The sequence below is a fragment of the Hevea brasiliensis genome, chromosome 7, assembly GCF_030052815.1.
Source record: "Hevea brasiliensis isolate MT/VB/25A 57/8 chromosome 7, ASM3005281v1, whole genome shotgun sequence".
Classification (NCBI taxonomy): Eukaryota; Viridiplantae; Streptophyta; class Magnoliopsida; order Malpighiales; family Euphorbiaceae; genus Hevea; species Hevea brasiliensis.
Window position 1 is genome coordinate 18,637,245 of NC_079499.1, and position 72,089 is coordinate 18,709,333.

The 72,089-nt window shown below is 35.4% G+C and overlaps 5 non-coding genes across 5 annotated transcripts; 4 read left to right on the plus strand and 1 right to left on the minus strand.

Moving 5' to 3' along the window:
• Positions 1-28,263: 28,263 nt before the first annotated feature.
• Positions 28,264-28,362, plus strand: LOC131181911 (small nucleolar RNA Z157/R69/R10). The gene has a single exon (XR_009150385.1). It is a non-coding gene; the product is annotated as a small nucleolar RNA Z157/R69/R10 (small nucleolar RNA).
• Positions 28,363-28,426: 64 nt separating this feature from the next.
• Positions 28,427-28,516, plus strand: LOC131181912 (small nucleolar RNA R11/Z151). Its single transcript, XR_009150386.1, has one exon. It is a non-coding gene; the product is annotated as a small nucleolar RNA R11/Z151 (small nucleolar RNA).
• A 60-nt stretch (positions 28,517-28,576) lies between these two features.
• Positions 28,577-28,689, plus strand: LOC131181913 (small nucleolar RNA Z152/R70/R12). The gene has a single exon (XR_009150387.1). It is a non-coding gene; the product is annotated as a small nucleolar RNA Z152/R70/R12 (small nucleolar RNA).
• A 62-nt stretch (positions 28,690-28,751) lies between these two features.
• Positions 28,752-28,877, plus strand: LOC131181926 (small nucleolar RNA snoR80). The gene has a single exon (XR_009150398.1). It is a non-coding gene; the product is annotated as a small nucleolar RNA snoR80 (small nucleolar RNA).
• Positions 28,878-38,630: 9,753 nt separating this feature from the next.
• Positions 38,631-38,737, minus strand: LOC131181731 (small nucleolar RNA R71). Its single transcript, XR_009150210.1, has one exon. It is a non-coding gene; the product is annotated as a small nucleolar RNA R71 (small nucleolar RNA).
• Between the last annotated feature and the right edge of the window lie 33,352 nt (positions 38,738-72,089).

The window sequence follows — 72,089 nt, forward strand, 5'->3', positions numbered from 1 at the left end:
CCTGCCTCTCTCACTGCATTTTGAAGCGAGGTCTTTTCTTTCTCCCACTGTATTTCCTGTCCCTCAAATTCTGCTTTTTCTGCTATCACTTCTTCCCTGAGCCTTTTTACCTCCTTTTTCAGGATTTGCTGTCGGTCTTCCAACTGCCTTATATGTTCTTGCAATTGCTGGTTTTCGGCGCTCGAATTTTATAGAGAGCTGACCAACTTGGCACTAACTTCTTCTGAAAGAACTTCTCGATGAGATGTGCTTCCCTTAGGCTCTGCTAGTTCAGAAACTTGATATCCCTGGTCTCTGCTTATTCTCCATCTGAGATAATCTTCCATGGTGCTTGGCCCTTTAGGTGACCGTTCAATCATGGTGACCTTTTCCTAGGATTTGCGAAATGCTTTTAGTTCTTCCTCTTTGCCGGGTTCATGATAGAAATGAGCTTGATGAAACCTTTCAACATTGGGCATGAACTAGGTTGAACCGAATTGTCTCATTACCAAAGCTGGAATGTAACTTGTGCACCCGGTCAGTCCTATCAAAAGTACCAAGTGATTATCCCCTGTACTGAACAAAATGGGCTGGCCCATAGTCCATAACTTGCTCCAGTAATAATTGTGACTGTTGAAGCTTAGAATCTGCTCTTGCCATTGTAGTTCATTCTTTGGACTTATTGCCAATCTAGTCATTTTTTCTATGAGAGGCTGGTTGGGATACCAAGTTAATCCCTTAGTTTCCAAAGAACAGATGTGGCTGAGGATCCAAAGATGTAGCAATTGGGAATAGCACTTGATGGTTCCCTTATGCTGTCGTTGGCAATACGTTAGAGTCAAAAAAGTCTCTGTGAGGATGGTAGGTATTGGGTTGACATTTTGCTTCTCTACTGCCCAAAACATTTTCGTGACACTATAAGTTATACCTCCCAAAGGCCCGGGAAACAAGATCAGGCCGTAAATTCCCAAAGCTAGGGCCAACGAAGCATGTTCCCATTGCTTGCTCTGAATATGCAGATCCAAATACTTTTTGATGTAAGTCCAATACCACCCATGTGTGCTTCCCTTGACGGTTTCCTTTGCCTTTGCTTCCTCTGCAGAGATTCCAAGTATATGCGCGAACCGTTTCTAGGTCTGTCTATGCTCGAGGTGTAGATAAATCTGATTCTGCGCCATATAAGGGATTTCCAGTAGCCCTGATATTCCTCTATGGTGGGAATTGTATCAATATTGTTAAAGGAGAACACCCTATACCTGGGATTCCAAGTTGATAGCATGGCTTTTAATGCAAGAACTTGTACTCTGACCCGTATAAAAGTTGCAATTCTCCCATACTTTTTCTCAAACTTTACTTTGATATGATCAGGAAGTGATTTCCAACTGCTGGATAAATCCTCAAGACCGGTCATTCTGACCTCAACCTTACTTGGATCCAATGGAGGTAATGGGCCAATGTCTGCCCCTATGTCATCAATCTGTAGGGACTTTGAACAATGAATAAGTTTGGACCATTGTCTAGCATTCTGTTCCTGCCTTGAAACTCCTTCAGTTGACTGACTCAAGGATGCCATTTTAAAGTTTCTGTTTATCCTTTACAGACTCCAGTTTACAATACCTATGGAAAGTAGGTCAGTAGAATAAACTTAGGTAATTTTGAATTAAGGTGATGATATCTTTACACCTATCAAGGTAGGAAGGTGTACAGATTATTTTATCAATATAATTCAAGATTATCTTTAAATTACATAAGAAAATTAAAAAGTAAACGAGGGAGTGAAGTAAGAGCAATTATGTCCCTTTTGTCCTATGAATAGAGAGAGTCCTAATACCGGGTAAGTACTATCTAATTAGATAGTCCTATCTTACGAGGAAGTTGGCTATGGCTTTCAGCTAGTGTGATAGTTTAGCTCGAGTTCTAAAAGCTCAAAGGTTCCCAAATTGTCCCTATTGTTATACAGCAAGGCCTTATTCCACCACCATGATACTAACGGGAGAATTCCACGGGCATCACAGTAGATAGAACAAGTTTCAATCTGAGCGGAAGCCTTCACCGATACTAATGGGTTAAAACCCACAGGTACTACTATATGACTCCCTCCTATTTCCTAAAAGGGTAAGAAAGCCCGGGTATAGGGCTGAAGTGTGTGAAGACATCGTGTAAGTAATTAGTGTGTGAAGGGACATATTTACCTCTTTCCTATACGGGAGGGGTTTTAGATGAAGATTGCTATAATAAATAAGATAATCAAAATACACAAAATGGTTAGAAAGAATAACAATAACCAATATATTAAGACTTTCGAATTTTGTAAGTTAAGCCCCCTAATTACGGTTTTAATTTACATGAGCATAAAAATTAAATATGCTTTTGGACCTCTAAACTAGGGTTAATTTAAGTCCCTAGTGGAGTCGCTAAGCTGTCACAAGGGTTTTGCTGTCGCTGGACGATTCTCACCGGAGTGGAAAAGTGAGGAGTCACCATTTTAGTTTTGAAGGAAATTAAAGAAAACCATTTGTAAAAATTAAATTCCACTTTGAAATCAGAGATTCTAGGTTCGGGGTCCGTGTACGGGTGGGGAAGGTGTTAGGCACCCCGCCTCGTCCCTCAATGAGGGTAAGCAGATTTAATGTTAAGCTCTTTATAAATTGATAATTTAGGGGTTAGAATGATGATGTTAATCCTTTGTATAGATAAAAGGAATATTTGATATTTCACTATTTTGGATTGCCTAAGAATACGAGTACATAAGATGACCCTTTAGTGAATAGGTGCTGTGTAATGGATTTTTGTTGGGGGTTAATTTGAATACTGAAGTTGTGATATCCTCAAGGGGGATTTTTTGTCCTATAAATATGAGTGCCTTGAGGAGAACTCTCCATCAGGCCCCAACCTAGTATTCGGGATACTTTGGGAAGACCTCTCCTGCCGATCCCTTGGTGTATTAAGCATTTAATTTGAGAGCTTCGTGTAAGAAATCTCCCCCAATTTCTTAGTAAATCTTAGTTTGAATTTAAGCTAAGAGAATTCGGGCAAGAACTCTCTCCTGATCTCTTAATGTATTCTATTAAAAGTTTAGCGGATTTTAGGTAAGAACTCTCCCCCGATCTCCACATATTTTATTAAGATTTTGGCCGAAAATTCGGGTAAGAACTCTCTCCCGATCTCTTAAATGTTGAGTTGAAAAATTAGGCTGAGTTCGGGTAAGAACTCTTCCCCGATCTCTTAATATGTTGCATTGAAAAATTAGGCTGAGTTCAGATAATAACTCTCCCCCGATCTCTTAATATGTTGCGTTAAAAATTAGGCTGAGTTCGGGTAAGAACTCTCTCCCGATCTCTTAATATGTTGCATTGAAAATTAGGCTGAGTTTGGGTAAGAACTTTGCCCCGATCTCTTAATATATTGTGTTAAAAATTAGGCTGAGTTCGGGTAAGAACTTTCTCCTGATCTCTTAATATGTTGCATTGAAAATTAGGCTGAGTTCGGGTAAGAACTCTCTCCCGATCTCCACATTTTTTTAAGATTTTGGCCGAGAATTCGAGTAAGAACTCTCCCCCAATCTCTTAATCTGTTGCATTGAAAAATTAGGCTGAGTTCGGGTAAGAACTCTCTCCCGATCTCTTAATATATTGCGTTAAAAATTAGGCTGAGTTTGGGTAAGAACTCTCTCCCGATCTCTTAATATATTGCATTGAAAATTAGGTTGAGTTCGGGTAAGAACTCTCCCCCGATATCTTAATACGTTGCGTTAAAAAAATTAGGCTAAGTTCGGGTAAGAACTCTCCCTCAATCTCCACATATTTTTTTAAGATTTTGGCCGAGAATTCGGGTAAGAACTCTCCCTCGATCTCTTAATATGTTGCGTTGAAAAATTAGACTGAGTTTGGGTAAGAACTCTCCCCCGATCTCTTAATATATTAATAGGAACAGTGTTTTATAAGAACTTCAAACTAGGGATTCAGGTAAAAGGTCTTTCTTGGTCCCTTTTATATGGGAATGAAGTACCGAAGACACAGGAAACCCTTGTGTAAAGCTTTTCCTAGCCTATGGGACCTTATAACTAGATGGCGGATGATAGGCCAAACTCTTTGCCAATCTTCTGCATGATCGCTTTATCAGAACTTTTTGATTTGCGACATCTGATCTCTTTTTAGCCGCTCACACGGGATCCGAACTTGTCTTGATTCCTGATCTATTATCTTATCGTCTGGGCTCATTCCAACGCCTGATCTCATAACTTATTTGTTTGACCTAATCTTGTTCCAACCTATTCGACCTTTGCTACACCTATCTTCCTTTATCATTTTTCATTTGTTCAGACCAAAAACTCTCATGTTAAAGTACTCCTGCCTATATTCTTTAGGGTATTTACGAGTCGCCGATGACTCGAACATCTACTCTCGAAAGGAATGAAAACTAGGTGACGATAAATGGAGTTTACGAATGAATAAAAAGAAGACATAGGAAATAACTACAGGCCTAGATAACTTATTCTGAGATTTAGTGTGACTGGATATAAAAGAAACTTTAAAAGAAAACTGGAGAAAACAAACTAAGGATATTCAACAAAATGACAGTTTAGATGCTTACCTATGGAAGGTTGAGGAGACAGCAGAGCTGACTCTGATATCCACATATCTTGGAGAGATGAAAGCTGACGGCTGAAGGACTTGAGCTTACCCGAGGTAATGGGAATAGATCAGAACGAAGTTGAGCTTGGAGGGTAATGCATAGATACTAGGGCGGTGGAAATGAGGCGAAGTGAAGATGGTTTCACAGAGTAGTGCACAGTTACTGAAAATGAAAATCTCAGGATTTAGAGCTCCTTTTGATGAAATACTTCAGAAAACTGGTTTCTAAAGTTTCTCAACACTTTGAAAGCTCTGAATGACAAGCAACAAGACTTAATCAAAGCCCAGGTTCTTTCCACGATAATCACCACCTTTTTTCTTTCTACAGTGTTATATGCAGGTATTTATAGGGAATGGATGTCCAAAATGAAGGGTCAGGATCTTATTAGGGGGAGACGGAAGGCTTAGATTCAAAAGGACATAATATGATGTCTGAGAATTAAAGAGAATCAAAATGGAGGGTCGGGATTCCGTTCAGAATATCTGTCCTTTCTCCCCTTAATCCAATGGTCAAGGGTCTTGCCTTATGAAATGGATCCAAAAGTTGGGAATAAAAGGCTCCGAATTCGTCATCTGATTTTAATCTGAAGGCTCCAGATTCATCCTTACAATTATAATCAATGGTGTAGATCGGGATGTACTGGGCTACTTTAACCGTTTTGGCGTCTGGCGGCTAGAAGGGTGTCCTTGCGAATGAGATGTGTGGTGAGGATCTGATCATGCCTGCAATGCTTTAACTAACTTGGATCTAACGGTGGGGGAAGCTAAATAAAAGCCATGATCGGTAGTTATTCAACTCCCTGAGTTCTTCGATCTTACAGGTCGTTTCTTGCTTTTTCGATCTTTCCATTATGACCATCCCCTTTTAGGGTCATTATTCTGATCTCTATCTCTTGCATTAGGTCTTCTCTTATTTCCCGATCTCTCTCATTCTTGATCTTTACTCTCTATCTAACTTGCATTGGTCAAAGCAATAAATTCTTTAGTTACCGATGCGTTAGCTTCGGGTTCTGTATGCAATAAATGCCGGGGCCCTATATATATGCTGAGGGATTTTCCTTTACATATTTACAACCTTCTCCGGTGAACCTTCAATGTTTCATTCTTCAGTTCCTGGCTTTTTCGACAAGAATACTTTCCATGAAAACTACTTTAATCTTTTTCCAAATGCTTTCTTTGTTCATTTCCTGAAAATGAGCAACTCTGATGATCAGAGGTTTATGAGGGTGTCATCCGATGATGGTGAGGGAATTAGACTAATTAACCGATCAAGGTCAAAACTAACTAATGCACCGATCTCAGATCGGCCCCGTCAGCATAGGTCGTAGACCGATCTCTGATAAGAGGACCGCTAATTTAAATCTTAATATTGGTGATCGCCTCTTGAAGTTCACTTGGTTCCTTACCATCTCAAGGGTCTCGATTGCAGCTCGGTTCTGGTCAATGACATTAACAATGATGTCGCTCAATGTCATGAGAGTCATAGTCACCCCACCTGAGCTGTACATCTGCCTAGTATTTATTGCTGGCTTTCTGATCAAATACAATCTTTTGATTCAGCCACAAGACTAGGCTTTGACATAGACCAGCATTCTGGGCTTCTAAGTATTCTTAAGCAAGATAGAATGTAGTGCTGATTTTGAGAAATCGCCCAAATGAAATAATCAGATCTTTTGAGATCGCCCAAATGATGTAATCTGATCTTTTGAGATCGCCCAACTAATGTAATCGGATCTTTTAAGATTGCCCAAATGATGTAATATGATCTTTTGAGATCGCCCAAATGATGTAATATGATCTTTTGGAAATGAAATGAAATTTTTACTTGAATGTTTTTTTGTTATTGCATTGGTTATTTTTTCGATCTTCGATAAGCGTACTCGATCTGATCCCTAGACGAATTGCCATTCGCCGATCCGTGGGTTTGGAAATTTGTTCAATTCGATGACCTTAGTTGACCGATCTCATTTATCCGATTTCTTTACTATGTTTCTGGAACCTTCTTGTGACGTGTCAAAGAGGCAGCTCAGTCCCGTTAACCGATGCGTTACTAGGGACTTCGTGAGCATTTAATGCTCAGATGAGTATAAATAGGGGAAAGGTGAGTCATTTGTTTCCTTATGTCATTTTCAGACCTTTTCCTAGTGATTTCAATACTTCCTCTCGCTTTCTAAAGTTTTCAGGCACCGATTCACACTCCGGTAAGGGTTTTGATCTTTTCTCGATTAATTTTTCTTTTTATTTTGTGAAAATGAGTGGTACCAAGGGTCAGAGAGCTGCGAGCCCGCCCTCCATCCATTTTTCATGGACCTCGGAAGAAGGCGACGCGATTAGACCAGGCGGACGATCCAGCACAGCCATCATTCCGGTTATTGGTCAGGCTACCAAACCGAAGCGAGGAATGTCTTCGAGAAAGGAGAACCTGCCAGTTGATGAATTGTCGTCAGTCCTTAGAGAAACTGATCTCCAATCCATAAGTCAAGAATATAATTTGCGGATCAATTCTTTTAAACTAATCAGATACCATGGCGATCTTCGGGCTGATCACTTCTTTGAAGAAGGCGATCTTATCATAGTGTACGAGAAGCAGCTGAAGTCCAGGCTCCATTTTCCCTTAGATGGATTTTACAAGGCCATCCTAAAATTTCACCATGTCTCGGTAGCTCAAGTGCATCCGAACTCCTGGCGGACTTTAGTAGCCTTTAGAGGCCTCTACAGAGCCAAGAGACTGGAGCCCACAGTTAAGGTCTTTACCGAGCTGCATAGGCTTGCTCGAAGAAAGGATGATGAATTCTGATTCTTTCAGGCAAAGCTGAACTGTGGTCTTTTCATCAATCTCCCTTCTTTACTAAAGAACTGGAAGGATTGGTTTTTCATCCTTAGGAGTAAGGATCGAAACGGCTTTGAGGGGATCCTACGTAATTGGAATTATTTGGTCCCCCAAGTCCCGAAGAAGCTTACTTTAAATAAAGACGAAGACACCATGGTGAAAGAATTAAAAACTCAGGCGACTACCCATAAATATTCGTGCTTAGATGCGGTCATGGCTGAACTGAAATGGTGGATGATGCGGCTGATCTCCGACAAAGATTACGAGCTTTAGCTTTCTGACCTCGGTCCTGCTACTGGTACAATCTAGATCTCTAGTCTCTCAATCTTAGCGAACTCCCTGACTTCTTCTTTGTGCAGGTATGGTGGGTGATAACGCTTCCAAAGAGAGCCACAAGCGAAAGAGGGAGGTCTCCCGAAAGGTACGAACGATGAAAGAGGCTACTGCTACCGCTACTCAGACACCTCGACGAGACTTGGTAGAAGTACCGATCTCCCCTCCTCGACCTCAGGAGCAGCCAGTCTCGGAAGTAGAGGTCGTCGTTTCTCCACCTCAACAGATTGAATGTTCACCTCCTCCGATCTCTTCCAATGTATAAGGGGAGTCCTCTGGCCCTACTGTTAGAACGCTCTCCCTAGGAACTCAACTCCTTATCCAATCGCTGGAAAGAAATTGTTCCACCCGAGGGAATCCTGGTCTAGCTAAGGTCATGCGCACTTCCATCTACTTCCAAGAAGATCGAAATCGGTTGGCTAAGGAGAGTATTGATGATATTCTAACTCAAACAATGAGTTTGGGCTTGGAGGCTATTGCAAACCGGCACGTGATCAGAGAAAAAACCCACGTCTTAAGGAAGGAGATTCTTAAAGCGGTCTAGGATGCATCAGCTGCAAAGGTTCAGCTCTCCACTGCCAATGATTACATTGTCAAATTGGAAGATCGGGTGAAGTATTACGAAGAGAGGATAGCTGAAGTGGAGCAAGAACTTGAAGTCTCTCGAGCTAGTCCATCTGCCTATCTCACTCATTTTTCTGAGTAACTTCAGGCGAAGGAGGAGGAGCTCCAAGCAAAGGAGGAGGAGAGCACTACAAAAGAGGCTGGGGCATATGTGAATGCCCATAACGACCTCCTGTCTGAACTAAAGAAGTGTTATCCTGAGGAGGACTTCTCCTGGATGGATAAGCTCATCCCAGAGGCTGAAGAGGACAGCGATGAGGAGCACGAGGGTGAGGAGAGAGAGAGGAATGTAATTGGGGCACGGGGCGGAGAAGACCCCCCTTGCTAATTGAATTGTATATATTTTATTTTTGAAATGAATTGAAGTCTTTTATATTCAATTTCTTGATGAGATTGGAAAGCATCCAAACTAAATAGTCTGAGTACTTAACTGATTGAATGCAGTTGAACATTAAACCTGAGAGCGACTATTAATTCAAAAGATATCAAATTACTCAAAGAGATCAAAAAAATGTTACACGCGAACATGAGATCAGATGGAGCCATGATCAAATATCGAATGGAACTTTAGAATATTAGAATTACAAAGATTTGACACTAACTTAAACTTTTAAGGTAAGAACCATTATTAGACCGGATAAAAAAACCTTAACTTTATTTTGAGGAATATCTGGGCATTTCAAGCCAGAAGCCCGATCACAACATTAGTCAAATGAAATTCTGCAATATTTATACATAGAGAGATCAGAGAACAACAGCAGGCAAGATTGGATGGTCTAGAGACCCAATATTGACTCGAACTCATCTGATAAAGACGAATGTCACACCCTACCCCTCTGTAAGGCATGACATGATCCCGTAGTATACCTAATGAATTATCAACTCCGTCTACTGATAACCCATTAAATACACTACAAGGGATTTTAAAAACTTTTCTTACTTCTTTCACAGTGGTGAGCACTATTTACAGGTGTTAAAAACTTTTGTGAATTGAAGTGATAGAACTAACACATTTGACTTATTTGGAATTTCTGTAAAAATTTTGGCAGAGTGCCATCTGTATTTTGGATAAAACAGTTCTTCAGAAAACCTGTAAAAAGCACTTCAATATTTTTCCAAATATCAACTCCAACAAAATTCAACACAATATTTTTCTCAACTCAATCCACAACAATTTTTCAGTATTTTCAAAGGATGAGATAAAAGAAATATAATACAAATTTTACAAGTCAAAATAACTCATAATTCACTTTACAACTTCAATGTACAATTTTAATTTACAACTGCTCAAATAATTTACATACATATTATTACATGCATACATCAGACCTATGTACATGGGTATACCTATAATATACCTGGAGCTGGTCAGAAAGTGTCTTCAAAGAAACTTACTCACTGCTCTATGCTCTTCTTACCTGCGACAGCATACAAAGCTATCGCTGAGTGGTGAACTCAGTGGTGCACAACTATAATTTAAAACATAGTACAATATACATTGACAAAATTTACAGTAAATAATTTGGAAATCAATACTCATCAAATTCCAAAACTCAAAATATTCATTGCCAATAATGTAAATCATTTGTATAAATGACTTTGATCACAAAATTCAATTTATCAAATCATGACTAACCATTTAAGTAATTCCAACAAAATCAATTATACATAAACCATAATTGAAATCACAATTCTTTACCATTCAAAAGCCATTATGTATCTCAAAAATCATTATGTATCTCAAAAATCAATCTTTATCTCAAAACCATGTTGTATCTCAAAAACCATCTTTGTAGCTCAAAACCATCTTTGTCAGATCTCACAAATCATTCTTTATCTCACTAACTATGCAAGACTAATCCGATAGGGCCATCTTCGATGTGATTCTAACTCCCTATGGTCGGGGAGGTCGAATCAGATTCTAACTCCCTATGGTCGGGGAGGTCGAATCATCGTGCACAGTACCATCAAAATACTGAATCTTCCGCAAGGGCCATAACGATAAAATAAACTTAGATCTAACCTCAAATCAGAGGAAAATCTAAGTCTGTGCACGTACCATGGTAATCAAAACACAACTAACTCCATTGTCTTCTCAACAAATGAGAGAGACGGGTAATAACCTAGTCAAGCATCTATAGTGAGATATAAAACAATATCACAATCCTTTTAGTGAGCATAAATCACAATATAATTCGATTCAAAATTGATTCCAATATCCAATAATTTTTATGCTCATCACAATTCAAATTATAAATTTGCATTTTTCCATGAAAATTACCATTACAATTCAAAACATGTTCTATCACAATTTTTCAAAAAATAATTTATTCAATCCATAACAATGCTTAATACTTGTGGAAATATCATTTCACAAAGTTAAATTCATACTTACCATAATAATTTCAATAATCATTGAATTAAATCCAATGCTTGTTAAACATAATACATAAGAAAAAATATGTCATTTAATCATATGAAATATTCAAAACAAAATCAGTTAAAAACTAGTTGTGCACAAACCTCTGATGACTGTCTCCTGGTCTGGACTCAGTGTTTCCTTCTCTTTTCCTGAGTCTTTACTAACTGAGAAACACAATTTGAAGTGTTTCAGTACTAAATTAAACTGTCTCTATCGACAATGTTTGATAAGTAATTCACTGAAAGCTATTATTTGCTTAATCACCTAATATACCGACCCTCGATACGTTCTAGGTAAACTAGGTTTTAGTGTCACTAATATGTCACATTCGATAGTATTTTAGGGTTGGTACGTTTTACCAAACTCATTTCCTTGTTTAGTGCATTTTAATGCAACTTGCTGGATTTCGGGATACTAGTTTGACCTAGCCGGACGACCTAGTTCCCTCTGTTTTCAGGTTTCGGTCAAAACTACAAACTTGTAGATCTATGTCTTATTGCAAGCGGGGCAAAATTTCAGGTCATTCCGAGTTATGTAGACCAAGTTATGCTCATTTTACTATTGCTGGTCAAATGGCATCAAATTAGGTCATTTTAGGTCAATTTGGTCAACTTTGGTTCGGCCAGTTTTTGGACCCGAACTTGTGCAAGCTGTTTGACTTGCTTATGGTCATTTCTGGGCTTTGGTGTCTTCATAATACTTGTAGGTATGGATCTTAACTATTCATGGTTAAAATTTCAGGTCAATTGGACTTGTTTTGAGTGAGTGATGGCCTATACACTAACTGCTGCCCAATTGGTAAATTTTCAGGCCCTATTGCACTTAATCCGAATTGGTCATTTTTTCATGTCACGTTGCAAGCAGAATTTTGGTATGCTTTCTTAATGAAAGTTGGCACATTTTGTGCCTAGTTTCACCTCCAATTGGTCTCATACCAATTGGAGTTACACATTTAGAGTTATAGGCTAAAATGCACACTGCCCTTAATTACATTGCTTAAACATCATTTCATTACACATTTACTTTGCTACAAATTCACCTCTCAACCCCATTCTGTTTTGGTACATTACCAAAACCATATATCACTTCACTTTAAAGTCATTTTGGGCAGATTACAAATATCCTCAACACACCAATTAAAACTCTAATTCACAAAGTCCAAATACAACCATAAATACACATAAACATTACATACACTTTACACAACTAATTCATATACATATCCATCAATCATCAATGTCATAATTCTGCCAATATCTTCCTGAACTCATACATTTATCAAAGAGTCCCAAGGCTGCCGAATTGTCCCACAATGCCAAAGTGTCCTACAATTCATCAATTTCCATTCCAAGTGCACAATTACCATATACATGTGGAATTAATTTACTTGGACATTAAATCACCCTAATCAATATAATTTCTCATCAAATATATGTATAAACATTTCATTAAACATATAACTCTATGGCTGTCCAAAATGGACATATCAATAACTCCTCAAACTTAAAAATTTCCTTCATAATTCAAACACCCATAACAAGTATACAAAGTTTAACAAAGCAATGTTCAAAAATACAAACTTACCTTTGGTTGGGACTTGTTAAAGCTTCACTAAACTTCTTGATTTTGGTATCAAACTCTTCCTTGTGATGTGGGGACAATTTTTAATGAAGCTACCTAGGTGATTAGAGGTGAAATGAAGGAGTGGATCAAGCTTGAAGAAAAATGGCCATGGAGGTTTTGGGAGCTTTTCATTCACGGCAATGGAGGTTTCTAATGTTGAAGATGATATTTTAGTGGAGCAATCTGCCCACTTAATACATTTTAAAATCCCTTAGTGGTCCACTCACATTAGTTAATTCATTTAATATGTTTAATGTGCTAATTACACACTTTCACTCCACTTTTGGTTATTTGCATTAGATACTACTAAACTAATTTTTCATTTTATTTTCTAAGTGTAATATTATTTATTTTTAATGGACATTTAGGTCAAAAGACAATTCGGGATGTCAAATGACCATAATGCCCTCTGTCAGTTGCATTCGATTTTTCAGTAACACCGGTTTTATCTGCTTTTTCGATTTCTCACTTTTCTTTGTAATAATTATTTAATTTTTCTTTGATCTTTCTAATGAGATTTATTCTTCAATAAGGGTCTATTTAAGTCCTAAAATGTTTTCCGTGGTTCCATGATCCGTGTATTAGTCAACGGTCCACGCCGTGACTTCCTGATCACCCATCGCTAGGGTTCTCGCCGCTTAACTTGGTTACATTTCTTTGCTATTATTTTTCCTTTGTTTTTCTTGTATTTTCTTTTCTTGTATTTCATTATTTTATGTCTCCTCACTCATATTGAAGTGTAGTTCTAGGCATCCTAGTTGTCCGACAACACCGGTCACCTAACAAAGAGAACGCACTACCGAACTTAGGGGTGTTACAATTCTCCCCCTTAAATAAATTTCGTCTCGAAATTTTACAGCATTAGTCTCTCGAGCAGTTGTGGTGCTGTCTCCTCATATCCTCTTCACGTTCCCAAGTAGCTTCCTGGCCCGAATGATGGTTCCACAAAGACTTTAACTGTGTGTATCTGTTTGTTCCTCACCGCTTCACCTCATAAGCGAGAATTTTTATGGGTTCTTCCTCATATGAGAGGTCCGGATTTACCTTAATCTCTTCAACCGATAGTACATGAGAAGGGTGGATCTGTACCTCCTTAACATGGACACATGGAAGACACTGTATCCTTGCTAGCTCTGGAGGTAATGCCAACCGATATGCCAAAGGACCCACTCTTTCCAGAACCTCATATGGTCCGATGAGCAGAGGACTCGGTTCCCCTTTACGCGGATCTCATAATCCTCTTCCAAGGAGAAACTTTGAGGAATACCTTATCACCCATGCATATTCAATATCTCTTCTTTTCAAATCAACATAGGACTTGACGGTCGATGCGACCTTGAGTCTATCTCTAATGTCGATCTTTTCCTCATCTGTTTGAACAATTTACGGCCCAATCATCTTCCTTTCACCTACTTCATCCCAACATAAGGGAGTTACGCACTTTCGCCATACAAAGCTTCATATGGAGGCATCCCAATGCTTGATTGGTAGCTGTTGTTATAAGCAAACTCAATCAAAGGCAAGTGTGTATCCCAACTACCTTCAAATTCAATCACACAAGCCCGTAGCAAATCCTCAATTGTCTGAATAACCCTTTCGGGTTGGCCATCAATGCGTGGGTGGAATGTTGTCTTTGAAGTTCAATCTAGTTCCTAGGGCTCTCTGAAGACTACCCCAGAATCTAGAAGTGAACCTAGGATCCCTGTCAAATACAATTGATACTGGCACTCCATGCAGTTTTACAATCTCATATACATACAATCTGGCCAATCTTTCCAGGCTATAGTCCATCCGGACTGGCAAAAAGTGAGCAGACTTGGTTAGTCTGTCAATTATGACCTATACTGCATCTTGACTATTCTGTGTTCTCGGAAGTTTCATCACAAAATCCATAGTTATTCGTTCCCTTACAATGTTTCATAGGGTGCCGTTTGTATGCTAGCATGACACTTATTATTGTATACAAATTCTGTTAGTGGGATGTATTTGTCCCATCTCCTCTCGGATTCAATGACACAAGTTCTCAATATATTCTTGAGGGCTTATCACATTTTATAGGTTATTATTATCATTTCATTTCATTATTTATAGGAACTCAACGAGTTTCAAAATTTACCTGAATCACTTGTTTCGACTGTCCATCCGTTTGAGGATGATAAGTCGTACTGATATCTTTAAGCTTATAGCAATTACTGTGGTACAGGTAATTCACATTAATATAACTGAGTCACTGACTCTAGCTACCTTACAAGTGTAGTCGTTTGATAGGCTAGTTATGAAGTTTTACATTTCTGACTAAAATTTTCACATTTATTTCCAGTAATAGTACTCTATTCGGGTGTAACTGTATCAATTTATAGATTACTTACAAATATTCTTAATTTATTATACCACGAAGAAGTACATAGCTCTACACAATAATCCGTGTGTCGATGCGTAATCTGTGACTTACAATACAAACATCGAGAACATTACATAGTCACTACGTTATAACCTCATGGACTAGGTTTTCTAACATCTTATCTTTCTCGAATCCACTAATATCCCAAACCGATTCTGATTACAATTTCCATTAATAATTACTAACAGTAACATCTTTGCCCTCATCTAGAGCAATTCTATTACTGTAACTTACTTTTAGGTCCTCTTGCCTTACATTAAGTAGGCTCGTTAATTAGCTTTATAATTTATGGTATGTTAGAAAATACTTTTAGCTAACAATTCTTCCAAAATTAATGTCAACCATACTTGTTATTGTAGTTATTATCCTAAAGGACTAGTCACTAATACATCAAAATTCATTTCCATGTAAAGGAATAACAACAGAACATATAGTTCTGACACTAACACACAACTAAGTAGTGCTGGGATCAAATAATAACTAATTGTTTCTTTCAAAAATTAAGAACTTACCAGCAGCTACATCTGAAGTTTCTGCTCCTTTTACTTGGCGCATAGTGGACTCTCCGACTGGTGCGCTACTATATTCGGGTTGATTCACTGTGTTATAGTGGTGAGGAGTACCAACTCTATTTCTATCTTGACTCTGACTGACGGTCTGTGAACTCCGGAGAGCAGATCGAGGTGGTTTAGCACAATCTTTAGCAAAGTGTCCAAGTTTTCCACAATTGTAACAGGCTCCAGAGGCCTTACGACAAATACCTCCATGTAGCTTACCACAAACATGGCGAAGCAGGCAGGATAGGAACTTCTGGTTGTTCGACGACTAGATCTTGGTGGTCTCTGCCCTGATGATCCGCCTCTATCATATTTCTGAGCTCGGGGTTCCTCAAATTCTTTTCTCTTCCCCAAATTACTGTTCGAAATCTGACCCATAGGTTTCTCCCTCTTTTCCATTTCATGTTGCCCTTGTGGGTGTTGGGTTTGTACTTGAGTTTGAGCTGACAGAGTATCAGCCATTTGTTGAAAGAAAGTAGCCATTTGCTGGGCCATTTGTGCAGTAATTTATACTGGTAAAGCTGGTACAGTCAGGCCTTCGACACTTTGTGGAGTTGGGGCCTCAACTTGTACTTCTCACGGATTGTTCTACTGTCTCATTCTTCTCTTCCACTCTTTTCACAGAATTTTCTATTCCTGTACAACCAACACAAGGAGATTCCTCTCCATTAGTTCACATTTATGATGTAAATGTACTATATGTATCAAACATTTGAGCAGTTGTAGTTCTGACAAAAAGATTTCAAATTCACAGTTCGAAATTCACTTTAAAACCATTGCTCTGATACCACTTAAACATGTCACACCCTTTCCCTCTGTAAGGCATGACATGATCCCGTAGTATACCTAATGAATTATCAACTCCGTCTACTGATAACCCATTAAATACACTGCAAGGGATTTTAAAAGCTTTTCTTACTTCTTTCACAGTGGTGAGCACTATTTACAGGTGTTAAAAACTTTTGTGAACTGAAGTGATAGAACTAACACATTTGATTTATTTGGAATTTCTGTAAAAATTTTGGCAAAGTGCCATTTGTATTTTGGATAAAACAGTTCTTCAGAAAACCTGTAAAAAGCACTTCAATATTTTTCCAAATATCAACTCCAACAAAATTCAACACAATATTTTTCTCAACTCAATCCACAACAATTTTTCAGTATTTTCAAAGGATGAGATAAAAGAAATATAATACAAATTTTACAAGTCAAAATAACTCATAATTCACTTTACAACTTCAATGTACAATTTTAATTTACAACTGCTCAAATAATTTACATACATATTATTACATGCATACATCAGACCAATGTACATGGGTATACCTATAATATACTTGGAGCTGGTCTGAAAGTGTCTTCAAAGAAACTTACTCACTGCTCTATGCTCTTCTTACCTGCGACAGCATACAAAGCTATCGCTAAGTGGTGAACTCAGTGGTGCACAACTATAATTTAAAACATAGTACAATATACATTGACAAAATTTACAGTAAATAATTTGGAAATCTGAATACTCATCAAATTCCAAAACTCAAAATATTCATTGCCAATAATGTAAATCATTTGTATAAGTGACTTTGATAACAAAATTCAATTTATCAAATCATGACTAACCATTTAAGTAATTCCAACAAAATCAATTATACATAAACCATAATTGAAATCACAATTCTTTACCATTCAAAAGCCATTCTGTATCTCAAAAATCATTATGTATCTCAAAAATCAATCTTTATCTCAAAACCATGTTGTATCTCAAAAATCATGCTGTAGCTCAAAAACCATGCTGTATCTCACAAATCATTCTTTATCTCACTAACTATGCAAGACTAATCCGATAGGGCCATCTTCGATGTGATTCTAACTCCCTATGGTCGGGGAGGTCGAATCAGATTCTAACTCCCTATGGTCGGGGAGGTCGAATCATCGTGCACAGTACCATCACGATACTGAATCTTCCGCAAGGGCCATAACGATAAAATAAACTTAGATCTAACCTCAAATCAGAGGAAAATCTAAGCCTGTGCACGTACCATGGTAATCAAAACACAACTAACTCCATTGTCTTCTCAACAAATGAGAGAGACGGGTAATAACCTAGTTAAGCATCTATAGTGAGATATAAAACAATATCACAATCCTTTTAGTGAGCATAAATCACAATATAATTCGATTCAAAGTCGATTCCAATATCCAATAATTTTTATGCTCATCACAATTCAAATTATAAATTTGCATTTTTCCATGAAAATTACCATTACAATTCAAAACATGTTCTATCACAATTTTTCAAAAAATAATTTATTCAATCCATAACAATGCTTAATACTTGTGGAAATACCATTTCACAAAGCTAAATTCATATATACTATAATAATTTCAATAATCATTGAATTAAATCCAATGCTTGTTAAACATAATACATAAGAAAAAATATGTCATTTAATCATATGAAATATTCAAAACAAAATCAGTTAAAAACTAGTTGTGCACAAACCTCTGATGACTGTCTCCTGGTTTGGACTCAGTGTTTCCTTCCCTTTTCCTGAGTCTTTACTAACTGAGAAACACAATTTGAAGTGTTTCAGTACTAAATTAAACTGTCTCTATAGACAATGTTTGATAAGTAATTCACTGAAAGCTATTATTTGCTTAATCACCTAATATACTGACCCTCGATGCGTTTTAGGTAAACTAGGTTTTAGTGTCACTAATATGTCACATTCGATAGTATTTTAGGGTTGGTACGTTTTACCAAACTCATTTCCTTGTTTAGTGCATTTTAATGCAACTTGTTGGATTCCGGGATACTAGTTTGACCTAGCCGGAGGACCTAGTTCTCTCGGTTTTCAAGTTTCGGTCAAAACTACAAACTTGTAGATCTATGTATTATTGCACGTGGGGAAAAATTTCAGGTCATTCCGAGTTATGTAGACCAAGTTATGCTCATTTTACTATTGCTGGTCAAATGGCATCAAATTAGGTCATTTTAGGTCAATTTGGTCAACTTTGGTTCGGCCAGTTTTTGGACCTGAACTTGTGCAAGCTGTTTGACTTGCTTATGGTCATTTCTGGGCTTTGGTGTCTTCATAAGACTTGTAGGTATGGATCTTAACTATTCATGGTTAAAATTTCAGGTCAATTGGACTTGTTTTGAGTGAGTTATGGCCTATACACTAACTGCTGCCCAATTGGTAAATTTTCAGGCCCTATTGCACTTAATCCGAATTGGTCATTTTTTCATGTCACGTTGCAAGCAGAATTTTGGTATGCTTTCTTAATGAAAGCTGGCACATTTTGTGCCTAGTTTCACCTCCAATTGGTCTCATACCAATTGGAGTTACACATTTAGAGTTATAGGCTAAAATGCACACTGCCCTTAATTACATTGCTTAAACATCATTTCATTACACATTTACTTTGCTACAAATTCACCTCTCAACCCCATTCTGTTTTGGTACATTACCAAAACCATATATCACTTCACTTTAAAGTCATTTTGGGCAGATTACAAATATCCTCAACACACCAATTAAAACTCTAATTCACAAAGTCCAAATACAACCATAAATACACATAAACATTACATACACTTTACACAACTAATTCATATACATATCCATCAATCATCAATGTCATAATTCTGCCAATATCTTCCTGAACTCATACATTTATCAAAGAGTCCCAAGGCTGCCGAATTGTCCCACAATGCCAAAGTGTCCTACAATTCATCAATTTCCATTCCAAGTGCACAATTACCATATACATGTGGAATTAATTTACTTGGACATTAAATCACCCTAATCAATATAATTTCTCATCAAATATATGTATAAACATTTCATTAAACATATAACTCCATGGCTGTCCAAAATGGACATATCAATAACTCCTCAAACTTAAAAATTTCCTTCACAATTCAAACACCCATAACAAGTATACAAAGTTTAACAAAGCAATGTTCAAAAATACAAACTTACCTTTGGTTGGGACTTGTTAAAGCTTCACTAAACTTCTTGATTTTGGTATCAAACTCTTCCTTGTGATGTGGGGACAATTTTTAATGAAGCTACCTAGGTGATTAGAGGTGAAATGAAGGAGTGGATCAAGCTTGAAGAAAAATGGCCATGGAGGTTTTGGGAGCTTTTCATTCACGGCAATGGAGGTTTCTAATGTTGAAGATGATATTTTAGTGGAGCAATCTGCCCACTTAATACATTTTAAAATCCCTTAGTGGTCCACTCACATTAGTTAATTCATTTAATATGTTTAATGTGCTAATTACACACTTTCACTCCACTTTTGGTTATTTGCATTAGATATCACTAAACTAATTTTTCATTTTATTTTCTAAGTGTAATATTATTTATTTTCTAAGTGTAATATTATTTATTTTTAATGGACATTTAGGTCAAAAGACAATTCGGGATGTCAAATGACCATAATGCCCCTGTTCGGGTTGCATTCCCGATTTTTCGGTAACACCGGGTTTTGTCTGTTTTTCGATTTCTCACTTTTCTTTGTAATAATTATTTAATTTTTCTTTGATCTTTCTAATGAGATTTATTCTTCAATAAGGGTCTATTTAAGTCCTAAAAATGTTTTCCAGGGTTCCCCATGATCCGGGAGCTAGTCAACGGTCCACGCCGTGACTTCCAGTCTGATCACCCATCGCTAGGGTTCTCAGCTCGCTTAACTTGGTTACATTTCTTTGCTATTATTTTTCCTTTGTTTTCCTTGTATTTTCTTTTCTTGTATTTCATTATTTTATGTCTCCTCACTCATATTGAAGTGTAGTTCTAGGCATCCTAGCTGTCTGGACAACACTGGTCACCGGAACAGTAGAACGCACTACCGAACTTAGGGGTGTTACAACGAAGAAATCAAAAAGCAACCTAACTTGAGCGTGAGATCGATTTGTTTCAGGGACGAGCGATCAGTAAGTTTGGAAAAGCTACCTGTGATTGGGACATCGATCGAGAACGGATAATAAAGTTTCAATTTTAAAAGATCCTTGCCTTCAAAGGTCGGCCACAGTATGGTGTCTACAAATGTGTCAGGAAATACGTCAGATAGTAAGGAGTTCCAAGCAGAAATTGAGAAACTGTCTTTTCAAAAAAGGAGTAGGTTATGATAAGTTGCATTGACTGGATGGCTTGAGAATGCATAGACTTTTGGTCAACACAAAGAAGAGACCCAGCCCACTTTTTAATGTCGATAGATAGAATATGGATGTTTGGCTTTTGGATGAAACTCTGCATAGTTGATTTCCTATGAGATAGGTAGAAATAGGTACAAGAACCTAGTTAGTGATATAGAGTAAACAGGAAGTTCACAATATCGTGGAAGTAAGTAATACAGGTGCTTTAACATGGAGAAAGTCTTACTAAAGTTTAGAGGCCAACAAGATTGGCAGTGATCACAAATAAGGTTCCTGTAAAAGTAATTACATCAAAAGAGGGCACTTCGGGAGACATTGCAAAGTAAACAGTATGAGACACATCATTGCACTATAGAGTGGTAATAGGATGGAACAAAGAGTTTGAAGAATAAATGTCCGCACCTATGCTAATAACCTTCCTTTCCTTACCTCCCTTCTTTGTTTGAAAATTCGAGGACGAATTTTTCTTAAGGGGAGAAGATTATAATAACTCAAAATTAAAAAAATATATATAAATTTCATATTTTTATAAAGTATTTTAATATTATTTCAAAATAGCTAATTTTAATTGAATGGTTGGTTTTATAAACTAAGGTTAAATCAACTTTCATAATATATATTATTATTATTTCATTATTTTCACTTGATTTTTAAGGTTTAATTTAATTATTATTATTATTATTATTATTATTATTATTATTATTATTATTATTATTATTATTATTATTATTATTATTATTATTATTATACACAAAATTTTCATTTTGGACTTGATTGAAAAATATGAAAAAGTTCAAGGACAAGTTATGTAATTAAAAGATAAAAAAAAAAAGAGAACCCAAATTTTTTTTGGGGCAAGACCGCCCCCCTACCCTCAACAACCCACCACCGACGTGACCTTCCCCCACATCCACCTGCATAGACGATGACGGCGAGGCACTAGACGATAGTGGACTGCAGCAACGCCAGTGAGAAGAAGAGGAGAGAGAGAGAGAAGTCGGGTGAACGGAGGCCCAACTTTCTAAAGTAGTTTTGACCGATTTCAGTGGCCATTTCTGGTGATTCCAAGTGCCACGAACTCTTAGGATGATAGGCTTTTAGATGGGACCAGTAAAACTCCGTTTGGTGGCCGGAGGAAGGAGAATCAGCGAGACAAACTTGGAAGAAAAACACATGGGTTTTAAGCTTTCTAGCCACTTTTTCGGTGATCCGACTATTGGATCAGAAATCCGAGGCCACCGATGGACTCATGGAGGCGAAATGTTTGAGATGGGACCGACCCCGCTCTAATCGAACACTATTTGAAAAAGCCAATCATCGGACAGCCCAGATCGCTTGATAAGATTTTTGAGACTTTTTAATTCTCAAAAATTAAAAATAATTTTATGATAATTATTGACAATTTTCGAACTTAATTTAGGTGCGGTCGGATTGGTGATAGCTCACCGGCCTCGGCATCGAGTTTTTGACCTAGTTCGGGTGTTTGATGGGCTGTCCCGGAAAGGGGTCGTGTTTATAATCTATCCTAGTGTTTCAGACGTTTCGAACGCATTCCTAGTGTTAGAATTGGCATAGGTAAACCCGAACTACAAGTTGCTCAATTTTTGCCTAATACCAGGTTTATAATAAAACTCATAAAATTTTTGTGGATGATCAGAAAATTATAATTCCTTTTACAATAACCTTCTAATATTGTTAAGGTTCGCAGGGCAAGTTTATAAAATTTTTAAAGTTAGTTTGGATGATTTTTGGAAGATATTAGTTTTAAGCCTTCTAGTTGAAATGTTTGATTGAGCGAGTTTGGTCTGGTTTGGAGGGCCCAGGAAGGGCCATATGATGTTGATGGAATGTGAATATGGGACTTGTGATCTTAGAAGTGTTGCTTGAACCATTTTGTAGATTGGATAGGTCCTAGGTATAGGAGAAACTCTACCAGATTTTCGACATGAATTAAATTGTCTTTTATCTCTTTAAAGTCTTATTTTGAATTAGTACTGATAAATTTATAATATAATTATCTAGGTAATTAGAGTTTGCCATCTTTCTCCCCTTAGCCACCGCAGTAATTTCTGATCAATCAGTGAGTAGATATTGATTTTATTTATAATTTCAATATTATTATATATTCAAGGCATGCTCATGCATCACTTATAAATATTTGTACATAGTTAATTATTAGGCACGCCCTATGTTGCATATGTAATTGATGACTTGCTGTATACGTTGCTTTATGGCAATTTAGAGCCGTATGCGTGAGTTTGGTGTGTATATGGATATAGGTAGGACAGGTGGACGCGGCTAGAGCTTGACTCGCTAGGACTTGATCCTTATTGTGGATAAGTCGGGGTAGGCACGGCTCGAGTTGATCTCGCTGGCCTCCGCATTTGGATATTAAGAAAAAGTCCGGCTTTGAGTTAATTTTGCTGGCAGAGGTTGAAACTAAGAGAGTTGTATAGGGGATCAGCTCCCATATATATATGTGTGTGTGTGTGAGTATGAATTTGACACATGGGTATATGAGTGCTCCAGATTGCCTTTGGAGTGATTATGACTTGACTTGTTTAAATTGTGTGAAGATGTTGCATTTTATTCTTAAGGATGCACTAGACTTAGATAGTTATAGAAATTGTATGTAAAATCAATAACTTACTCTATGAGTCGAACGCTCACTCCTGTTCACCCTATTTTTTCAGGCTACAGGAGGAGTTTTTTTTTTTTTTTTGAGTAACCTGCTTCATTCATTCCTCGCAGGTTTATTAATAGTTATTTATTTGTATCATATTTTTCTAAAAATTGAGATCTAGAACTCCGCATGTATTAGCAGTAGCATGGGTTTTGTTAGGGACAGTGTTAATTTAAGTTTTTTATATTAATAAATGAAAATTTTTATAATATCTAACTAGTTTGTAAATGATAGTATCAGGGTTGAGCTAGGCTCCCCTGACTTTAGTTTTTTATGGTTATCAGGTTGGGTTGACCCGAATAAAAATATAATATATTATTTTATTTTATTTACATATTGGGCCTCAATTTTTTGTCTTAGTTATGGATTTGGGGAATAGTAAGGCTTAATACGGGCCTTGGGGCTTTATATTGGCTTAGGTACTAGTGCCGGTCCAGCCCATGGAATCAGGTCGTGACAGCATGTTTTTAAATAAAAATTTATCTACATTAAATTTTCTTATTTGCATAGATTAAATAAAAATATTAAGTAACATGGTCCATTCTTATAAAAAACTAATAATACTATATATTATATATAAATATTATAATATTTATTAATAATACTTTTAAACTCATATATTCTTTTTTATTATATAAAAAAAATAATGCACTAATTATAGTTAATAAATTAGCCACGTGTACATAATAACAAAGAAAAGACATAAATTATCCATAAAAAAATTAATTAATTGAAGATACCTAAATTTAAGTTTTATAATACGTGAGCTTTTATTTGCTCAAAATTTTCATTGCAAAACTTTGATTTTGTTATCTTGTCTTGCACCTTATTATAATATTTCGATCAATTTAAAAAGGGAGATTAAAAATATTAACAGCTTTCTTCTTTAAATTATTGTTTTCTTCTTTAATTGAATTCTGTTTCAATTAAAATAAAAAATAAATAAATAAATTTAACAATGCAAATCTAAGAATTGTGAACTATCATTTGAAAATTATTTAACTCAACATGCATAAAATCTGATTGCTTTCTTAGTTACATGTTGAATGAATGAATTAATATATTAATACTAATACATTGAAAGAGTAAAGAGGACACTATTAATTTTTTATTGCAAATTTTGATGACATTTTGAAAAATTAGAAGGTTTTTTTTTATAAAAAAAAATACCCTCATAATACATATCTAAAATTGTGAATCAGTAAAGAAAATTTGTGAAGTATGTTATTAATAATACATATACTTACTAACAAGAATCATTGGTTGATAAATTCATATTTATTATTATTGAATAAATGTTATATTGTTTTAATTAATTTAACTTATTATTAAGTTAATGTTTTTTTAGAAAATTTATAACAGTGGGAATTCTATGTAAAATATAGTTTTTATTACGAATTTCAATTTATTTTTAAAATTTTTATCTAATTACATTTTTTTTATTAAAATTTTAAGTATTCTAGTATTAGAATCTATGAATAAAAATTTTAAAATTTATCAATGTTTCATTATAACTTTAAAAGTCATAGATAGTATAACAAGCCAAATAGGAATATCAAAAATCAAATTTTAACAGTAATTTTATAATTAAGATTTACATACGTAATAAAAAAAAATTAAGATGTACATAGGTTAAAGAACCTTGTTTAAATTAAAATTCTACATTATAGCTATTTTTTAATTAATTTCTATAATGTATTAACAACTATTTGACTTAGAATTCTATATTACAGGTAAAATTTAATTTTAAAATAAAAATAAAAGTTAAATTTATATTAATTATGTTTTGTAAATTATATAAATTTATAAAAATATTTTTATTTGTTTAAAAGTTTGCCCCTCATCCATACATTTATATATATTCAATATGCATTTAATCTTTTTTAATGTGTTTTCAAATTATAAATTTTTTTTAAAAAATTATTGTTAATTTATTCAAATTTATGATCTTATTGTAAATTAAAATAATAAATAATAACAAAATTTAAATAATTAATTAAAAAATATATGTTAATAAACCATATTCAACATAAAACATATAAAATTTATAAAAAAAGAGTAACATAAAAAAATATGCAATACTTTCTTTTGAAACAAATAAAATATAATACTTAAAAAAACTCTATTGAATTTAGAACCTCAATAAATAGAACAAACAAAATTCTATATATAAATATATGTGTGTGTGATTATATAAATAGAAATTATATGTAAAGAATTTAAGAAATACACCATATGGTTTATAGCTTGATTATTTAAGAGAGAATTTTTATTTTCATCAAATTAATATCATGAAATTTTATGTTTAACATAATGCTAACATGGTAATTTTTTTTATTTCAATTAATATTATTATCATGTTATTACTCTATTAAATAATATATGAATAATATAATGGCATAAAATTTTAAAATATTAATTTGGTAAAATAAAAGTTTTATTAATTTAGTGATAATATATTAAATAAAATAATTAGACTGAATAAATTTATGAAGAAAGTTTTACAATATGTAATAATTATTAAAAATATATGCATTACGTTTTTAATTAATAACTTATATATATATAACTAAAATTTTTAATTATTTATATTTATTAAACTTTATTAATTTTTATTTACTTAATTTTATATTTTATTATCAATGTTGTACATAGTGGTTGATCCATGTACCCATTTTTATTTTCAAAAAAAAAAAATATTGCTTTCCCTTCTTATTTAAAAAAAATAAATATTAAATATAAAGTTTTATAAATTTTATATTTATTCAAATTATTAAAACTTTTAATTTTAGTGACTATTTTTTTTAATTCATCTCTAAAAATTTAGGAATAATAATTTTATCTAATTAATTAATATTTAAAATTAATTTTACCATTGATTATGAAAATAGATTAAATATTAAAAAAATTCTAATTTTTATGGTATAAGAATTTATCTCTATTTATTTAAACCCATAAAGTCAAATTATTACTATTTATTATAATAATTATAATTTATTATTTTAAAAAAATTAACTTAAAAATATATCTACACACACTTAAACTTTTAAACCTTAAATTTAGTTTTTCTATAACATTTTAACTCTTTAAAATCTAAATCATAAATTAAATTTTTTTAAAAATTAATGTCCTAATTGATGACTGAAAAAATATTACAATGAATGGTAATTATAATATATAAACCTTCTTTGTTAAGTTATTTCTGATTATTTAAAGTTAATAAAATATATAATTTATAAAAAAATGTGATTATTATTTGATAAAAGTATAATTTATAAATTTTTATTAATTAAAATAATTATATGACTATTTATTTTTTATTCTCTTTCATTTTAATTCTATAGCTGCCCCCAATTATATATAAAAACTTTTATCATATCTGTATAATGTTTTAGTAAATATATTTAAGCCACCATATTACACAAAACTTTAAAAAAGACTCGAAGGATTTTTTTTTTCTTTCATCACTAAAGTCTTTTTATGATCCACAAATTTTATGTTCCTTTAACTCAGTGTAGTATTTACTTTTTTCTTCTAAAATTTAATTTTAGTTTAATTAGTTTTACGTTTCCAATTTGAAATAGAATTGAGAAAAATGTAATTTTATTAATTAAAATTTAGAGTATTAATTAATAGTATAATTAAAAGCCATTTAATTTAAAATTGATTTTTTAAATAAATTCATTATTTTTTTAAGGAAATATGAATTTACAAATTAATTTTTTTATAAGATTTTAATTTAAGTTGAAATAGAAATTTTTGATAAATAAAATTATAAGTAAAGTGAGGAATTTTAAATCTATAAAAACTCTAAAATTAATATAAATAATTAAAAATAATATAATTATAAATAATATAAAATTTGAAAATATTTTTATCTATTCGAAAGTTTACTCACTCATTTATATACGTGCATATGTTATTAATTAATATAAAATTATATATATATATATATATATATATATATATATATATATATATATATTACTTATAATTTATATTTTTGTATATTATTATGATAAAGCAATAAATTTTAATAATTAATTAAAAAATAATTTAAAAATAATTAAAAAAACTAAAATTAAAAGCACTTTAAGTTTGATTTATATTATAATTATAATTTTTATTATAATTATTCTTAAAAAGGTATAATATCTGATTTTTTAATTTTTTTATAGAAATTAATTTTTTTAGAACATGAAAATTACAATTTTTATGAAAAAATAAATTTATAATTTTTATAAATTTTTATTTATAAAATTTTATTTTAATTTGCAATAAAAATTTTAATTAAATAAAAGTTAACCACAATTAAAATAATCAATTTTAAATTTATATAAATTTTAAAATTAATTTTAATAAATTATTTATAAAATTAAAAATAATTTAAAAATTAAAGATATTTGTGTCTGTTATAAATAAATTATAAATAAAAAATTAATTTAATATAAACTATATATTACATAATTAATAATTTTAATATAAATATGTATTATCACACGTGTTTGTGTAATTCTATACATGACCCCTTTGTATTTTAATGTCTATTTTTCCTGCTGACATTAACAACTAAACGGCGAGAGAAATTATGCGATAAATAAAATAAAAATAAACAAATTAATTAATATAATTTTTAAAATAAAATAATGAAAAATATTATTTCAAATAATTTTCCCCGGTTATTATCACTTAGTCCATGCATGCATGCGTCCTACACATGGGCTATGCACGTACGATCTATGTTTGCCTAATCGTGGGCCAAGTATGGGCTTGACTAGTTCAAAGTTCGGCGGTACAAGAATCGGCTCAACTAAAAATTAAACCCGACTCCAATGAAAACCGAGCTGCCTCTTAACTCAAAACCCTAATTGCTTTACCTCTGTCCTCTATATATACATGTCAAACCCATTCTTTTCTTTCGTACTCTGCCTCTCTTCTGTTCTCCTCGTTTATTAGATTTCAAAATAAAAAAAATATGCTTTCTGTTCTATTTTTTCAATCTTGATCTTCAAGAAGGGTGCAGTGATGAACCATCTTTCGTGGACTAGAGTTTCTGATCTGGGAATTTGTCCCAGAAGCTGAAGACTAACCCTTGGCTGTCTGAGTACTCTTCTTCTCCAATTTCTCTCTCTTTTTTTTTTCTCTGTTTTCACTGAATTTTATATGTAATTGGAATGGGCTTATGATGATAACATAATTATCTTAGCGGATTTCAGTGAGATAAATTTATTTATCAATGATCTGATTGTTACACACACTGAGGCCTTCCGATTAATTTAGAATTTCTTAGATCTGAAATTAAGGTTTTGAAACAATTAGGGATTTGGATGCTGTGATGAGGTTAAACACTAATGTGTTGTGAAGGGCAGTGGACGTGTGCCGTTTTCGGACTCGCCGTGAGCCTATCTTTGTTAACGACTTCTCCTTCCACTGAGCCCTAATCCCAAATAATTAGTTTTGATTTTAAATTTTCAAGTATTATTGGATTAATTGCGCCCATTACCAATTCTGGGGGATTATTAGTTCCTCCTGGTATAATGGCTCGGGTGCTATATCGGACTCTGTGGCTTATCCTGATTAGTGGCTTTTTTCATTGTCATCTAATCCTGGAAACACCACGTACACGTACATTTTTTGTTTTAATTTATATATATATTTAAATTGTTTTAAATAATAATAATAATAAATGATAAAACAAAATAAAATAATCAAGTAATCAGAAAGAACACATTCATTAGGACAGAATTTGAATGAAACCGAATGTTTTTGTGAATTTCATGTTAATTGAATAAAGAAAAAGACTAAAATTAAAATTCCCTCTATGATGGAAGGGTTAAGTATTAAATTAATTAAAATACAGAGTTATAAAAAGTTGAGTAAGTGTCCCCAATATTTTTATGAATTTCCAATTAATTGAAAATAGGTAATATGAAGGAACTTTTGTGGCATGACTATGGGCTGCATTCGAAGAAAGTTCTAGAACATCATTGGTAGTTTAAATTCTGCCAGGCATCAATAATTATTTCCGACCCTCCAGAATGATCTTTTTAAAATCTCGAGATAATGCTAATTTTGCTGCTTCTCGACATGCGATGTTTTATAGGAGCAAAGGATCTTGTATTGAAGGCCAAATGCTGCGGCACTAGTTCACAACTTGACCAACATCTTCTCGAGCCAAAACAGCAGTCGATCCCCTATTATGAGTTTTATCCATAGCGGCATCGAAATTAAATTTGACGAAATTGGGAGATGAACAGATCCAGGATGCCTGATGTTGGACGTGCACATTGTCTAAAGAAATAGCTCATTGAAACTTTTTTTATTTTTGAGTACCATAGCAATAACCTCGTGGAAATTCTGATTAACTTGATTAAAAACAAGTGCATTCTTGCACTTCCATATTTGCCAAAGAATAAAGCCTACTAGTTGATAAGATTCGCCCCATCTGGATAGTGCTAGAGAGAGTTCTCATTAATTCCAACCAGTTAGTCAATCAAGGATGAGTAAGCAATCAAGGATGAACGTAGCCGCAAGGGAAAGTGAATCCATATGGATATGGCTTTCAGGCAATCTAAAAACAGATGGTGCAAGGTCTCTTTATTCCCCTAGAAATTACAGTCTGGAGCAAAGTACTGGAGATGCCTATCGAGAAGATCATTGCAGGGAACTCTTTGGTTAAATAAATTCCATAAGAAAATTTTGACTTTACTCAGAAATTGACGCTTTCAAAATTCCTTCCAAAATATGGAATCAGGCAATTAGGAAGGAGGACCCGGATCATCATATTTGGGAGAGGATTTTGCCAAATGAAATTGACGTACAATCTTATAACCCGACCGAATTGTGTAATGGCTATGGAAATCAAAATGCTATGCCAGGTTGTCTTCTCTCTGAAATAAGATTGATAGGAATAGCCATAATCTGTTTAACATCCTCATGGAAATTTGCTAGGGGAGTTTGGGCGTTCTAGCAAGGCATGATCCCACAATTGAGAAACCCAAACAACTTTTGCATTCTGCTTAACTTGAGGAGGATGAGGAAAAAGAGATGAAACCCAAGATTCGTCCTTTCTGCAATAATTTTCTATCCCACAAGATGCTTTGCCAATTAGAGGATGCAAAAAAGATGAGAAAGGAAAATATTTCCCTTTCAACACAGATAAGAAGTGATTCTGGATTGGATATAAGGCGCCAACCTTGCTTGGCTAGGAGAGCCATATTAAAATTTTCCATATCCCGAAACCCAAGGTCACTCTTCTTAGAATCACACAGATGGTCCGAAGCAACCCAATGCAATTTTCTCTTCTCTTGCTGCTGGCTCTACCAGAAATTTGCCACCAAACTGTTCATTTTGTAACAAAGGGAAGCTAGAAATTTAAAACAAGACATGGCATTTGATAGGTCCGAGTCAAAGCTACAAGAAATTAGAAAAATATTCTGTTTGTGGTGAGAATAAATCAATAAATATTTTGATAGAAAATTGCTTGCCTCCTATTATAAATGAAAAATAATAACTTCTCCCTGTAACTCAGATCACTATACTGAGAAATAGGATAACACTCCTACAATAAAGTAAATAACTGACAAGTAGGATAACACTCCTACAACAATGCAAATAAAGGAAACAGTCCTATTTTTAAGCAAGCATCATGATCATAACTGGTCCTATTTTTAAGCAAGCATTCTAGTAATCAACGCAACCACTTGGACTAAAACTTCTTTTGTCAATCAAAATACTTTGGATTCTTCATTGAGGCCCGTTGCGATCGTTGTGGCTTATCAATACCCCTCCCTATGATACTAACCTTGTCCTCAAGGTTGACAAATGTGTCTTGGATGTCTTGAGCATTTTCCCACGTGGCTTCCTCTGTTGGTAAGTGTTTCCACTTAATTAAACTCTGCTCCACCAATTTAGATCCTTTCTTGACCCAACGTGTATCTAGCACAGCTTCTGGTTCCTTAAGAACGTCTCCATCATCATCTACTGGTGGTAATTCATTGTTAGCAGCAACAGTTTCGCCCAATTTCTTCTTTAAAAGTGAAATGTGGAAAACAGGATGAACATGTGACCTAGAGGCAACTTTAATTTGTAGGCCACCGGACTGATTCGTTCTTCGATTTGATATGGTCCATAGAATTTGTTGGCTAGCTTTGGGTTTGCTCTCTTGAAGACAGAATGCTGCCGGTAAAGATGGAGTTTGAGGAACACATAATCACCAACCTGGAACTCAACATGACGTCTCTTAGAATCTGCCTGCTGCTTCATGCAGTTATTAGCTGCATGTAAATTGCTTTTGAGCTGACGTAGCACTGCATCACGAGAAGACAGACTTTGATCAACCTCATTAAATGGAGTATGGCCCTCTTGATATAACGAAAGCACTGGTGGAGGCCGTCCATATAAAGCGTGGAAGGGAGTCATGCTTGTTGATGCATGATAGATTGTATTATACCAGAATTCTGCCCAAGGAAGAAAAGTATACCACTTTTCAGGCTACTGAGATGCGAAACATCGAAGATACTATTCCAGACAACGATTGACAACTTCGGTTTGGCCATCTGTTTGCGGGCGGTAGGCTGAGCTCATTTTTAGCTGAGTGCCTGACATTTTGAAGAATTCCTGCCAAAAATGACTTATAAAAATAGGATCTCGATCACTAATGATAGTTCTCGGCATGCCATGCAGCTTTACAACACCGTCAATGAATCTTTCAGCAACCACCTTTGCTATGTATGGATGTGAAAGTGCAAGAAATGGGTTGATTTACTAAGCCGATCAACTACTACCGGAATTGCATTCTTAACATGTGAAGAGGGCAAGCCTTCTATGAAATTAAGAGTAATGTCATCCCATACTTGACATGGAAGTGGAAGGGGTTAGGGAAGCCCAGCTGAAGATAATGTATCACTCTTTGCACGTTGGCAAACATCATAAGAGGAGACATATTGTTGGACTGTCTGATACATTGAAGGCCAATAAAATTGTTGAGCAAGCCTTTTGTAAGTTCTGAGTACTCCAGAATGTCCACCTGCTTTTGAATCATGAAACTCGTGGAGAAGTTGCCAGATGATAGAGGATTGAGGTGGCACAACTACACGATTCTTATAACAAATCAAGCCATTTTTAGAACTGTATGGCTGGCCTAGATTTGCGACAGCTTGCTTATTGATTTTCTGCATATAAGGATCATGGCTAGCTTCGTTTTTTATGGCTTCCCATATATGAATTTGGGGAACAAAAATAGCCTCAAGACAAGGACTTCCAGTGACACATGAAAGAGAATCTGTAGCACTATTTTCACAACCTGGTTTGTACTTGATTTCATAGTCATAGCCCAGTAATTTAGCCACCCATTTCTATTGCTCAGGAGTTGCAATTCATTGCTCCAACAAATGTTTCAAGCTGCGTTGATCAGTGTAGATGTAAAATTTCTGTCCCAGTAGATAAGGTCACCAAGTTTGTATGGCGTGGATAATAGCCAACATTTCTTTTGCATACACTGACTAAGATTGTTTGTTTACACCCAAAGCCCAACTCATAAATGCAATTGGTTTTCCTTGCTGGCTCAATACTGCACCTATTCCTTCCCCTGAAGCATAAGCTTCAATTACAAATGGCTCCTGAAAATTTGGCATCGCGAGAGTAGGGGTTGTAGTCATGGCTTTCTTAAGTTCTTGAAAAGCCTTGTCTGCTTCTTTGGGCCACTCAAGCTTCCCCTTTTTTAACAAATTAATGAGTGGTCTAGCGATGATGTCATAGTTGCGCACAAATTTTTTGTAATAACCTGTGAGTCCTAGAAAACCATGCAATTCAGAAATATTAGTAGGCTTAGGCCAATCGAGCATAGATCGAATTTTTTCCTGATCGACCTTAACCCCCTAAGAGGTTACAATATGTCCCAAATATTCAAGTTCTTGTAGACCAAAGGCACATTTACTGAGCTTGATAAAAAACTGATGTTGCTTTAATATTTCAAAAGCTGTTTTAACATATTCAATATGCATGCTCCAATTGGGGCTATATATCAATATGTCATCAAAAAATACCAAGATGAATTTGCGGAGGTAAGGGCGAAATATAGAATTCATAATGGCTTGAAAAGTGGATGGCGCATTACATAAGCCAAATGGCATAACTAAATATTCATAATGGCCATTATGGGTACGAAAAGCAGTTTTGGAAATATCTGTGGAATGAATTCGTACCTGATGATAGCTGACCCTCAAGTCAAGTTTAGTAAAATAGACAGCTCCATGGAGCTCATCAAGCATGTCATCTACTGTAGGAATTGGAAATTTATCTTTGATAGTGGCAGAATTAAGAGCTCTATAATCAGTGCAAAAACGCCAGGACCCATCTTTTTTTTTTTACTAATAAAACAAGAGATGAGAATGGGCTGGTGCTAGATCGAATAAGGCCTAATTGTAACATGTTATGAACTTATTTTTCTATTTCACCTTTTTGAAAATAGGCATACCTGTAAGGTCTCACATTTATAGGCTTGGTGCCTTCCTTCAAGTTGATATGATGGTCTACTTCTCGGGGAGGAGGAAGTTGCGTAGGTTCTTGAAACAGATCTTGATATTGCTGCAGTAATTGTTGCATGTCAGAATGGATGTCTGATGGTATTTGATCAGATCTAGGCTGGGAACAAATGGCAAAAACAGAACCCCCTTGTCATACATTTTTAGAGATAACTTTCATGGAAGCTGATTGGATGCCGTTAGAATCAATTCCTTCTAATCGTTGGATCTGATTGTTCCAGAGGAATTCCATTGTGCATTGTTTCTAGTTACACACCACCATTCCAAGTTGGGCCAACCAATGAATTCCTAAAACCACATCTAACCCATTTACAGGTAAAGCATATAGTGTGAGTGCAAATGGAATACCTTGGATCAGAATGTTAACATTGTCAAATTTTCCTCTGCATGTCAATGGTTTTCCATCTGCCACTTTGACATCGAAAGGTTTTATCGGAGTTGCGGGAAGGTGAAGTACATTTGCCATTCTATCACTGATAAAATTATGAGTTGATCCACTATCAATTAAAATGACCACATCATGATTATCAATCTTAGACCATTCTCACATAGTCTTTTGAGTTGTCCATCTTGAGAGTGCATAGAGTGAAATCTTAGGTTGAAATACTTTCGAGTCATCCTGCTCATCTGTACCAGCGTCTTCAGCTTCACCATCAAGTATAAGCAGTTGAGGTCCCTTGCAATGATGTCTAGTTGTGAACTTCTCATCACAATTAAAGCATAGGCCCTGAGCTCGTCGTTTTTGCATTTCATTCCAAGTAAGTCGCTTCATAGGTGGAATGGCTTTTGTTGGAGATGAAGATTCAGCAGTGGACTTATTGACAAATTGTAAAGATTAGCATTGGCGAGTCAGCTATTCATCTCGCATTTGAGCGAGACTAATGGCTTCCTTCAAAGATGTTGGTTTGAACATTCTGATGCCATCTGCTACTTCTGGCTTTAAACCTCCCATAAATGTACCTACCAAGGCCCTCTGTGTCCATCCTTGAACCCGATTGCCCAAATTTTCAAACTCCTTCTAATACTCCCTTAACGAGCCTACTTGTTTAATTTTGGACAAAGCTTCATCGAAGTCCTCACCTTTAGTAGGACCAAATCGTGCCCAGAGTTCAGCATGGAAAATCTCCTAGGTTATCATCTTATTTTCTTCCTTATAAGACCTCTTTAACCATTGCCACCATTGAATAGCTTCCCCTTCCAAATGAAAAGAAGCTAGAGGCACCTTCTGCGATTCTGTGGTTCCTTGATACTCGAAAAACTGTTCCACTTTTGTGAACCATTCCATAGGATCATCACCGAAAAATCGAGGAAATTCCAGCTTAGCTAATTTAGAAGAGAACCATGATCGGTTACCTTCAGGTTGATTGTGAGAATCATCTCTGGAAATGAGAAGTGGAAGCGCAACAGGAGAGTCTTAAGTGTTACTTGAAGATGCTGTGGTGGAATTAGTCATAAGTAATGCTGTCATCTTATTGATTGCCTCTTCCAGATGGTGCAACTTATCGTTGACACCTTTCTCCATGGTGTTAAAGCTATTTTGGAGTCCTCTTAAGCCAACTTCTAAATTTTCAATTCGTTCTTTATTTGTGGCCATAAAGAGCAGCTCTGATACCACTGATAGGTCCCAGTCAAAGCTACAAGAAATTAGAAAAATATTTTGCTTGTGGTGAGAATAAACCAATAAATATTTTGATAGAAAATTGCTTGCCTCTTATTGATTACTGAAATGTTTAAATATAATGAAAAAGAATAACTTCTCCCTATAACTCAGATCACTATACTGAGAAATAGGATAACACTCCTACAATAAAGTAAATAACTGACAAGTAGGATAACACTCCTACAACAATGCAAATCAAGGAAACATGATCATAACTGGTCCTATTTTTAAGCAAGCATTCTAGTGATCAATGCAACCACTTGGACTAAAACTTCTTTTGTCAATCAAAATACTTTGGATGTTTCACTGGGGCTCGTTGTGATCGTCGTGGCTTATCAGGCATACACAGGCATGGTTGAGGATATTACTTAGATGACAACATCTTTACCTCCCTTAGACAAAAGTTTTTCTTGGAGCCTTGAGTTTTCTGAGCCACCCTATCTTAGATAAAATCAAAAGCTTGTTGTTTAGAACGTGGAATCTTGGTAGGAAGACCAAGAAATCTATCTTATACATCAATGTTTTGAACTTGAAGAAAGTTTGTAATTTGCTGCTTCTCTTGATGTGGAGTATTGGAATTGAAAACGATAGCAGATTTACTCAAATTGACAGTTTGACCACTAACAGCTAAGTAGCGAGAGAGCATGTCTCAAATGATTCTTGCTTCTCTATGATAAGTGCATAATTTATTAATTTTACTCTAATCACATTTAGTGTTTCTAGTATGTTTTTATGCATAATTTAGTTGACTAAAGTATATTTATTATTTAGACATATTTTTAGATAATTATGGAATAATTGTGTTAAATAGAGAAATTTTCAGCATTTGACATTTGTTGTATTTTTTAGGTGTTTCTAAAGTTGTGGGTCTCCAAATTAATTTCTGTTTAATTCATTGAAAAGCTAAAATAGAGCACTTCAATTGATAAAGAGGGACCAAAGCCCAAATCAATCTCCAAGATTGACAAAATGAGCTATGGATCTATTGCAAAAGCCCACACTTGATTATCACGACTAGTTTCAGTATTTATTTTGTCTTTGGAGTTCTAGAGGTCTAAATGAAGCAAGCCCAAGCCCAATTGAACCTTAAGAGCCACCTCTACAACTTCTATGAAGGGCTGGAAGCAAGATAAGGCCATTTTAATGTCTGAACTAGTCTCGATTTTTGGGCCATAACTTGGACTGTAGACCTCAGATTTAGGCAAATGAGTACCCATTGTAAAGCTAAGAAATAGGGCTATAACTTTCCTGAAAAAGGGTAGAGACAGATTCGAAAAGGAAGTCGCTGAAAATCAGCCTTGATTTCAGAGACGTGAATGTAGGCTGAAAATCTGTCTTTTGAATTTCAAAACTTTTCCTAGTTTGATTCCTATCTTTGGGATTAGGTTTTTTATTATAAATATGTCTTTGGGCAGCAGCTAAAACGCATCCAATTCAGACCTTTGTTCTCCATAGAAGACCTTCGTTCTCCATTCTCTTTTTAGATTTCTTCTTTATTTTTCTTTATTTTTCTGTAAGCCATGAACATGAGTGGCTAAGTTCTTAATTTAGTTCAAGGGATTCTAGTTCTTATGTGTGATTTGTGAGATCAGGTTCTTAATTTAATTTATGTCTTTTTGAATATCTATTGTTTTCTGATTTCATTGTCTTTGATCTATTGAATGATCTACTAAAAAGGCCTATTAGTTAATTGTTTGATGTGATCAATTGCTAGTTCATCTTCATAATCCGTAATTGTTGTGTAGTAGGAATTAAGTTTTATTGATTATGATCCAAGTTTTTGATAATAACCTAAGGAAATAATAGGGTGAATTAAATGATTTATGCTTTATAAATTATTGTTCAGCTTAACTACTTCCTATTCTTAAAGCAGTTATTAATTTGATGAGGATTGCTTAATACCAATTCAGTTAATAATTAGAGTCAATAAGAGTGCTGGGCTCAAATTCATGAGTATTGGGAAGTCAGGGGTTTACCTCGCTGTTTGGTAAATCTACGTTAAGTATTTAATAAGATATAATTATATTTTTTTTGTCTATGATCGAATCAATGCATTGGAATGCGAATTACCTTGGACTGAAGTTTGTTTAAATTGAGAGTTTCATATTTAATTTTAGTTCTTAATTTTTTATTTTTGATTTCTTCTTTGGACTGCGAATTAGCCCCCCAACCTTTGTTTCTTTTTCCATTACACAAGTGCACGAAATTTAGTAATTCAGTATCTAGGGTTCGACCTGGATTTACCACTTATTGCAAAAAATATTTCATTACTGGTAATTTTAGTTAATTTAATTTTTGGTGGAATCGACAACCATTAAGAATTTTGGCGCCATTACTTTGGACTGAAATTTATTGGATTTCGTATTTTTGGTGTTAGGATATTCTGTTATTAATTTTGTTTGTGAGTTGTTGTTTTTAGATTTTTGAAAAAAAAAAAATTTTTTTTTTACGGTGTTACTATTTATCGGCAGATTTTTTGTTGAATTAGGAGGGTGATCCATACCTATTTTGAAGGAAATGACGTTCTGATCAAGACTAATAAATCTATAAGATTTTTTAGCCCCACCCTCTTAAGGCCAAATTCGATTGTTTTTTAGGGTTTTGAGGCATTTTTCTATTTTTACTTTGATTTCTTTTTGTTTATGACAAGAACTTCTCAATCTGGTGAGTTGATCTTTGATCCAGAAGTAGAAAAAACGGCTAAACAGTTGAGAAAATTGGCTAAGCAAATTCCGAGTACATCTGAAGGAGTCCAATCTTCAAGGGAGTTAAGTTCGAATTCGGATTTGGATTCAAATTTCGAAAACAAAACCATGGCTGCTAGGACTTCGAAAGAGTTGGCTGCTCCTGATCTAAACCAACAACCTTTGTGTATTCAATACCCTGATTTAAATGTTGCTTTTGAGTTGAAATCTGGACTAATCCATTTGTTACCTAAGTTTCATGGTCTTGCAGGTGAGGATCCACATAAGCATTTAAAAGAATTTAATGTTGTGTTTTCCAGCATGAAACCTCAAGGAGTTTCAGAGGATCAAATCAAGCTTCGAGCTTTTCCCTTCTCACTAGAAGGCACATATAAGGATTGGTTATATTACCTTCCTTCCAAATCTGTCAACTCATGAAATGGGATGAAGCAGATATTTTTGGAGAAGTATTTTCCTACTTCCCGTGCTGCTAACATAAGAAAAGAAATTTGTGGCATCCGACAGTACAATGGAGAGAGCTTGTATGAGTATTGGGAGAGATTTAAGAAGCTGTGTGCAAGTTGTCCCCATCATCAAATAAGTGAGAAGCTTCTGATTTAGTATTTCTATGAGGGATTTCTACCAATGGACCATAGTATGATAGATGCTGCTAGTGGAGGAGCTTTGGTTGACAAGACACCAGAAGAGGCAAGGAGGCTGATTGCTAACATGGTAGCAAATTCTCAGCAGTTTGGAATGAGAATGGATCACAGACCTAAGAAGGTTAATGAGGTAAGTACATCTAACCTTGAGAAACAGATTTCTGATTTAACTTCTTTGGTGAAGCAATTGGGTGTAGGGAACATGCAAACTGTTAAGGTATGTGGAATTTGTTCGGGTTCAGGTCATGCTACTAACATGTGTCCTGCGTTACAAGAGGATGAATCAATGCAACAAGCTAATGCAGTAGGACATTATGGACAGCCACAATGCAAGTATGATCCCTTTTCTAGTACTTATAATCCAGGATGGCGAGATCATCCCAATTTGAGTTATGGGAATCAACTGGTGCAAAATTGATACCAACAGCAGAGACAAGTGAATCAACCATCTCCACCTCCACCTCCACCTCCCTCAAATCAAGGTTTGTCACTTGATAAAATTGTTAAGGCCTTGGCTAACAATACCCAACAGTTTCAACAGGAGACCAGAAATATCATTCAAAATATAGAGAGGCAAATTGGTCGGTTAGCTTCATCTGTGAGCAAACTCGAAGCTCAAGGTTCTGGAAAGCTCCCATCACAAACAGTCATGAATCCCAGAGAAAATGCCAGTGCTATACTGTTGCTGAGTGGGAAAGAAGTTAATAATCAGACTCCACATGAGTCAACGAAAAAGAAGAAGCAAAGAGAACAAGAGTCTGAAGTTCCTGAAGTTAAGGTAAATATTGAACCTAAACTGAATAAGGTTAATAATTCTGTTCTTCCACCATTCCCATGTAGGTTGGCTAAAAATAAGAAAAAAGAACAAGAGAAAGAAATTTTGGAGACTTTCAGGAAGGTGGAGGTGAATATACCTTTACTTGATGTGATCAAACAAGTTCCCAAGTATGCTAAATTCCTTAAGGAACTATGCACTACAAAGCGTAAGTTGAGGAATAATGAGAAGATCAGTGTGGGGGAAAATGTGTCAGCATTAATTCAGCAAAAATTACCCCCTAAGTGTAAGGATCCAGGTTTGTTTTCTATTCCCTGCAGAATAGGTGATTCTAAATTTGAATATAAAATGGCAGATTTAGGAGCATCTATTAATGTTATGTCAAATTCAGTTTTTCAAACTTTAAATTTGGGTCCTTTGAAAGAAACCAGTGTCATTATTCAGTTAGTTGATCGTTCTAATGCTTATCCATTGGGCGTAGTTGAGGATGTATTGGTGCAGGTTGGAGAATTGATTTTTCCTACAGATTTTTACATTCTGGATATGGAGGATAGTGTTCCCACATCAAAGTCAGCTTTGATTTTATTTGGAAGACTTTTCCTAAAAACTGCCAAGACAAAAATTGATATGGATGATGGTACCTTAACTATGGAGTTTGATGGAGAGACTGTCAAATTTAATATCTTTGATGCCATGAAGTGTCCTGCTGATGACCATTCTGTTTTTTCTATTGATGTTGTTGATTCATTTGTGCAGGATGTTTTTGAGTTAAGCATGGAGGATGAGTTAGAAGTGGTGATTAGTTAAGGAATTCAAGAAATCAGTACCAATCCACCATTAAGTGTAGAGGTTCAAGATGCAGTAATGGCATTGCAGTCATTACCTCCTATTCCAAAAAGGTATGAAGTATTAAAGATTGACTTACTTGTATCTCACACAAAATTATTACCTTCTGTGGTGCAGGCACTAGTTCTTGAACTCAAGCCTTTACCTGAGCATTTGAAGTATGTTTACTTGGGAGACAATGAGACACTTTCAATTATCATCTCAAGTAATTTAACAAAGATTCAAGAAGACAGATTGATTAGAGTTCTGAGAATACATAAGGAAGCAATTGGATGGACAATAGCTGACATCAAAGGTATAAGTCTATCAGTGTGCATGCACAGGATTTTACTGGATGATGAGGCTAAACCAAGTAGAGAAGCTCAAAGGAGATTGAACCCTCAAATGATGGAGGTTATGAAGAAGTAGATTTTAAAGCTATTGGATGCAGGAGTTATTTACCTAATTTCAGACAGCAAATGGGTAAGTCCAGTCCAAGTAGTGCTAAAAAAATCAGGAGTCACTGTGGTAGCAAATTAAGATAATGAACTTGTTCCAACAAGGATTCAGAGTGGATGGCGAATGTGCATAGACTACCATAAGCTGAATTCAACAACAAGGAAGGACCACTTCCCACTACCATTCATTGATCAGATAGCGAGCGGTTAGCAGGTAAGTCTTATTTCTGCTTTCTCGATGGCTTTTTTGGATATAATCAAATTGTGATTGCACCAGAGGATCAAGAGAAGACTACCTTCACTTGCCCTTTTGGAACTTTTGCTTTTAGAAGGATGCCCTTCGGGCATTGTAATGCATCTGCCACATTTCAGAGATGCATGATGAGCATATTTTTAGATTACATTAATAGTTGCATTGAGGTGTTCATGGATGATTTTACTGTGTATGGTGATTCATTTGATGCATGTTTACATCATTTAACTTCTATTCTTGAGAGATGCATTGAGAAAAATCTTGTTTTGAATTATGAGAAGTGTCATTTTATGGTGGAATAGGAGATTGTTTTGGGTCATGTTGTCTCTAATAGGGGTATTGAGGTGGATAAATCTAAAATTGATTTAATTGTGAACTTATCCTACACCACAACTATGAGGGAAGTACGCTCTTTTCTTGGTCATGCAGGTTTCTATCGCAGGTTCATTAGGGATTTCTCTAAGATATCATTGCCTTTGTCTAGACTTTTGCAAAAAGATGTTTCTTTTGAGTTCAGTGAAGAGTGCAAGGAGGCTTTTGACAAATTAAAATATGCATTGACATTACCCCCTATTATCCAGGCTCCTGATTGGACAATATCATTTGAAATTATGTGTGACGCAAGTAATTATGCAGTGGGAGCAGTTTTAGGGCAGTGTGTTGGGAAGCTCTTTCATGTGATTTATTATACATCCAGAACACTTAATTCAGCTCAGCGTAATTATTCTATGACCGAAAAAGAGTTTTTGGCTATAGTTTTTGTTGTAGATAAATTTCGGTCATATTTGCTTGGTTCTAAAATAATTATCTTCTCTGATCATGCAACGTTGAAGTATCTCTTGGCAAAAAAAGAAGCAAAACCAAGGTTGATTAGATGGATCCTTCTGCTGCAAGAATTTGATCTTCAAATCAAGGATAAGAAAGGAGCTGAGAACCTGGCAGCAGATCATTTGAGCAGGTTAGTGACACAAGAAGATCCACTTCCTTTGCAGGAACTTTTTCCTGATGAGTAGTTATTTAAATTGCAAGGTATGATCCCTTGGTATGCTGATTTGGTGAATTATTTGGTTACTAAGGTTGTGCCTTTTGATTTCAGTAGAGCTAAGAAAGAGAAATTGAAAAGTGAGGCTAAGTATTATGTGTGGAATAACTCGTATTTGTGGAAATTTTGTTCAGATCAAATTATTAGGAGATGTGTTCCTGATAATGAGATTCAATCTATTCTTGCATTTTGTCATGCCTATGCATGTGGAGGTCATTTTGGACCCAAGAGAACAGGTAGAAAAATATTAGACTATGGTTTTTACTGGCCCACTATATTTTGTGATTCATATTTGATTTGCAAAAATTGTGGACAATGTCAAAGAACAAGAAGTTTAACCCGTAGGAATGAGATGATTCAGAATTCAATACTTGTTTGTGAGATTTTTTATGTGTGGGGTATTGATTTTATGGTTCCATTTCCTTCTTCTTTTGGCTTTGTTTATATATTACTTGCTGTTGATTATGTTTCGAAATGGGTGGAAGCCAAAGCCACCAGGACTGATGATTCTAAAGCTATTATAGGTTTTATCAAGTCAAACATTTTTAGTAGGTTTGGAGTTCCTAGAGCTTTGATCAGTGACCGGGGCACACATTTTTGTAATAGAACTGTTGAGGCATTGTTGAGGAGATATGGTGTTTTCCATAAAGTATCTACAGCTTATCATCCTCAAACAAGTGGGAAGTAGAGGTGTCTTACAGAGAGATCAAGTCTATTTTGGAAAAAATAGTGAAGCCAAATAGAAAAGATTGGAGCCTTAGACTTGATGATACTTTGTGGGTTTACAGGACTGCCTATAAGACACCCATAGGTATGTCCCCCTACAGATTGGTATTTGGTAAGTTGTGCCACCTTCCTATTGAGTTAGAACATAAGGCTTATTAGGCTGTTAGACATTGTAATTTGGATTTTGATACTGCTGGTGTGGAAAGAAAATTACAATTGCAGGAATTAGAGGAAATTCGACTTGAGGCTTATGAGAATTCTAAGATCTATAAAGAAAAGACCAAGGCATTCCATGACAAACTAATTCTAAGGAAGCAGTTTGTGATTGGGCAAAAAGTTTTATTGTATAATTCCATATTGAAGCTAATGCCTGGTAAGTTGCATTCTCGTTGGATTGGACCCTTTGTTGTTACTAATGTGGTTCTTTATGGTGCAGTTGAAATTCAAAGTTTAGGAACTAACAAAGTGTTCAAGGTCAACGGTCATGAACTCAAGCCATTTTATGAGGGGTTTCAGGAGCATTCAGTGGATTAAAGAGCTTTGCCATGTCGAGCTAACGATGATAAACAAAAGCTCTTCTTGGGAGGCAACCCATGGGTGGCTTGTTAGCCACAATCAGATTTATTTTCTTTCCCTTATCTTATTTTATTTTATTTTCTAGCATTTTTTTTTCTTTTCCTTTGCATTTGGCCTTTACATTGGGGACAATGTAAGTTTTAAGTGTGGGGGAGGAGAAATTTGTTGCTTAAATTTTAAAAAAATAATAATAATAAAATAAAATTTGTTCTCATAAGCTTGATTCATGATTCTATATTAACTTTCGGAGAGAAGTGTTTTTTCCTTGAAATAACTTTTCTATTTTAGGTTGAATTTTTGAGATTTTAGGTAAGGTAATAGTAACTTTAATGATGGATTTTCTCTCTTCTCCATACCATATAGCAATTTTTTCTGCATAAATCATTTAGGCTTGATTTAATGGTGAAATGATTAGTTATGTGTGCTTTAAACTAGTGTCATGCATATTTCAGAACTTTGTTTAATCTATCAAGGCACTTTATAATATGTAGATGCATAAATTGGGGGAAATAAAAGATTGAACTTGAAAATTGCTCCGCTATTTTAGTTAAGCAAACTAACCAGGGGTTTTCATGAACCCCATGTCGATTCTCAGGCCAAAAGCTAGTTAGGATATGAGCAAGGTACTTTTCTGAAGGTGACGGTTGGAAAAAAAAAAAAGTAGTAACTATGACAAGAGAAAAGTACCAATTTCAAAAAAAAAAAAAATCTCCCCTAAGATTTACAAAGAGTTATAATTATTGTGCCTTGATAAATTGGCCTTGTGTTTTGGTGTGTATTGATTTAAAATTTTATGGAACTTTAATTATGTGAGCTTAATTGATTTTAAGCCTTTTGTTTTATGTTGGAAAAATCGTTGATATATTGGTATGGTGTTGATGGAATTTGTTGTGATGGTTATTACCTTACTTGCCTCTTCTTTCAAACTTTTAATCTTTTGTTAAAGAATGTTGTGATAGGGTGAAGTTAAGGAACTTCTAAGTGGAGTTGATTGAGAATTTAAGTGATGCTTGAGGACAAGCATGGAATAAGTGTGGAGGAATTTAAAAAGTGCATAATTTATTAATTTTACTCCCATCACATTTAGTGTTTCTAGTATGTTTTTATGTATAATTCAGTTGACTAAAGTATATTTATCATTTAGGCATATTTTTAGATAGTTGTGGAATAATTGTGTTAAATGGAGAAATTTTCAGCATTTGACCTTTGCTGTATTTTTCAGATGTTTCTAAAGTTGTGAGTCTCCAAATTGATTACTGTTTAATCCATTGAAAAGCTAAGATAGAGCGCTTCAAATGATAAAGAGGGACCAAAGCCCAAATCAGTCTACAAGGTTGACAAAATGAGCTATGGATCTATTGCAAAAGCCCACACTTGATTGTCAAGACTAGTTTCAGTATTTATTTTGTATCTGGAGTTCTATAGGTCCAAATGAAGCAAGCCCAAGCCCAATTGAACCTTAAGAGCTACCTCTACAACTTCTATGAAGGGCTAGAAGCAAGATAAGCCATTTTAATTGTCAAAAACGGTAATGAAGTCGTCACTATGGGCTGGACCGTTTGTCTGAACCAGTCTCGATTTTTGGGCCATAACTTGGGCTGTAGATATTGGATTTAGACAAATGAGTACCCGTTGGAAAGCTAAGAAATAGGGCTACAACTTTCCTGAAGAGGGCAGAGACAAATTCGGAAAGAAAATCGCTGAAAATTGGCCTTGATTTTAGAGATGTGAATGCAGGCTGAAAATCTGTCTTTTGAATTTCAAAACTTTTCCTAGTTTGGGTCCAATCTTTGGGATTAAGTTTTTGATTATAAATATGTCTTTGGGCAGCAGCTAAAACACATCCAATTCAGACCTTTGTTCTCTATAGAAGACCTTCGTTCTCCATTCTCTTTTTAAATTTCTTCTTTATTTTTCTGTAAGCCATGAACATGAGTGGCTAAGTTCTTAATTCAGTTCAAGGGGTTCTAGTTCTTATGCGTGATTTGTGAGACTAGGTTCTTAATTTAATTTATGTCTTTTTGAATATCTATTATTTTCTGATTCTATTGAATGATTTGCTAAAAAGGCCTATTAGTTAATTGTTGATGTGATCAATTGCTAGTTCATTTTCATAATCCATAATTGTTGTCTAAGATTGAACGGGAGTAGCAATTAGGTTTTATTGATTATGATTTAAGTTTTTGATAATAACCTAAGGAAACAATAGGGTGAATTAAATGATTTATGCTTTAAAAATTGTTGTTCAGCTTAACTGCTTCCTATTCTTAAAGCAGTTTTTGCTTAATACCAATTCAGTTAATAATTAGAGTCAATAAGAGTGCTGGGCTCGAATTCATGAGTATAGGGAAGTTAGGGGTTTACCTCGCTGTTTGATAAATCTACGTTAAGTATTCAGTAAGATATAATTGTATTTCTTTTGTCTATGATCGAATCAATGCATTAGAATGCGAACTATCTTGGACTGAAGTTTGTTTAAATTGAGAGTTTCATATTTAATTTCAGTTCTTAATTTCTGATTTTTGATTTCTTCTTTAAACTGTAAATTATCCCTCCAACCTTTGTTTCTTTTTCCATTACACAAGTGCACGAAATTTAGTAATTCAGTCTCTAGGGTTTGACCTAGATTTACCACTTATTGCAAAAAATATTTCATTATTGGTAATTTTAGTTAATTTAATTTCTGGTGGAATCGACAACCATCACTGTAATAGAAACCCTGAAGAATAAAATGGAATCATCAACACAAAAGTAAATGTGTAACGCGACTCAAATCTGGAGATTGGCAGTCCTTGTAAAGCTGACTTCTTGATGGAATAGGATAACCCTTTTGTACAAAAAAGAAATAGATTGGGGGGGAGAGGGTCCCCCTGCCCGGGGCCTTTAGAAAGAGAAATATAGCCAAACCAATGACCATTGATTTGTAATGAATATGATACCGAGGAGACACATTGCATGACTTATGAGATTGATTTGTCATGAAAACTAAAGCAGTGCATTATGTGCTGGAGGAAAGGCCATTCAACACACTCATAAGCCTTGCTAATGTCAAGCTTTAGGGCCATGCCATAATTATGACCTCTTTTCCTCATTTTCAAGCTATGGAGCACCTTATGGCTGATGAGAATATTTTTTGAGATAAGTCTCCCTTTGGTAAATGTAGACTACCTATAATTAATAATTAAGTTTATAATGCAGTCTAGTGGTAAAGACTTTTACAATTATCTTATAAAAGACATTATATAAACCAATGGGTCTTAGGTCCTTTATCGTTTCCACCTGTTACGTTTTTGGGATGAGAGTAATGATAGTGTGGTTAATACTTCTCAGCATTCTACCCCCTTCAAAGAAACTTTTCGCCACAATACAAACATCTTCACCAATGATATGCCAGTATTTATGATAAAACAAAGTAGTCAAACCATTCTCACCTAGTGCTTTTGAAAGATTGATAGACAGTACATCCTTGTGTATTCCTTAGAGGAAATTGGTTTAATGAGCTGAGAATTCACATCCATGGTGATTCGAGGTATGAACCCTTTAGTAACATGGTGGAAGTTCACAGGGTCTTTGGATGCACAAATATCCTGGAATTAATTCATATCAATGCTTTGCATATCCCCCAAATTCGTCTTCCAATTGCCATGATTATCTATTAAACTCCTAATTTGATTCCTTTTCCTTCTTTGGATAACCTTAGCATGAAAAAAGGATGTATTTCAACCCCAACTTTAAGTCAATTTGCTCTAGCTTTTTATTCCCAAAACTTCTCATCCCTTATGATTTCAACTGTCAACTCCTTTTTAATCTATCTAATCAAATCCCCATCCAAAGTCTGCATGTTTGTCTTTGTTTCATCCAACAAATTTTGCAATTAAGTAATCCAAACATGATAGTTACTATGATGATATCTCCAATCTACTAACCCATGCCTAGCCGCTTTAATTTTAGAAAAAGCCTTAAACATATGTGAGCCATGAAAGGAAGAATTCCAAGCCGAATACACCACATTTTCCACCCTTGGATCAGATATCCATCTTGCATCAAAACGAAACTTTTTTTTAGCCCTTGGAGTAGAAGGATTGGAGTGAGCAGTAAAGGTTGATGGTTAGACCCTTTATCTTTTAAATGATTCATTACCGCATTAGGATACAAAACAAGCTAATGGGTCAGACCTTTGTCAAATCTTTATTGAATATTATAAGGGTCATTGTGTAACACCCCTAAGTTTGGTAGTGCGTTCTACTGTTCCGGTGACCAGTGTTGTCCGGACAGCTAGGATGCCTAGAACCACACTTCAATATGAGTGAGGAGACATAAAATAATGAAATACAAGAAAAGAAAATACAAGAAAAACAAGGAAAAATAATAGCAAAGAAATGTAACCAGGTTAAGTGAGCCGGGAAATCTAGCGATAGGTGACCGCACCGGGAAGTCACGGCGTGGACCGTTGACTAGCCCTGGACTGCGGAGAATCCTGGAAAACATTTTTAGGACTTAAATAGACCCTTATTGAAGAATAAATATCATTAGAAAGATCAAAGAAAAATTAAATAATTAGTACAAAGAAAAGTGAGAAATCGAAAAACAGACAAAACCTGTTATTCTAAAAATCGGGAATGCAACCCGAACAGGGGCATTATGGTCATTTGACATCCCGAAATGTCTTTTGACCTAAATGTCCATTAAAAATAAATAATATTACACTTAGAAAATAAAATAAAAAATTAAATTGAGGGTTCCTAATACAAATAGCCAAAATGGAGTGAAAAATGTGTAAATAACACATGTAAACATATTATATGATTTAGTCCAAGTAAGTGGACCACTAAAGGAATAAATTAAAGTTAAGTGGGACATGTGTACACCTAAAATGCAGCTGAAACTTCATCTTCCCTAAGTCCTCCCAACATAGCCGAATTGAAGGAGAAAGAATCCACCATTAACGTTTTCATCAAGCTCTCATAACTCCCCTCATTTCAACTCCAATCCCTTAAGTAGCTTCATGAAAGTTTGCCTACACATCATAAGGAAGAGTTTGATACCAAATTTGAGAAGTTTAATCAAGGTTTGGCAAGTTCCAACCATAAGGTAAGTTATCATTTTTAAAGATTTCTTTGATAAACTTGTATACATGTTATGGGTGTTGGTTTTGTGAAGGAAAATTTTTAAGTTTGAAGAGTTATTGTTGTGTTCATTTTGGACATCCATGGAGTCATGTATTTGATGAAATAATTGTGCATATATTTGATGAGAAAGGATGTTGATCATGATGATTTAATAACCTAGTGAATTACTTCATATTTATATGGTGATTTTTGGCACTTGGATGGGAATTGATGAATTGTAGGACAATTTGGTGTTGAAGGACAATTTCGGCAGCCTTGAAACTCTTGGATAAATGTATGTATTCATGGAAGTGTTGGCAGAATATTGACATAGAAGGATTGATGGATATGTATATGAACTTGTTGTGTAAAGAGTATGTAAAAACTAGTAATGTTATGTGTATGTATAATTGTGTTTGGACTTTGGGAATTAGAGTTATATTTGGTGTATTAAAGATAATTGTAATCTGCCCAAAGTGATGATAATGTAAAGTGGGATGTGGTTTTGGTAAAGAACCAAAACAGAAATGGTAGGAAAGTAAACATATTGCAAGGTAAATGTGTGTAATTGATGTGTGTTAAGCAAAGTAACCAAGGGCAGTGTACATTTTAGCCAATAAGTTCAAATGTGTAACCTCAATTGGTATGAGACCAATTGGAGGTGAAACTAGGCACAAAATGTGCCAACTTTCATTGAGAAAACATACCAAAATTCTGCTTGCAAGGTGACCTAAGAAAATGACCAATTCGGATTAGGTGCAATTAGGACCTGAAAAATGACCAATTGGGCAGCAGTGAGTGTTTAGGCCATAACTCACTCAAAACAGGTCCAATTGACCTGAAATTTTAACCATGAATAGTTAAGACCCATACCTACAAGTCTTATGAAGACACCAAAGCCCAGAAATGACCATAAGCAAGTCAAACAACTTGCACAAGTTCGGGACCAAAAACTGGCCGAACCAGAGTTGACCAAATTGACCTAAAATTGACCTAAATTGGTACCATTTGACCAGCAATAGTATAATGACCATAACTCGGTCTATTTAACTCGGAATGACCTAAAATTTTGTACCGCGGTCCATAAGACCTAGATCTACAAGTTTGTAGTTTTGACCGAAACCCGAAAACCGAGGTAACTAGGCCGTCCGGCTAGGTCAAACTAGTATCCCGGAATCCAGCAATTTGCAATAAAATGCACTAAACAAGGAAATGAAATTGGTAGCGTGTGCCAAACCTAAAACCCTATCGAATGTGACATATTAATGACACTAAAACGTAATTTACCTAGAAAACATCGAGGGTTGGTATATTAGGTGATTAAGCAAATAAAGGTATTCAGTGAATTGTTTATCGAACATTATCGTTAGAGGCAAATTAATTTAGCACTGAAACACTTCAAATTGTGTTTCTCAGTTAACAAGGACTCAGCAAAAGGGAAAGAAATACTGAGTCAGAACCAGGAGACAAATATCAGAGGTTTGTGCACAACAACTATTTCTCTTGAATTTTTCAATTGAAATAAATATTGACTATTTGTATATTATTGTTTTAAATTGTGGAAATGTGTTTGATGGACACTTATTGATTGAAAAAAACATTGTGAATGGTTTGAAACTGTGAAAAATTGTTTGAATGATATTGATGGATACTTATTGATTGAAAAGCACTGTAAATGGTTTTTGTGGAAATTGAAGTGAATTACGAATTGTGTTGCCATTTTGTGAATGAAATTATGACTTTGAAAATTTATTGGATTCTTACGGATCATTTGAATAAAATGTTTGGAATTGTTTTGACTCACAATTGGCATGACACTGATACTATGTTCCTTCTCCATTAATGGGGTGAGTGTGATTATTCCTCCCTCTTTGACTTATCAGTCTGGGGTGAGTGTGATTATGTTCCTCCCTCTTGACTTCCCAGTCTGAGGTGAGTGTGGATGAGTACTCATTATTCAGCTAGCTTCCTCCCTTATTGATTTCGATTATTGGGGTGAGTGTGTCTTGTCGTGGTGTACAACACGGCATGTACGGAAAAATTGTGTCATGGCTTAAATTGTGATATTGATTGGCAACACTGTATTCTTCAATTATTTGATTGAATTGTGTTATTAATTAGCAAACGATATTATTCAGTTATTTGATCGAATTGTGTTATTGATTTGCAAAACGATATTATTAAGTTATTTGATCAAATTGTGATATTGATCGGCAACACTGTGTTATTCAATAATTTGATCAAATTGTGTATGAATTGGCAATACAGTATTCTTAAACTATTTGACTAAATTGTGTTATTATGAATTTTGATAATTTGTGAATTGGAGTTTAAATTCCTTATGACATTCATTGTCTGGAATTTAACTATGGTTTTACGTATCCACTATTTATATGGTTTATGAGTTGTGATTTAAAGTTGTATTTGGTTAATGTTGTGCACCACTGAGACATTGTCTCAGCGATAGCTTTTTATTGCTGTCGCAGGTAGACAGACAAACAGGGCAGCAGACTAGGCTGCTAGTACCTCCAGCGAGAGATTTTTCGGGTATAACGAGTATACCGCTTTTTGCATTTTGTACTGTAATGTATGACCACTGTATGTACATATTGTTTTGGTTTGAGCAGTTGTAAATTCAAATTGTAACTTGAGGTTGTAAAATAATTATGAGTTATTTTGACTTGTAAAAATTGTATTATATTTCCTATATCTCAGCTTTTGAAAAATCACTGTGGATTTGAGTTGAGAAATATGTTGTATTGAGAAAAATGTTGGAGTTGAGATTTGGAAAATAATTGAAGTGCTTTTTACAGGTTTTCTGAAGAACTATTTTATCCAAAATACAGATGGCATTCTGCCAAAATTTTTACAGAAATTCCAAATAATTCAAATGTGTTAGTTCTATCACTTCAGATCAAAAAGGTTTTTAACACCTGTAAATAGTGCTCACCACTGTAAAAGAAGTAAGAAAAGTTTTTAAAATCCCTTGTAGTATATTTAATGGGTTATCAGTAGACGGAGTTGGTAATTCATTAGGTATACTACGGGATCATGTTATGCCTTACAGAGGGGTAGGGTGTGACATAATGTTAGTGGTATCAGAGCAAAGTTTTTAAATTCTGTTTTCACATGTTATTTGAATATTCTTTCTTCATAGTACAACTGCTCAATATCATTGTTTGATACATACAGTACATTACATTATAAATATGCACTAACGGGAGGAAATCTCCTTGTGTTATTTGTTCTGGAGATCTAGAATCCTCGCATTGACTATGGAAGAGGGTGATCGTTCAGTCGATCAATCTATAGAGGCTGAGGTGCAAAGGGATGCCCCAGCCGTACATAATGTTAGTGGTTCAAAGACACCACCCTACAAGATCTGCAGCTTCTCGTCAGCATTCGCCAGCAGACGCTGCAATGTTCCAACAAATGGTCGTAATGTGCCTACTCAAGTCCCAATACTGACACCGGTGGTACAACCACGATCTTCGCTAGACAATATGACAAATTGATGAAATATGGGGCTCTGAGTTCAAGGGGACAGTAGATCCTCTAGAGGCGTAACAGTGGTAGAAAGGATGGATAGGGTATTCAAGAAATCGCCTTTGCATGCAGGAGCTCAGATTTGAATACTCAAGATCTTTGCTACAGGGGATGCTTATGACTGGTGGAAACCATTCCCACGCTTTGGTAGAACTGCAGGTGCTAACTTGGAGTGACTTTCTGTGGAATTCAGCAAAAATATGTCCCCGATGCTTATGTAGACAAGAAGTCGCAAGAATTCCTAAGTCCAAAGCAGGGGCATCGGTGGTGAGTATGAAAGAGAATTTTTCCGCCTGAGCCATTATGCAGTAAGTCTACTTTCTACCAGTAGGGAGAGATGTAAGAGTTTGAAACCGGCTTGAAGCCTAGTATCAGATTACAAGTGGTCGGATTCAAACATAACAATTTCTCTGAACTTATTTCTCAAGCACTAGAATTAGAAAGAATTGAATCTGAAGCGACTCTTGAGAAAAAGAAATCAGAGAAGACAGAAAAAGAGGGAAAGTCGTGACAGAGTTCTAGTGGTCCTACTAGAAAGAGGAAAAACTTTGGGGGATACGACAGAGATAGTAAGAAGTCCAGTAGAGATAGATCTTTTGGACAGAAACCACCTCGATCCAATCAGCAAACTCAACAGAAACCCAGGAATGCGCTGTCAGATCGACTTTGTGAAACTTGTGGTAAACCACATAGTGGGGTATGTTATAGAGCCGTAGGAGCATGTTTTAACTGTGGAGAGACTGGCCATTTTGCTAGGGATTGTGTAAATCCAGGTCGTTCTGGATCATTTACTACACCAAAGGGATCAACCCAAGTTTCTACCCCAAATAGTTCACCATCAGTTAGTAGAGGCAGAGGTAGAGGTAGGGGTAGTACACCTAGAAGTCAGAGTACTGTGAATCAGCCAGAACAGGGTGATGCTCCAGCTGGAGTATACGCTGTACAGCAGAGAGAAGAGGCTTAGACTTTTGACATTATTGCTGGTACCTTCTCAATTAGCAACTAAGATATATATATGTATTGTTTGACCTGGAGTTTGCATACTTTTATGTTAGTGTTAGAACTACATGTTCTGTTGTTATTCCTTTACAGGGGAATAAATTTTGATGCATCAATGATTAGTCCTTTAAGATAAGGATTGTGATAATAAGTGAAATTAGTTTTGAAAGAGTTTATCGGCGAAAAGTATTTTCTAACACACCATAAATTATAAAGCTAATTGGCGAGCCTACTTAATGGAAGGCAAGAGGACGTAAAAGTAAGATGCAGTAATGGAATTGCTCTAGATGAGGGCAAGGAGGTTACTGTTAGAAATTGCTAATGGATATAGTAATCAGAATAAGATTCTAATATCAGTAAATTCGAAAAGGATAAAATATCGAAAAATTTGATCTATTGGGATGTATCGTAGTAACTATGCAATGTTCTTGATGTTTATACCGTAGTCGCAGACATAAAGATTAACTTGAGATTATTGTGTAGAACTACGTACTACCCGATAGCACACCTAGATAAGAATAGTTACCAACGGTATCTGTTTTGGTATAGTTATGCCAGGACATAATTTAATTGTTAGAAATAAGTTTGAAAATCCTACTTAGGGATCTAAAACTTAAAAGTTAGAATATCGAAAGGTTCTGATTCAAAGACAAAAGGAAGTAAGTTATAGAATAATGACAGATAAAAAGAGTTATGGAAGTAAAAATTGGAACAGTTGGTTCAGATATAAAAAAAAAATGTAACGAATTTGAGGAAGACTATTGACTAGAGTGGTCAGAGGACCAATGATTAGATAAATCATTCTAACATGACCTCAAGGGTCATTCAAGAAAGAACATGAACTGAAATATTAGATAGCACAATAGTAAGAGGAGATTGGTGTTATACAAACAAATTAAACGTTGTATTAGATTGTTAAAAGTCTTATACAAATTTGAGGAAAAGAAGATTATACAATCGTATGGAAAGGAGAGAATAAACGTATGACTATTGTAAGATGGCTATTGAGTAAAATTTCGTGGATGAAATTTTTTTTAAGGGGGGGAGAATTGTAACACCCCTAAGTTCGGTAGTGCGTTCTACTATTCCGATGACCAGTGTTGTCCGGACAGCTAGGATGCCTAGAACCACACTTCAATATGAGTGAGGAGACATAAAATAATGAAATACAAGAAAAGAAAATACAAGAAAAATAAGGAAAAATAATAGCAAAGAAATGTAACCAGGTTAAGTGAGCCGGGAAACCTAGCGATGGGTGACCGCACCGGGAAGTCACGGCGTGGACCGTTGACTAGCCCTGGACTGCGGAGAATCCTGGAAAACATTTTTAGGACTTAAATAGACCCTTATTGAAGAATAAATATCATTAGAAAGATCAAAGAATTGGCAATACAGTATTCTTAAACTATTTGACTAAATTGTGTTATTATGAATTTTGATAATTTGTGAATTGGAGTTTAAATTCCTTATGACATTCATTGTCTGGAATTTAACTATGGTTTTACGTATCCACTATTTATATGGTTTATGAGTTGTGATTTAAAGTTGTATTTGGTTAATGTTGTGCACCACTGAGACATTGTCTCAGCGATAGCTTTATTGTCATCACAGTAGACAGACAGTATGTGGCAGCAGACTAGGCTGCTAGTACCTCCAGCGAGAGATTTTTCGGGTATAACGAGTATACCGCTTTTTGCATTTTGTACTGTAATGTATGACCACTGTATGTACATATTGTTTTGGTTTGAGCAGTTGTAAATTCAAATTGTAACTTGAGGTTGTAAAATAATTATGAGTTATTTTGACTTGTAAAAATTGTATTATATTTCCTATATCTCAGCTTTTGAAAAATCACTGTGGATTTGAGTTGAGAAATATGTTGTATTGAGAAAAATGTTGGAGTTGAGATTTGGAAAATAATTGAAGTGCTTTTTACAGGTTTTCTGAAGAACTGTTTTATCCAAAATACAGATGGCATTCTGCCAAAATTTTTACAGAAATTCCAAATAATTCAAATGTGTTAGTTCTATCACTTCAGATCAAAAAGGTTTTTAACACTTGTAAATGGTGTTCACTACTGTAAAAGAAGTAAGAAAAGTTTTTAAAATCCCTTGTAGTATATTTAATGGGTTATCAGTAGACGGAGTTGGTAATTCATTAGGTATACTACGGGATCATGTTATGCCTTACAGAGGGGTAGGGTGTGACACATTGCAACAATTGTTCTAAGTAAAAATATGCCTAACATACCCCAAATTAATTAAAGCACAATTATTAACAAACTCTTGGAATAAATTCATTCTAGCCTCCATAAATCTTCCCCCACCTAGCTTCTCTCCCCCATCCAAAATAGAATTAAGTTGCCCATAACAAGACAAGCATTACTAACATTTTCCAAATAACCAGATAAGAAGAGCAGTTGCTTACAACATGTAACACCCCCTTACCTAGTCTACAATGAAATCAAGAGGAGATGTTTCATTCAGTGCACGGAGCACCTATCTCTGCCACATTATTTATTTTAATTATTTTCTTACCAATTTATTTACAACATAATTTATCTGCTTTTGCTAAATGGAGAAACTGCAAGAGTTTCTCCTAAATTTTAATAATTCACCTATTAAAATAATGTTCATAATCTGTTAAATCCTCAGTTTTTATATCATTTGTATCACAAAAAGAAAAAATCATCAAATTTCTCATCAATATCCATTCTTCATCCAAGTTGCATATACACAAGAAATATCTTTAATTTACCATTTTATTTACCATCTCACAGGGCTAAATTAAACTTACATCCTTATGGTTACAATCTCCAAAATAAAGTTTACATAATATTTGTTACAACATAAGCTACACACACATAAGAGTAAAATATATAATGAGGATGATGATGATGTATCTACCCAAAAGTCCAAGATATGGTGACTCTAGAATTTTCTATAGATCCAATCTACCTCATGTCAGTCACTTTCTACACTTTATCTACTATACCTGTGTGAGGAAAAAAATCTTCACGCTAAGCTAAATAGCTTAGTGGTGCACTTTTAATTTAAAACAAAATAATTTTTCCTTATACACATTAACACATAGTATGTTCATAATATTCATATAAGAATATTTAAAAATCTGAGAACAAGTATATAACATCATGATATAAATATAGGTTATTAAATCCATACTTGTTAATCATCCCATTTAATGAGGTTAAATGCACTTAATCATATCTTGCTTGATACTATTGTCTTTATGATCACAATTGGAAGCTTTACTTTAGTACCCATAGTAACATATGACAGACGGTATGTGGACTAGATAGTGGGACTCGTGACACTGACCACTCAGTGGTTCTGGTTAGTTTAACACAAGCTTACATTTTCAGTACTGACCACTCGGTGGCTCTAATCGGTATAACACTGACTTTTATTCTTGGTACTGACCACTCGGTGACTCGAATCGATAGCATGCCTACCTATCCAATCCTATACTCATTATCTAGGCTTACTTGACTTAACTTTCATAATTAATATTAATTCAACATTCTTTGTTCACATAATTGTTATGATATGTGTACTAACATCCTCATGTCATTCTCATATTTGTATAGTCTTTGCATTTAAGCATACTAAACATATAGGCAATTTGCACTAATGAATAACATAGCAAAATCTTGTAAATTCCTGAATGTATATATAGTCTTCTATTAAAAATTGGACCAAGTAAATGTAAGAATTAACTTATGCTTTCTTCACAAGATTTTTAGATTTATGTCTTAACTTTCATTTGGTTTTTGAATCACTTGATTTTGATTTATAGATCGCAAGTTATGACTAAATAAGCAGGATCTAGTCATATCTACCTTTTCCTTTAAGAATGTAGGGTAGCTTCTGAACAGATTTTAGGACTCAATTTCGATCAAGTTTTAGTCATAATTTGTCAAATTAGTCTTATGAAAGTTGTTCCTCTGTATCTTAGATTTCCAACAAGGTAAATTCACCTCTTTTGGAATTTTATACAGTGAGTTATGTCCAAATAAGCAGAATATGTTAAGATGCATTCTTTACTGATCACAGGACAGGTTCTAGACAGTTTTTAGAGTCCAAATTTGAACAAGTTGCAGTCAGAATTTGTCATTTTGTTCTTCATAAAAGTTATTTCTTATGTCTTAGCTTTTCAACAAATAAAGAAATATCTCATTTAGAGTTTCCTAGGGTGAGTTATACCCATTTTACTCCGGACTGTTCATGGTGCACTGCTCCTAAGTTTCAGATTTTGTGCCCTATCTTCTAATAAATTTTAAGGTTACTTACACACAATTTTTGACCAGGTTTCCTTCATGAAAGTTTTAGCCTTATGTCTTAGCTTTATTTTGCCACAAGTTTCAGGATATAGATTATAAAGTCCAGTCTAGTCAAATTCGGCCAGATTGCTTTACATGCCTATTCACAATGCATACTTCAACATATACAAAGCAACATGATTCCTAATAGGCACTACATCATTTACACACACTAACCATCATTTTTCTATCTATAAATTAGACATTCACATTCAATTTAGCCAAAACCCCTATTTGGCATGAAAATCCTAAGTAACAATTTGAGGAGGTATTAAGATATTAAGAGTATACATACTACAAATTAAGCTTCTAATCTTTGCTTGGCTCTTTAATATAACCTCTAATCAACTTTATTGGTCTTCCCTTATTCCTTGCTAGCTTGGACTGAACTTCCCCCTTGAAGGAATTCAAAAAGTTCTCATCACAAATCACTTTTATGCCATGAGTATGACATGATAACATGAATTCATGCTTGTTAAACTCAATTTTTCCCTTACCTTGAGCTTTTCTCCAATTTGATTACTTGGTAACCTTCCTAAATCCTTGAAATTTCTTGCTTAAAAGAGGTGCTCTCACTAAATTGAAGCTTAATTATGCTCTTTGGAGTGATGGAGGTTAAGAAATTTGTGGGAATTCAAGCTTGGAAGAAAGCGAAGATGGTGGAAAGGAGAAGATGAGGGTTTCGGCCAACAAGGAAGAGGAGGAAGAAGATGATGATTATTTATCTCTAATAATAGATATTTATATTATTTTAATTCCCTAATGGCAAACTTGTAAATATTGGGAATGACAAACTTGTAAATATTTTGAAATCCCTAATCATAGGTTTGACTATTTAACTAATTATGTTTAATTTTCTTTATCATGATTAATTTAACTAATCCATCTTTATTGACTTAATTAATCACACTTAATGATAATTAAACTCAATTATGTACTAAGTTAAAAAATTTTTAAATTTTGTCTCCAAACTTTAATAACTTTGCAACTAAGTTCATAGGTATCTTTAACCTCTTTTACTTTAACCCCTCATTTAAGTGAATTTACATACCATATTCTATAGTTGATATGCTTGCTAAAATATAATGAATATGATCTATAAATTTGGGACATTACACAACATATGTCATCAACACCATTAATGTAAACAAAAAGAGCATCCTAAGATTCTCTTATAGAAGCATCATAGATAGTTACATGTACAAAAAAGAAGGCAAAATTTACAACAGTAACATCTATACCTAATTTCCAAGCAAAACAAAGGCCTCCCGTAGTTCCCATAGGATCCACATTTAACATTTTAAAAAAATCACATTTATAAAGCTTCCTCTTAATAACTCTAGAGCTTTTTTTTTTTTTTTCCCATGAGGATACAAAATCATGGGAATGAGATGTGCAAATCCCTCTAAGAATATGAATTATCATGGAGTTCCCCACACCCTGACAATTATAGTTGAGCATTTTCATTGATCATGAGTGACCATTTGCGATTGGCTTCCTTTACTGAATCCAAGAAAGACTAGCTCTTACATACTTTCTTATGCTAAACAGTGTCCTGTTCCTCTTCTCGTTGCCTTTTCTCAATCCCTTGAACCCTTCCCATTTCTTACTGAGTTGCTTCTATCCTTTTTCTTGAATTGTGGTACCTCATATTTTTTAGAAATGGTTGAATTTCACTAGGTAGTTCTTAAATAATAACAGAAGAAGTAGCTAACATTTTTGCTCTAGTGTGTCTCTTCCTGTTACTGCCTATTTTAGCTTGAGGAGGTGGGGTAATGGAATCTAGCACTTTTTCTAATTCTAGAGGTTTAAAGAGAATTGTTGTAATCTTTACAAGTTCATCCAAGGAAAGGACTTTTTCTGGTGTCAAATAATGTCATTGGACATTCAAATGGGGCACTGGGCTGAGAATTCATTTTCTTTGTTGTGCCATTTGGATTAGGTTACATTTGGAATTGGATGGTCTTTCTAAGTTACTGAGGCTTAAGGATGTGTTTAGTCATGGGTTCAAGTGTTGTGTTTTGAGAACTAGTATAGGTTAAAGATGTTAGATTTATTAATGGAATGGGCCTTAATATGTTTTCGATGTTGAAGCTCTTGAATGTTGGTCCTTTAGAGGCATTCTTGGTTGTCTGCCTTATATCAATTACACCCTTTTCAAAAGTAGGTATAGCGGGCAATTTACCAAAGGGAGGCAATAGGAAAAAAAATTTACCAAAAAGAGGTGACTTCAAAAATATTTACCAAAAGGGGGTGTTTTAGCTGACGTGGAGAAGAGAGAGAGCTGGTCGCTAGTATAACTAGCGACCAGCAAATAAAAAATTAAAAAAAATACAATTATTAAAAAAGTAGCGTCTGACTATTAGACGCTAGTCTAAGAAGCGTCCAACTGCTTTTTTGTCCTTAAAAATATGTATTAATTACTTTAAGGTCCTTAAAAAAATTTTTTAATTACAAAATAATCCATATATTTTACAAAATAATCCTAAATATTATAACTATTTACAAATGAGCCCTTATATTTTTATAATTAATAAACATATAAGGATTAATTTGTAAAATTAAAAAATTATTATTTATTGTATATAAAAAATTTGAAAATTGTAAATAAAATTAATAACTATATAATATAAAAAAATTTAAAAATATTAATATTATTTATATGCAAAGAAGCATTAATATTTATTTAGCAATTAATAAAATTAGTATAGTGAATAAATTATAATAAATATTATAATATTTATTAAATATTATAATATTTATTAAAAATTTAAAAAAATCAAAATTTTTTAAATAAATATTTAATATAATTTAAAATTTTAAATTTAAATATTATAATTATTTAAAAATTTAAATTTAAAATTAAATAAGAAACTTTCAAATTAAACAAACTTCAGTCTAAGGTAATTCACATTCCAATTGTGACACCCCTTACCCGTGTACAGTATACCCGAGTAAGTAATGCCACACGGTGTACCGGCACCCTCTAATATACCCTAATTAATTTTCAGCATAATTTTGAATATAACTTGTAAAATATAACTCATTTAAGTCATTTATTGAAATCATAATTTATTTGAGGTTCCATAAATTTTAAAGAAAATCCGGCAGAGTACCGGCTAAAAATGGAGAAAACAGTTCTTCGGAACCTGTGAAAAACACTTCCAATAAACAAATTCATTCATTCTCAACTCCAATATCATCACAAAACTCAATATCAAGATCTCAACATTTCAATTTCAATTCTCAATCATCCATCACATGTGATGATCACATATAAATCATAAATAACCATTTACCTTTCCATTCACAAATACAATTTTCATAATTTACATAAACCTCAATATACATTACACAAGTTTAATTACATATGAGAAAATCAAAATTAAGTTACAAAATGTCAAAATGACACCTAGTGTCCTACCAATGCACTGCAGAAGTTGAGGTGACACGGACACTGTGCAGAGCTGCAGGATGGACTCACCCAGTCTGTGGTCTACTGGGCTCACGATCTGTATCTCCAGTACCTACACGTGGCAAAAGCAACGCGCTAAGCAATAATGCTTAGTGGTGCAATAATATAATAAAAGAAAATAGCAAGAAATTAAATGTGTAGTGAATGTATATGTTTTATTTGTTTGGTATTTGTATATCATTTACTTTGTCTACTTTTATTCATTTGGTTGCCCCAAGTAACCTACACTAGACGACTGGACTGGATAACGGGTAAACTGGCACTGGGTATCTAGTACCTCGGGCCGTCACACCATCGGTCACATATGCATCTCCCGGTGCAGCAATGCAGCTACCAAGTAGAATAATCTCAGGCACAAGGCCAAGTCTCAATGCAAAGTCAGAATGGCTAAAAGCCATGAAATCACAGAATGGCATATTGCCATGTGCAGTACTGCTAACTGAACCCTATTGGCATGCCAAACTATCCAAACCAATCATGTTAGGTATACTAGGGCATTTGAAACTTTTAAATTCTTCAATTTGTGCATTTCAAGTTTTGGTGTCACTATTCACCTCATTGGTCAACAACAATGTTGACTTTTGGATAGAAATTATGTACATTGACTTTGGCACTCCCAACATACCACATTTTACATTTAAAACTTGTTAGAATTGGTCACCATTACCATTTCTAACTTAAGTCCAAGAGGGCAGAAAATTTCAGTTTTTGAAGCATATGTTTACTGTTCCATTAAGCACTGTTGCAATGAGAATTTGAAGAAATGACAAACATGAAAGTTGTTCCTTATTTTGTCTAGTTGAATTTCATTTTTTGAATCACTCCATTTGGAGTTTTTTAGCTCCAGATATGGTCCAAAAACCACAGCTGGCCTGATTGCCAATCTGCAGAATTGACCATATCTACAGTAACATGAACAGTGACTGCCACTGCCATTTGGGTTAGGTTTTGGCCATAATTTAGGGTAGGTTCCTTCATGAAAGTTGTTTGTCTATGTCTTAACTTGTTGCTGTAAAAATTTTAGGTCAATTGACCAAATCTACAGTGAGTTATGGCCAAATGAACAGTTACTGTTCATTTGGTCAATTCTGCAGAATCAGTTACAGGGTATCCGGATTGGGGCCAAGTTTTGGTCCTCTTGCTTTGGTCTTTTGGGCATGGTTTCTTCAGCAAAAATGTGCCATTGTAAGCCTAGTTTCATGTCCAATTGGCCAAACACCAATTGGACTAACACAGCCAAAGTTATGGCTGTGTAATTGGACTGAAATTTCAGTCCATTGCTGCTGTCCTAGGGCAGATTACACCTTCACTTTGCCATACTATTTTTCAGTCCAATTTATGGTCAACATACCTCAAATGGTCACTTATTGACCATTAGAGTGTACTTTAACAGTTTGATAAGCCAAGTCAATTTTTTACTTCTCAAAACCCTAATGTCCAATTCAATTTACCCATAAACCTCAATTAGCACACTAGTTCAACATCCATGCATATTCATACCTTAAACATCATTTCTATCCACTCTAAATTCATTAAAACAATCACACTCATCCTTCCTTAGGGCTGCCGAAAATTTGAAGATGCCCTAACATATATAATTTACTTCATTTTCTTACAATTTCTTAACTTAAAATGATGCTCTAACAAGGATTAAAGGAGTGAGAGTGAAAGTATAGCACTAACCTCTTTGCTCAACTTATTGAGCTTGTGAAAACTCTAGAATTCCTCTTCTTTGTGGCTGCCTAGAGACCTTGTGATGTGGGGATAAGTTTTAGTGAATAGAGTAGGGAAATTTATGGTGAAATAAGGGGAGAACTTGAGCTTTGGTTGAAGGATTAATGGAGGTTTAGGGCAATCAAGGTTTCGGCTGGCTTTTTGGGGAGGGAGATGACTGCTGCAATTTTTGGTTATTTGGTCTTCATTTAGTCTTTTTATTAGTTAGTCAAATGATGGCTTAATTGTGATTGGTTGGTAATTTTAAAGGACATCACAATGATGTCATAAATTGCATATGTTGTATTTTTCTTTTCTTTCCTCCACTACTCATTTTCAATTTAATTTCTAGTAATGTTTCTTCATATTTTATGTTATATTAATTATTTACTTAGCTGGACAAGTCGGCCAAAAATCACCTCTGAAGGCGAAATGACCAAAATGCCCTCCGTTCGGCTCAACGGGTCAAAATTGTCTGTACTGATTGAAAAATTTTTCTAAATATTTTCTTGGCATTCTAATGCCATGGGAACCTCAGTAACCCTTCTCTGGAGTCCCAAAAATTATTTTACAATTTTTCCCCCGGGTCTAGGGCTCCTAGTTGCGAGAACCGCAACTTCCCTCTGGTTACCCCTCGCTAGGGCACCGGCTCGTTTAATTTGGTTGTATTTTATTTCTAAAATTTTTATTAAATTTTTCTTATTAATATTTGAGTTGATTTTGGTCCCTCACTTAAGTTTAAATATTTTTCCGGACGTTCTAGCTGTCCGGACCGACACCGGTCACCGAATAAAGAGAATGTACGGAGTTGTTACCGGGAGGGTGTTACAACTCTTCCCCTCTAATTTAAATTTCGTCCTCGAAATTTACCTGATGCAAACAGTTGAGGGAACTGTTGCCTCATCGTCTCTTCACTTTCCCAAGTTGCTTCCTCGGTGTTGTGGTGCCTCCCAAGCACTTTCACCAATGGAATCTGCTTGTTCCTCAATTCTTTTACTTCCCGAGCCAGGATCCGTAGAGGTTCTTCTTCATATGTCAAATCCGACTGTATTTCAATTTCTTCTCTGGAGATGACATGTGAAGGATCTGAGCGGTATCTTCTGAGCATGGACACGTGGAACACATTGTGGATCTTGTCCAGCTCTGGTGGTAAAGCTAGCCTATAGGCCACTGGACCCACACGTTCAATGACTTCATATGGGCCAATGAACCTAGGGCTCAACTTACCTTTTCTTCCAAACCTCAACACTTTCTTCCACGGTGACACCTTGAGGAACACTTTGTCGCCAACCACATATTCTATTTCCTTTCTCATCAGGTCGGCATAAGATTTCTGTCTGTCTGAGGCAACCTTCAGATTTGCTTTGATTTGTTTCACTTTCTCCTCAGTCTGTTTCACCAGGTCTGGCCCCACCAGTTTGTCTTCGCCCAATTCAGTCAAGCACACTGGAGTTCTACATTTTCTCCCATACAGTGCTTCATATGGGGCCGTTTGAATGCTAGCTTGGTAGTTATTGTTGTATGCAAACTCTGCCAGTGGGAGGTATCTATCCCAACTTCCCTCAAACTCAATGACACAACTCCTCAGCATATCCTCAAGGACCTGACATATATTTCATGTTATTGTTATCATTTCAATTCAATATTTGTATCAATTTCATTGGTTTCAATTGTTTACCTGGATTACTCTTTCTGATTGCCCATCCGTTTGAGGATGGAAAGCTGTGCTGAAATGGAGTTGTGTACCCAAGGATTCATGCAACTTTTTCCAAAATCTCGATGTAAACCTTGGGTCTCGATCAGATATGATGGAAAGTGGAATTCCATGCAGTCTAACTATCTCACTGATATACACCGCTAACCTCTCCGTGAGTAGTCACCCTAATCGCGAGAAAGTGTGCTGACTTTGTCAATCTATCAACTATCACCCATGCTGCATCATGTTTCTTCCGGGTGAGAGGTAGACCACTTACAAAATCCATGGTGACTCGATCCCATTTCCATTCGGTATGCGTATAGTGTAGCAAACCCGATGGAACTTGATGTTCTCGCTTGACTTGCCGACATGTCAAGCATTTAGTCACATAGTCGGCTATGTCTTTCTTCATACTGCCACCAATATCAAGCTTGGATCATGATACATCTTTGTACTTCCTGGGTGCATAGCATATACACTAGTGTGTGCCTCTTTTAGAATACTAGCTTTCAATTCCCCATCATCTGGTACACACAGTCTTTCTTTGTAATACAGACACCCATCTGCTTTCACCCCATAGTCAGTTGCTTTTCCCTCTGAGATCTTGCTCATAATAGACATTAACTTTTCATCTGCCTTTTGCCCATCTAAAATCTGCTGTAGTAGGTTTGGCCTCACTTGCAACTCAGCCAAAATAGCTCCATCTCGAACCAAAGTTAGACGGGCATTCAATGATCTCAAAGCTGTCATGGATTTTCTGCTCAAGGCATCAGCAACTACATTTGCCTTCCCAGGATGGTAGTCAATTACACAATCATAGTCCTTCAAGAACTCAATCCATCGCCTCTGTCTAAGGTTGAGCTCCTTCTGGGTTGGCAAATATTTCAGGCTCTTGTGGTCTGTGTAAATGTAGCATTTTTCACCATACAGGTAATGCCTCCATATCTTCAGTGCGAAGATAATTGCTGCAAGCTCTAAATCATGGGTAGGGTAATTCTGTTCATGTGGCCTTAACTGTCTGGAAGCATAGGCGACCACCTTATCCTCTTGCATCAATACACACCCTAACCCATTATGTGAGGCATCACTGTAGACCACGAAGTCTTTTTCTGACACCGGCTGTGTTAACACTGGTGCCTCTGTCAACATAGCCTTCCACTTCTCAAAACTGGTTTGACACTTGTCATTCCAGTCAAATCTGACATTCTTGTGTAACAACTTGGTCATTGGAGCAGCTATTAGGGAAAATCCCTTCACAAATCTCCTGTAATACCCAGCTAGCCCCAAGAAGCTTCTGACCTCAGTTGTGTTTTTGGGAGGCTTCCATTCCATCACTGCTTCTATTTTCTTAGGATCCACCCTAATCCCATCAGCTGACACTAGGTGTCCAAGGAATGCAATCTCATTCAGCCAAAAGTCACACTTGGACAACTTAGCATACAGCTTCTTTTCTCTCAGGGTTTGCAGAACAATCCTCAAATGCTCATCATGTTCTTCCCTGGTCTTGGAATACACCAAAATATCATCAATAAAGACCACTACGAACCGATCTAAGTGTGGATGGAAGATACGGTTCATAAGGTCCATGAATATTTGGTGCATTTGTTAGGCCAAAGGGCATCACTAGGAACTCATAATGCCCATATCGTCCCGAATGCGCCTTTGGCACATCTCGCATCCTTCACCCTCAAATGATGATACCTCGATTCGAGATCAATCTTAGAAAATACTCCTGCTCCCTTCAACTGATCAAACAGATCATCAATTCTAGGCAACGGATATTTGTTCTTCACAGTCACTTTGTTTAACTGCCGGTAATCAATGCATAGCCTCAAAGTCCCATCCTTGTTTTTCACAAACAGCACTGGAGCTCTCCATGGTGACACACTGGGGCGTATGAACCCCTTATCAAGCAACTCTTGCAACTGAGTTTTTAACTCCCTCAATTCAGTGGGTGCCATCCTATAAGGAGCAATGGAAATGGGTGTCAGATCGGCAGTTGTCTCAATAGCAAATTCAACTTCTTCTCGTGGCAAACTGTGCAACTCTTCAGGAAATACCTCTGGGAAGTCTCTTACTGTGGGTATGTCACTCAAGTTTGGCTTAGCCTGCCTAGTATCCACCACATGTGCTAGGTAGGCTTCACAGCCTTTTCTCATCATTCTTCTTGCAACTGTGGCTGAGATAACATTAGACAAGAAATCTGTCCTTTCACCCACAAATGTGATCTCATTACCCTCAGGGGTTTTCAAGGAAATTCTCTTCAATTTGCAATCAACTATTGCCTGATGACGTGACAACCAGTCCATTCCCAAAATCACGTCAAACTCGTGGAAGGGCAACTCAATCAGGTCTGCCAAGAATTCATACCCCTGAATCCTCAACGGGCAACCCTTATATACTTTGTTCACTACCACACTGTGACCCAATGGATTAGTGACCAGAATGTCTTGGTCACTCTCCCCTACCAGTATCCCCCTTCCTATGGGTAGGTTGATGCAAATGTAGGAATGAGTAGATCCTGGATCTACCAATGCATGCACAGGTGTAGTGTAGAGGAAGAACGTACTCCTGATGACGTCCGGGGCATCTTGCTCCTCCTGAGCTCTAATAGCATAAGCCTTTGCTGGTGGTCTACTGTCAGGCCTCTCTGTTGGCTCAGATGCAGGCCTCTGTGATGGTCCCACAGCCTCAGATTTACCAGATTTTCTACCTCTCTGTGGTGCAGGAGCAGGTCTGTCTGCTTGTGTTGGAGCAGCTGTAGTAGTTCTACGTGGACAGTTCCTTAACTGATGCTCTGTTGACCCACACCTCAAGCAGGCACCAGTTACTCTCTAACACTCCCCCTTATGCCACTTCAGGCAGTGTGGACATGCAGAAGATGCTGGGGCTGGTCCCCTGAACCCCATCCCTAGAGAGCTGCCCACTGATGGTGTGGACTGACCTCTCCTAGGGGTGAACTGTGGCCTGGGCCCCTGAGACTGACCCTGACCCTGTGGCTGAGCTGAACTCTGTGCAGGAGGACCCTTGAACTTCTTCCCAAATGCAGAAGCTGAACTAGACTGACCTGGGCCCCTCTTCTGCTGTCTTTCCCTTCTAGTCTGCTCACTGATTCTAACCTTTTCAACCTTTATTGCCGCTTCCACTAACTTAGTGAAGTCAGTGATTCCCAAAGCAGTGATCATAATCTTTATGTTGTCATTCAGTCCCTCTTCAAATCTCTTACATCTTTCAGCTTCATTAGGGACTATCTCCCTTCCATAGCGGCTCAATCTTACAAATTCCTTCTCATACTCAGCCACTGACAACTGTCTCTGCCTCAGGTTAATAAACTCTCTTCTTCTCTCTTCCAGGTATACAGTACCCACATATTTCTTCTTGAATTCAAAGAGGAAGAAGTCCCAAGTTACAGCTTCTGGCTGCACTTCACTGGACACCGTGTCCCACCACTCATATGCATCATCTTGCAACAGAGATATGGCAGCCTCTAAATTTTGCTCTGGGGTGCAATGGAGTTGTTTTAGAACTCTGCCTGTTCTGTTCAACCAATTCTCGGCTGCAATAGAATCATCTTCTCTCTTGCCATAGAAGTCCACAGCTCCAAACTTTCTTAGCCTTTCCAGGTGTGATTTCTGCTGTGGAGCTAGTGGTAGTGGTGCTGGCATTACCCCGGCCATTTGTTTGAAGAAATCGGCCATTTGCTGAAACATGGCCTGTGGAGGCTGAAAGGTGCTTTGCTTGAGTCGGGCGAGCGCATTCTCTCATGCCCCAGTCCTCGGTGCCGCAGTGGAGCATGACTCTCCACTTCCTCCTCAACGGCTCTCTGAGATGAAGGGTCCATATCCTATTCAAGATAAGAAAGACAAACAGATCTGCATTAGTGTCACCTCAACTCTTACAAATGCAATGCATGGTATGGACTCAATCTAGGCCCAGAAACGCCTAAACCGTGCTCTGATACCACTAAATGTGACACCCCTTACCCGTGTACAGTATACCCGAGTAAGTAATGTCACACGGTGTACCGGCACCATCTAATATACCCTAATTAATTTTCAGCATAATTTTGAATATAACTTGTAAAATATAACTCATTTAAGTCATTTATTGAAATCATAATTTATTTGAGGTTCCGTAAATTTTAAAGAAAATCCGGCAGAGTACCGGCTAAAAATGGAGAAAACAGTTCTTCGGAACCTGTGAAAAACACTTCCAATAAACAAATTCATTCATTCTCAACTCCAATATCATCACAAAACTCAATATCAAGATCTCAACATTTCAATTTCAATTCTCAATTATCCATCACATGTGATGATCACATATAAATCATAAATAACCATTTACCTTTCCATTCACAAATACAATTTTCATAATTTACATAAACCTCAATATACATTACACAAGTTTAATTACATATGAGAAAATCAAAATTAAGTTACAAAATGTCAAAATGACACCTAGTGTCCTACCAATGCACTGCAGAAGTTGAGGTGACACGGACACTGTGCAGAGTTGCAGGATGGACTCACCCAGTCTGTGGTCTACTGGGCTCACGATCTGTATCTCCAGTACCTACGCGTGGCAAAAGCAACGCGCTAAGCAATAATGCTTAGTGGTGCAATAATATAATAAAAAAAATAGCAAGAAATTAAATGTGTAGTGAATGTATATGTTTTATTTGTTTGGTATTTGTATATCATTTACTTTGTCCACTTTTATTCATTTGGTTGCCCCAAGTAACCTACACTAGACGACTGGACTGGATAACGGGTAAACTGGCACTGGGTATCTAGTACCTCGGGCCGTCACACCATCGGTCACATATGCATCTCCCGGTGTGCAATGTAGCTACCAAGCTGTAAATAATCTCAGGCATAAGGCCAAGTCTCAATGCAAAGTCAGAATGGCTAAAAGCCATGAAATCACAGAATGGCATATTGCCATGTGCAGTACTGCTAACTGAACCCTATTGGCATGCCAAACTATCCAAACCAATCATGTTAGGTATACTAGGGCATTTGAAACTTTTAAATTCTTCAATTTGTGCATTTCAAGTTTTGGTGTCACTATTCACCTCATTGGTCAACAACAATGTTGACTTTTGGATAGAAATTATGTACATTGACTTTGGCACTCCCAACATACCACATTTTACATTTAAAACTTGTTAGAATTGGTCACCATTACCATTTCTAACTTAAATCCAAGAGGGCAGAAAATTTCAGTTTTTGAAGCATATGTTTACTGTTCCATTAAGCACTGTTGCAGTGAGAATTTGAAGAAATGACAAACATGAAAGTTGTTCCTTATTTTGTCTAGTTGAATTTACTTTTTTGAATCACTCCATTTGGAGTTTTTAAGCTCCAGATATGGTCCAAAAACCACAGCTGGCCGGATTGCCAATCTGCAGAATTGACCATATCTACAGTAACATGAACAGTGACTGCCACTGCCATTTGGGTTAGGTTCTAGCCATAATTTAGGGTAGGTTTCTTCATGAAAGTTGTTTGTCTATGTCTTACTTGTTGCTGTAAAAATTTCAGGTCAATTGACCAAATCTACAGTGAGTTATGGCCAAATGAACAGTTACTGTTTATTTGGTCAATTCTGCAGAATCAGTTACAGGGTATCCGGATTGGGGCCAAGTTTTGGTCCTCTTGCTTTGGTCTTTTGGGCATGGTTTCTTCAGCAAAAATGTGCCATTGTAAGCCTAGTTTCATGTCCAATTGGCCAAACACCAATTGGACTAACACAGCCAAAGTTATGGCTGTGTAATTGGACTGAAATTTTAGTCCATTGCTGCTGTCCTAGGGCAGATTACACCTTCACTTTGCCATACTATTTTTCAGTCCAATTTATGGTCAACATACCTCAAATGGTCACTTATTGACCATTAGAGTGTTCTTTAACAGTTTGATAAGCCAAGTCAATTTTTTACTTCTCAAAACCCTAATGTCCAATTCAATTTACCCATAAACCTCAATTAGCACACTAGCTCAACATCCATGCATATTCATACGTTAAACATCATTTCTATCTACTCTAAATTCATTAAAACAATCACACTCATCCTTCCTTAGGGCTGCCGAAAATTTGAAGATGCCCTAACATATATAATTTACTTCATTTTCTTATAATTTCTTAACTTAAAATGATGCTCTAACAAGGATTAAAGGAGTGAGAGTGAAAGTATAGCACTAACCTCTTTGCTCAACTTATTGAGCTTGTGAAAACTCTAGAATTCCTCTTCTTTGTGGCTTCCTAGAGACACCTTGTTATGTGGGGATAAGTTTTAGTGAATAGAGTAGGGAAATTTATGGTGAAATAAGGGGAGAACTTGAGCTTTGGTTGAAGGATTAATGGAGGTTTAGGGCAATCAAGGTTTCGGCTGGCTTTTTGGGGAGGGAGATGGCTGCTGCAATTTTTGGTTATTTGGTCTTCATTTAGTCTTTTTATTAATTAGTCAAATGATGGCTTAATTGTGATTGGTTAGTAATTTTAAATGACATCACAATGATGTCATAAATTGCATATGTTGTATTTTTCTTTTCTTTTCTCCACTACTCATTTTCAATTTAATTTCTAGTAATGTTTCTTCATATTTTATGTCATATTAATTATTTACTTAGCTGGACAAGTCGGCCAAAAATCACCTCTGAAGGCGAAATGACCAAAATGCCCTCCGTTCGGCTCAACGGGTCAAAATTGTCTGTACCGATTGAAAAATTTTTCTAAATATTTTCTTGGCATTCTAATGCCATGGGAACCTCAGTAACCCTTCTTTGGAGTCCCACAAATTATTTTACAATTTTTTCCCCCGGTCTAGGGCTCCTAGTTGCGAGAACCGCAACTTCCCTCTGGTTACCCCTCGCTAGGGCACCGGCTCGTTTAATTTGGTTGTATTTTATTTCTAAAATTTTTATTAAATTTTTCTTATTAATATTTGAGTTGATTTTGGTCCCTCACTTAAGTTTAAATATTTTTTCGGACGTTCTAGCTGTCCGGACCGACACCGGTCACCGGAACAGTAGAATGTACGGAGTTGTTACCGGGAGGGTGTTACACCAATCATTAATTCGATCATAGATAAAAGAAATACAATTATCTCTTATTAAATACTTAACATAGATTTACCAAACGGCGAGGTAAAATCCCTAACTTCCCTATACTCATCAATTCAAGCCCAGCACTCTTGTTGACTCTAATTATTAACTGAATTGGTATTAAGCAATCCTCATCAAATTAATAACTGCTTTAAGAATAGGAAGTAGTTAAGCTAAACAATAATTTATGAAGTATAAATCATTTAATTCACCGTATTGCTTCCTTGGGTTATTATCAAAAACTGGGATCATAATCAATAAAACATAATTGCTACTCATGTTTAATCTTACACAACAATTACGGATTATAAAGATGAACTAGCAATTGATCACATCAAACAATTAACTAATAGGCATTTTTAGCAAATCATTCAATAGATCAAAGACAATGAAATCAGAAAACAATAGATATTCAAAAGACATAAATTAAATTAAGAACCTGGTCTCACAAATCACGCAAAAGAACTTGAATCTCTTGAACTGATTTAAGAACTTAGCCACTCATGTTTATGGCTTACAGAAAAATAAAGTAGAAAATTGAAGAAATCTAGAATGTATATCGAATGAAGGTGTTGGAGGCCACTCTTGAGGGTTTGAATGCCTCTTCTATTTATAATAAATGGCATAGGGTTAGGTTTTCAGAGTCCCTGAG